We start from the raw sequence: 72,089 nt of genomic DNA on the forward strand, positions 1-72,089 counted from the left end.
TGGAGCAATGGAAAATATTTGTATAATATTTTGACAATGTACTTTTTGAAGATTTGCAAACAAAATGATTTTACCATTTACAACTAATTTTACAATATTTCATTGTAATGTGCCTACTCCCAAGTCAAAAATTATAGGGAATTATCCCTGACCTGTATCACCTGTATTTAAATATCCAACTTACTGATTTAGAAATATATAGGCAGGCCTACTTTAGAAATGTCTGTGTAAATATCTCAATAAATGCATATTTTAATCAATTGTTGTTAGATAACTTTTGTATATGTGGTGTCCAAGACATTACCAACATAGATTGGGGAAATGAAAATATGTGCTATTAAGTGTGAGGCAATATTATTTCACATTAAGAGATCAATGGAAACAGCTATGTAAGCCTGTGAAGAGGTAACATAAACAGATATCTGCAATATAGAATGAACCATCTGTACACCTGGGAAGACAAAGGGCCTTTTTGACAAATGTGTCAATCTGAACTATCTGTGTATATCAAGACTCTGCTTCCCTCCTCAGGTAAAATATGAAACCTCAGGCAAAAGATGAAACCATGCTTAGAACCATGACTCAGAAAGGAACATCACATATTACTGATTAGATAGAGCAACTATCCAAAACAATACATGCATGTAATCTTCATTCCATGCATGTAAGAGATCACTCGTTCACAGTGGAAATTCCTTTTCCTACCAGGAGAGAGAAACTGCATGTGAATCTAATTCTATCTGCACCTGTCCATTGTCCTCCCCAGCTCTAGCAACTCAGTGAAAGCATGTTGACAAGGGGTGGCTAGGCTGGTCCATACAAGGCTATCAGGGAGAACTACAGTATGGACACCAGACACCGTGTTCTGACACTGTTCCTACCTGTCCCTGGTGAGATGTTGTTAGGAGAAGCCAGGCAGGGAAGTATGGAGGTCTGTTAGCTATACCGTGGGAGAAGAAACGCTCCAGCGAGTCGGAAAATTGATCATGTCGAGAGCTGGGCTTGGGAAAGGAATGGGAGAGGGGTTGTAAGAATGGAGGTCTGAGAAAAAAGGAACACCAGAAAAACCAACAGCACAGACAAAGGGTACTTTGATTTTCTAGAATGTAAACTGCTGGAGCTATTGTTAGCCCTCTGCTTTAGTGAGTTAGGGTATTCATCCTTGTAAATAAGAATTTGTTCTTAACTGACTTGCCTAGTTAAATAAAGGTTAAATAAAAATAAAATAAAAATCCCATGAGCTAGATAGTAATATGGACCGGAGCACATAAAAGGACGTTGTACATTTGTTTTTTAAGTAATCTTATTGTCATGCAGGATCTTTTCATGCTCAATGTCATAAAGCAAAAGTAAATTTTATTTTGTTATGGCTCCAGAAAAACCAATGGATCAATGTGACTGAGTGGGTTCAAACCAAGGTCTCCTATGCACCACAAACATTGGGCTCGTTTGAGTGGTAAGGCTGAAGCAACCGACTGCAGACGAGAGTCGAAGAGTAATGTCGGGGGAGGTGCATTTGCAACAGGAAAAATGCATCATGGCAGTTTGCCGTTGTTTGTAAAAGTGTTTTCTTTTTCATGTGGAAACCCCCATATTACACACTCACAAACTGTTAATATATGTGTGTGCATTGTACTTTGAATTAAATTGGTGAGCGAGCTTCACATATCAAATTCATTTGTACATTGAAGTCTACACATGAATCGCGGCAAAGCTGGTTCCCGTTTCAGTCAAGTCTTTGGTCAAGCTCGCGTGAGTAAAACAAAAACACCCTATATAGAGCCTTCCACAATGCAGGGGCTGGCTCCAGGAGGAAGTTAATGAAGAGCAACAGCAGAAACTTGCAGTCAACTGCAGTCAAAACTTCATGACCTTTGATCACTTGGTTTTTGTTGTCATGTAGACACAAAATGGACAATTTTTTTGGAAGGTGGTGACCGACTTTGTGTTAGACAGCTGAGCAAAAGTCTAGGGCCAAGATTCAATCAGATCAAACGGTGTTGGCGGTGGAACTGCACTGGAGGTGGGAAATTGGTGAGCAGCTGCTCTTGTGATTATTGTCACGAAGCTCCACTCGAGTTAGAAGTTCAGAACGATAATGTGTAGGCTATATAGAAATAATTATGCTCAAATGTAAAAAATCATTCAAACTAAATAATGAGGATTTCTATCATCGTAATCGAGGTGTACATTGCATCTCTCATTCCAGTGTTGGAACTTGTGAACAAGGCTGCATGGGATTTCTGTTAATGTGACTCCGTGCAGCAAATGGCAATGTCTGCTTTAGGTGTAATGCAGGGAGCCACTTGTGGATTTGACAGCTCTAATGCAGTTCCACCTCTGACACCACCAAAACAACTGCTATTCGGATGTTGGCTAAAGCGGATCTGATAGAATCTAGCCCTAGCCCTAACTGTGGGTGTGTTCAAGTGGTAAGTCTAACAAAGCCGACTGTAGACAAAAGTCAGTGAGTGAAGTCGGGGGTGTTGCATCTGTGATCAACATAGCTGCTATTGTTTATATACATTTTTATTTTGTTCTAAATAAACTTTTCTATACTCACATATCACACACTCACAAACTGAAAACATAACGTGTAAACAATTAATTGGTCAAATCTCTCTCAAATGTCACTTTCATTTGTAGCTTTAGAATCGCAGCAAAGTTGGATCATGTTTCAGTCACGTCTTTGGCCAAGTTCGGGTGGGTCAAACAAAAACACCCTAATGATTGGTTGACAAACAATGCCCACAATTCAGGTGATGGCTGCATGGTGCAGGTGGTGAAAAGCAACTAAAGCGACTTTAAGGTGATTTCATCAAAAACAGCATGATTTTTGTAAAGTTCATGCAGTCGACATATAGTCGAAAGTCAGACAATACTTTTACCCATAATGCAACACACTTTGAAAGGCAGTGATCAACATCTTGACAAAAGTGATCCACTCCAACGTGCCCTGTCTGAAAACCATATAACATGTTTAGCTGCCAGTAGCTAGGTTTCCATCCAATTGGCAACAGATTTTACTGCGAATATTCTAAAACAATATGCGCTTTTTCCACCAGAGAGGTGTTTCACCCCAAAAAATTGCAGACCACACAACATATCATCGCTTGACTCCAAATTTACTTTGATATGATGGTTATTATCAACTAAATGTTTAGTTGTCACATGCGCCAAATACAACAGGTATAAATAGACCTTATTGTGAAATACTTACTCATGAGCCCTTAACCAACAATGCAGAAATGTTTCAGAAAAGTAAGAAAATTTGCTAAATAAACCAAAGGAAAAATAGTAACACAACTAAATAACAATAACGAGGCTATATACACTGCTCAAAAAAATAAAGGGAACACTAAAATAACACATCCTAGATCTGAACGAATGAAATATTCTTATTAAATACTTTTTTCTTTACATAGTTGAATGTGCTGACAACCAAATAACACAAAAATTATCAATGGAAATCAAATTTATCAACCCATGGAGGTCTGGATTTGGAGTCACACTCAAAATTAAAGTGGAAAACCACACTACAGGCTGATCCAACTTTGATGTAATGTCCTTAAAACAAGTCTAAATGAGGCTCAGTAGTGTGTGTGTCCTCCACTTGCCTTTATGACCTCCCTACAACGCCTGGGCATGCTCCTGATGAGGTGGCGGATGGTCTCCTGAGGGATCTCCTCCCAGACCTGGACTAAAGCATCCGCCAACTCCTGGACAGTCTGTGGTGCAACGTGGCGTTGGTGGATGGAGCGAGACATGATGTCTCAGATGTGCTCAATTGGATTCAGGTCTGGGAAATGGGCGGGCCAGTCCATAGCATCAATGCCTTCCTCTTGCAGGAACTGCTGACACACTCCAGCCACATGAGGTCTAGCATTGCCTTGCATTAGGAGGAACCCAGGGCCAACCGCACCAGCATATGGTCTCACAAGTGGTCTGAGGATCTCATCTCGTTACCTAATGGCAGTCAGGCTACCTCTGGCGAGCACATGGAGGGCTGTGCGGCCCCCCAAAGAAATGCCACCCCACACCATGACTGACCCACCGCCAAACCAGTCATGCTGGAGGATGTTGCAGGCAGCAGAACGTTCTCCACGGCGTCTCCAGACTCTGTCACATGTGCTCAGTGTGAACCTGCTTTCATCTGTGAAGAGCACAGGGCGCCAGTGGCGAATTTGCCAATCTTGGTGTTCTCTGGCAAATGCCAAACGTCCTGCACGGTGTTGGGCTGTAAGCACAACCCCCACCTGTGGACGTCGGGCCCTCATACCACCCTCATGGAGTCTGTTTCTGACCATTTGTGGCCTGCTGGAGGTCATTTTGCAGGGCTATGGCAGTGCTCCTCCTGCTCCTCCTTGCACAAAGGCGGAAGTAGCGGTCCTGCTGCTGGGTTGTTGCCCTCCTACGGCCTCCTCCACGCTCCATGCTCTGGACACTACATTGACAGACACAGCAAACCTTCTTGCCACAGCTCGCATTGATGTGCCATCCTGGATGAGCAGCACTACCTGAGCCACTTGTGTGGGTTGTAGACCCCGTCTCATGCTACCACTAGAGTGAAAGCACCGCCAGCATTCAAAAGTGACCAAAACATCAGCCAGGAAGCATAGGAACTGAGAAGTGGTCTGTGGTCCCCACCTGCAGAACCACTCCTTTATTGGGGGTGTCTTGCTAATTGCCTATCATTTCCACCTGTTGTCTATTCCATTTGCACAACAGCATGTGAAATGTATTGTCAATCAGTGTTGCTTCCTAAGTGGACAGTTTGATTTCACAGAAGTGTGATTGACTTGGAGTTACATTGTGTTGTTTAAGTGTTCCCTTTATTTTTTTGAGCAGTGTATATATATATATATATATATATATACATATATACAGTGCCTTGCGAAAGTATTCGGCCCCCTTGAACTTTGCGACCTTTTGCCACATTTCAGGCTTCAAACATAAAGATATAAAACTGTATTTTTTTGTGAAGAATCAACAACAAGTGGGACACAATCATGAAGTGGAACGACATTTATTGGATATTTCAAACTTTTTTAACAAATCAAAAACTGAAAAATTGGGCGTGCAAAAGTTCAGTGAGGATCTCTGAATGATCCAATGTTGACCTAAATGACTAATGATGATAAATACAATCCACCTGTGTACAATCAAGTCTCCGTATAAATGCACCTGCACTGTGATAGTCTCAGAGGTCCGTTAAAAGCGCAGAGAGCATCATGAAGAACAAGGAACACAACAGGCAGGTCCGATATACTGTTGTGAAGAAGTTTAAAGCCGGATTTGGATACAAAAAGATTTCCCAAGCTTTAAACATCCCAAGGAGCACTGTGCAAGCGATAATATTGAAATGGAAGGAGTATCAGACCACTGCAAATCTACCAAGACCTGGCCGTCCCTCTAAACTTTCAGCTCATACAAGGAGAAGACTGATCAGAGATGCAGCCAAGAGGCCCATGATCACTCTGGATGAACTGCAGAGATCTACAGCTGAGGTGGGAGACTCTGTCCATAGGACAACAATCAGTCGTATATTGCACAAATCTGGCCTTTATGGAAGAGTGGCAAGAAGAAAGCCATTTCTTAAAGATATCCATAAAAAGTGTTGTTTAAAGTTTGCCACAAGCCACCTGGGAGACACACCAAACATGTGGAAGAAGGTGCTCTGGTCAGATGAAACCAAAATTGAACTTTTTGGCAACAATGCAAAACGTTATGTTTGGCGTAAAAGCAACACAGCTGAACACACCATCCCCACTGTCAAACATGGTGGTGGCAGCATCATGGTTTGGGCCTGCTTTTCTTCAGCAGGGACAGGGAAGATGGTTAAAATTGATGGGAAGATGGATGGAGCCAAATACAGGACCATTCTGGAAGAAAACCTGATGGAGTCTGCAAAAGACCTGAGACTGGGACGGAGATTTGTCTTCCAACAAGACAATGATCCAAAACATAAAGCAAAATCTACAATGGAATGGTTCAAAAATAAACATATCCAGGTGTTAGAATGGCCAAGTCAAAGTCCAGACCTGAATCCAATCGAGAATCTGTGGAAAGAACTGAAAACTGCTGTTCACAAATGCTCTCCATCCAACCTCACTGAGCTCGAGCTGTTTTGCAAGGAGGAATGGGAAAAAAATGTCAGTCTCTCGATGTGCAAAACTGATAGAGACATACCCCAAGCGACTTACAGCTGTAATATCAGCAAAAGGTGGCGCTACAAAGTATTAACTTAAGGGGGCTGAATAATTTTGCACGCCCAATTTTTCAGTTTTTGATTTGTTAAAAAAGTTTGAAATATCCAATAAATGTCGTTCCACTTCATGATTGTGTCCCACTTGTTGTTGATTCTTCACAAAAAAATACAGTTTTATATCTTTGTTTGAAGCCTGAAATGTGGCAAAAGGTCGCAAAGTTCAAGGGGTCCGAATACTTTCGCAAGGCACTGTATGTGTGTGTGTTTTTTGTGTGTCCATGTATGTGTGTTGGAGTGTCAGTGTAGTATGTGTGAGTGAGTGGTCAGAGTCCAGTGAGTGTACATCAAGCCTGTGCAAGAGAGTCAGTGCAAATAATAACAATAAATAATAATAAAATAAGGGGGTCAATGTAAATAGTCCTTGTAGCCATTTTATTAACTGTTCAGCTCTCTTATGCCTTGGGGGTAGAAGCTGATACGGAATCTTTTGGTCCCAGACTTTGCACTTCGGTACCACTTGTCATGCGGTAGCAGAGAGAACAGTCTATGACTTGGGTGTCTTTGACAATTTTTAGGGCTTTCCTCTGGGTGACTACATCATGAATCTGGTTGAGAGACTACCAAGAGTGTGCAAAGCTGTCCTTAAGGCAAAGGGAAAGGGCAAAGGGGATACCTAGTCAGTTGTCCAACTGAATGTATTCAACTGAAATGTGCCTTCCACATTTAACCCAACCCCTCTGAATCAGAGAGGTGTGTGGGCTGCCTTAATCAACGGGTGGCTACTTTGAAGAATCTCAAATATAAAATAGATTTTGATTTGTTTAACACTTTTCTGGTTACTACATGAATCCATATGTGTTGTTTTATAGTTTTGATGTCTTCACTATTATTTTACAATGTTGAAAATATTAAAAATAAAGAAAATCCCTTGAAGGAGTAGGTATGTCCAAACTTTTGACTGGTACTGTATATAGGGCAGCAGCCCTATATAATTTTTTTTAAATATATATGCCAGCTGATTCATGATTTTGACTGGCTGAGAAAAGCTGCCTGCCTCTCTCTCGTCACGACTCCCGACCCCTACGCGTTCATTACTATGGGACAGTTGGAGATCGAATTTGAATAATGAAACAATGCTGCAAATGTTGGAAAGATAGCGAGCAAGGTTTATACAAATCTCCGCTGTTGAAAACTAAATGTTAGTCTAAAAGAAATGTGAGATAATGTCTACATGCTTTTTATAGTGGAGATCAAATTTGTAACTTCCCTGCCTGTGATGATGAGACAGTGGATTGCGCAGTCTGATGGAACAGGATAAATAGGCATTTTAACGTCAGCGATTTAGCCCGTGGTAAACTTGTGGAATAGACACTGGCTGGAATACACTTTTAACCAATCAGCATTCAGAATTAGACCCACCCGTTGTATAATTACACTCTAGAAAACAAGTAAACAGCCTAACCAGCTCTGCTAGGGTAAGTAAAATAGTCAGAGAGCATCCTGCCGGGCTGTATTACCGCCTGGTATGGCAACTGCACCACCCAAAAGCGCAGGGCTTCCCAGAGGGTTGTGGGGTCTGCACAACACATCACAGGGGGCAAACTACCTGCCCTCCAGGACACCTACAGCACCCAATGTCACAGGAAGGCCAAAAAGATCATCAAGGACAACAACCACCCGAGCCACTGCCTGTTCACCCTGTTGACATTCAGAAGGCGCAGTCAGTACAGGTGCATCAAAGCTGGGACCGAGAGACTGAAAAACAGCTTCTTTCTCAAGGCCATCAGACTGTTAAACAGCCATCACCAGCACAGAGAGGCTGCTGCCTCGGTACAGACTTTAAATCATTGGCCACTTTAATAAATGGAAAACTAGTAACTTTAATAATGCCACTTTAATAATGTTTACATATCTTGCATTATTCATCTCATATGTATATACTGTATTCTCATCTATCTTTTGCATCTTAGCACATGCCGCTCTGACATTGCTCATCTATATATTTATATATTCTTATACCATTCCTTTACTTAGATTTGTGTGTATTAGGTATTTATTGTGGAATTGTTAGATATTACTTGTTAGATATTGCTGTACTGTCGGAACGAGAAGCACAAGCATTTCATTACACTCGCAAAAACATTTGCTAACCATATGTGGTGACCAATAAAACTTGATTTGATTTGAGGTGTTCTCTCATTTGTGTCTAGAAGTAGTTAGCAAGCGAGACAACTTTAGCCAGTTAGCTTGGGTGCTTGACTACCTTTGTGAAAGACGCTCGGTGACACACTGGAGTCAATTTATGAACGCACCCTTGGTTATCAATTAAATGTATTTGGCATCTATCAAATGGGAGGGCAGGCAAGCTCCCATTAAGATTTTAAAACATAGGTAGGGACAAACATGCTTTGGCAGGCAAGCTGCAGAAGGACGAGCAGGCAGGCCATTATTCCACATCGTTTGTTGCAACCTTGTCTAAGAGCATTTTATAATATTCTCGACGTTTATCGGAGACATTCCATTTAGTATAATTCAGTGCATTCGGAAAGTCATCAGACCCCTTTATTTTTGTTCCACATTTTTTTCTGCTACAGCCTTCTTCTCAAATTGATTAAATGTTCAATCTACATACAATACTTCATAATTATGAAGCAAAAACAGATTTATAGACATTTTTGCAAATGTATGAACATTTTTAAATGGAAATATCACATTTACGTACTGTAAGTACTCATTCACTTTACTCAGTACTTTGTTGAAGCACCTTTGGCAGCGATTACAGCTTCAGGTCTAGTTGGGTAGGACACTACAAGCTTGGCACACCTGTATATGGGGAGTTTCTTCCAATCTCCTATGCAGATCCTCTCAAGCTCTGTCAGGTTGAATGGGGAGCGTTGCTGCACAGCTATTTTCAGGTCTCTCCAGAGATGTTCGATCGGATTCAAATCCAGGCTCTTGCTGGGTCACTCAAGGACATTCAGAGACTTGTCCAGAAGCCACTCTTGCATTGTCTTGGCTGTTTGCTTAGAGCCATTGTCATGTTGGAAGGTGAACCTTTGTACCAGTCTGAGGTTCTGAGCTCTCTGGAGCAGGTTTTCATGAAGGATCTCTCTGTACTTAGCTCCCTTCATCTTTCCCTCGATCCTGACTAGCCTTCCCGTTGAAAAACATACCCACAGCATGCTGCTGCCCCCACCATTTTTATTTTATTTAACTAGGAAAGTCAGTTGAGAACAAATTCTTATTTACAATGACAGCTTACCGGGGAACAGCGGGTTAACTGCCTTGTTCAGATGCAGAACGACCAATTTTTCCCCCGGCAGGATAGAGAAGTTACGTCTGGTAATACCAGGGCATGGGTGTGTGTCTATTTGTCAATAACAGCTGGTGTCTAATATTGAAGAAGTCTCGAGGTATTGCTCACCTGAGGTAGAGTAGCTTATAATAAACTGTACACAACACTATCTACCAAGAGAGTTCTCATCTATATTATTCGTAACCGTCTATTTACCACCACAAACCGATGCTGGCACTATAACCGCACTCAACCAGCCATAAGCAAACAAGAAAATGCTCATCCATAAGCGACGCTCCTAGTAGCTGGAGACTTTAATGCAGGCAAACATAAATCAGTTTTACCTCATTTCTTCCAGCATGTCACATGTGCAACTCTAGATCACCTTTACTCCAAACATAGAGATGCATACAAAGCAAGCACAGACTGGAATATGTTCCGGGATTCATTCAATGGCATTGAGGAGTATATCACCTCAGTCATCGGCTTCATCAATAAGTGCATCAATGATGTCGTCCCCACAGGGACAGTACGTACATATCCCAACCAGATGCCATGGATTGCAGGCAACATCCACATCAAGCTAAAGGCTAGAGCTGCCGCTTTCAAGGAGCAGGACACTAATCCGTCCGTTTATAAGAAATCCCGTTATGCTCTCATACAAACCATCAAACAAGCAAAGCGTCAATACAGGATTAAGATTGAATCCTACTACACAGGCTCTGACGCTCGTCGGATGTGGTCGGGCTTGAACATTGTTACAGACTACAAAGGGAAACCCAGACGCGAGATGCCCAGTGACGTGAGCCTACCAGACAATCTAAATGCCTTTCATGCTAGCTTCGAGGCAAGAAACACTGAAGCGGGGATGATAGAACCAGCTGTTCTGGACGACTGTGTGATAACGCTCTCGGTAGCCGATGTGAGCAAGACATTTAAACAGGTCAACATTCACAAAGCCGCTGGGCCAGATGGATTACCAGGACCTTTACTCAAAGCATGCGTGGACCAACTGGCAAGTGTCTTCACTGACGTTTTCAACCTCTCCCTGACCGAGTCTGTAATAAATACACCACCAAATTGTTTGTGCTTTTCACGTCGGTAGCCGCGAAGTGCTTTGAAAGGCTGGTCATGGCTCACATCAACAGCCTCCTCCTGGATACCTTAGACCCACTACAATTCTCATACCACACCAACAGATCCACAGATGACGCATCTCAATCGCACTCCACACTGCCCTTTCCCACCTGGACACAAGGAATACCTGTGTGAGAATGCTGTTCATTGACTACAGTTCACCCACGACTGCGTGGCCGAACACGACTCCAACACCATCATTAAGTTTGATAATGACACAACAGTGGCAGGCCTGATCACCGACAACAAGGAGACAACATATAGGGAGGAGATCTCTCTCTCAATGTGAGCAAGACAAAGGAGCTGACCATGGAGCTGACCGTGGACTACAGGAAAAAGCAAACCGAACAGGCCCCCATTAACATTGACGGGGCTGTAGTGAAGCGGGTCGAGAGTTTCAACTTCCTTGATGCTCACATCACCAACAAACTATTACAGTCCAAACACACAGAGACTGTCGTGAAGAGGGCACGACAAAACCTTTTTCCCCTCAGGAGACTGAAAAGATTTAGCATGGATCCCCAGATCCTCAAAAAGTTATACAGCTGCACCATCGACAGGATCCTGACCAGTTCCATCACCGCCTGGTACGGCAACTGCTCGGCATCTGACCGCAAGGCGCTACAGAGGGTACTGCGTGTGGCCCAGTATATCACTGGGGACGAGGTTCCTTTCATCCAGGACCTATATAAACTCAGCAAAAAAAGAAATGATCTCTCAAAGTCAACTGCGTTTATTTTCAGCAAACTTAACATGTGTAAACATTTGTATGAACAGAACAAAATTCAACAACTGAGACATAAACTGGACAAGTTCCACAGACATGTGACTAACATAAATTGAATAATGTGTCCATGAACAAAGGGGGGGTCAAAATCAAAAGTTAGTCAGTATCTGGTGTGGCCACAAGCTGCATTAAGAACTGCAGTGCATCTCCTCCTCATGGGCTGCACCAGATCTGACAGTTCTTGCTGTGAGATGTGAATCCACTCTTCCAACAAGGCACCTGCAAGTTCCCGGACATTTCTGAGAGGAATGGCCCTAGCCCTCACCCTCCGATCCAACAGGTCCCAGACGTGCTCAATGGGATTGGGATCCGGGCTCTTCGCTGGCCATGGCAGAACACTGATATTCCTGCCTTGCAGAAAATCATGCACAGAACGAGCAGTATGGCTGGTGGCATTGTCATGCTGGATGGTCATGTCAGGATGAGCCTACAGCAAGGGTGCCACATGAGGGAGGAGAATGTCTTCCCTGTAATGCACAGCGTTGAGATTGCCTGCAATGACAACAAGCTCAGTCCGATGATGCTGTGACACACAGCCCCAAACCATGACGGACCCTCCACCTCCAAATCGATCCCTCTCCAGAGTACAGGCCTCGGTGTAACGCTCATTCCTTCGACGATAAATGCGAATCAGACCATCATCCCTGGTGAGACAAAACCGCAACACAAATGGCTCCTTAACAACTTCTACCCTTAAGCCATAAGACTGCTGAACAATTAATCAAATGGCCACCAAACTATTTACATTGGCACCGTCCCCCGCATGTATTTTTTTACACTGCTGCTAAATTACCTCGACTAACCTGTACCCCCACACATTGACTCGGTACCGGTACCCCCTGTATATAGACTCGTTATTGTTATTTTATTGCGTTACTATTTATTATTTTTAACTTAAGTTTATTTGGTAAATATTTTCTTAACTCTTTGTTGAATTGCACTGTTTAAGGGCTTGTAAGTAAACATTTCACAGTACACATGTTGTATTCGGAGCATTTGATTAATAAGTTCGATTTGATTTGATTTTGATTTGATTGGTAGAGTTCTGTAGAGATGGTTGTCATTCTAGGAGGTTCTCCCATCTCCACAGAGGAACTCTGGATGTTAATTAGTGACTATCGGGTCTTGATCACCTCCCTGACCAAAGCCCTTCTCCCCTGATTGCTCAGTTTGGCCGGGCGGCTTGATCTAGGAAGAGTCTTGGTGGTTCCAAACTTCTTCCATTTAAGAATGATGGAGGTCACTGTGTTCTTGGGGACATTCAATGCTGCAGAAATGTTTTGGTAGCCTTCTCCAGATCTGTGTCTTGACACATCCTGTCTAGGAGCTCTACAGACAATTCCTTCAACCTCATGGCTTGGTTTTTGCTCTGACATGCACTGTCAACTGTGGGACCTTATTTAAACAGATGTGTGCCTTTTTTATTTTTAATAACTGTGCAAATACTTCTATAACCTGTTTTCACTTTGTCATTATGGGCGATTGTGTGTAGAGTTATGAGGAAAATAATAGAAAAAGTCAAGGGATCTGAATATTTTCCAAATGCACTGTATGTTATGTATGTATGGTATGTATTAATTTGTGGAAGTCCATCACCCATTTTGCATGATATGTTACAAATTAAAATGCATTTTAAATGTTACGAATTCTAGCTAGTTGACTATCGGTAGACTAGGGATTACAGGTTAAGGTTAGGATTAAGTTAAGGAGTTAGGTTAGGGTTAGGGGCAGGGTTAGCTAAAAGGGTTAGCTAACATGAAGGGAAGGGTTAGCTAACATGCTAAGAAGTTGCAAAGTAGCAAAATGCTAAAGTCCGTGATTAGATTCAAACTCGCAACCTTTGGGTTGCTAGACATTCACATTATACACCCACTCTCTTTGCCTTAAGTAACCATCTGTTTTATGTAACCAAATGTAACATATCATACCAAATGGAGTGATTCGGATTTACTTACAGAATAATACGAAATGCTCTAAGACCAGGTTGTTTATCCATTTTTGATGGCCAACTAGCTGAAACAGTTTTAGATGGTTTATCTAATGTTTTTGTTATTTAGATTTCAGTTAATCTCGCTCTGGCTAGCATTAGTCGTTAAACTTGTTATGTTTATGTGAACAACTGAGAGAGCGAGATCTCTTAATACCTTCTTGCCTACTATTTTTTTAGCATGCATCCCTCACCGCTAAACCAGAACTAGAGTATTTTATCATTGGTCAGCTGCTCAATTAAGTGCTGGGTCCATACATGTTAAGAGGTGATGTGGGTCACATTTCTCTACTCTGACATTGCATGCATCAACCAATATTTGCCTGCCACATTATCAAGCAGATTTTTTAGCCTATGCAGGTCAGTTATGAACAAATTCTTATTTTCAATGATGGTCAAGGAACAGTGGTTTAACTGCCTTGTTCAGAATGACAGATTTTTACCTTGTCAGCTCAGGGATTCGATCTTGCAACCTTTGGGTTACTAGTCCAACACTCTAACCACTAGGCTACCTGCCACCCCGATTCCTGTAACATATGATGTGGTTAGCTGATTTGTAAAAACCACATCATATGTTACAGGAATCGGGGTGGCAGGTAGCCTAGTGGTTAGAGATCGTAAGATCTGGTATGCGTCAGCAATTCCTGGGGTGCAGAGGAACATGCCCATGAAGAGTTACTAGAACAAGGACCGGAACGAAGAGCTCCACCCTCTCTCTTTGCAAGTCTATGGGCCAAATGTCCCTTTCCCTTCCGAAATTCGAATGACCAGTGATGGAAAAACCTATGCCCAGGAACTATTTCTGCTCCTTAGCTATCGGTGGTCATAGTATAAAGGCAAATCTATGGTACCATTTATGTTTACGTAGTCTGTCCATGAGAGATTACTAAAGAACCAGGCAAACCTGCCCACATTGGCCCCATGTAGGCTGCCCACATAAGGATAATGTGCCTTTGCTTATCGGCTCCACATTTTCTCTGTGTGAGCAGCCTATCTCTGGTGAGAGCGGCCCTCACTTTGCTTAAATAAGACCATCTTTTCCCAGCAAACATGCCCACATTGGCACGATGTGGGCCAAATACAGACTAAAATAATGCCCATCCGGTATGTACTGTAGGCCGCCCACATTGGGCCAATGCTCCTTTTCTATTTTGTTTATGTATTTTTTGTACATTTTACACCCCTTTCTCTCCCCAATTTCGTGATTACAATCTTGTCTCATCGCTGCAACTCCACAACAGGCTCAGGAGAGGGGAAGGTCGAGTCATGACCCACCAAAAACATGACCCACCAACCCGCTTCTTAACACCCATTCGCTTAACCCGGAAGCCAGTCGCACTAATGTGTCGGAGGAAACAATGTTCAACTGATGACCAAAGTCAGTCTGCAGGCGCCTGGCCCACCGCAAGGAATCGCTAAAGCGCGATGAGCCAAGTAAAGCCCCCTCGGCCAAACACTTCCCTAACCCGGACGATGCTGGACCAATTGTGCGCCGCCCTATGGGACTCCCAGTCACGGCCGGTAATGACACGGCGAGGGATCAAACCACAGGCTGTAGTGACGCCGCAACACTGCTTTTTAATAGGAATTTGTTTATTTATAATTGAATTATTACAATTGAATTAAATGCATAAATTGCATCATTTTCAAGCCTAAAAGGTAATTAGGGAATATGTTACATTGTAGCAGAATGCCAACCAAGCAGATACTATCATACGTATATTTTTACAAGAGAAACTGTTATGTTTCTCATATTTCATATGCACTTATTAGAGTCTTTTTAGCAGTGTACAATACTTTTTTTAACTTCTGCATCACACAACATAACATTTAAATTGGAATGACAATCTCAGTAATGGCTGTGCAAACCACGCCTCTAGCTTGGCATGACATGGTGTGGGCTATAGCCTGTGTTGGGCTGGTGTAGGCTAGCCTGTGTTGGACTTGGTGCGGGCTAGCCCGTGCTGGGCTCGGTGTGGGCTGGCCCATTTTGGGCTTGGAGTGGACTTGGCGTGGGCTGGCCTGTGTTGGGCTGGTGTGGGCTAGCTATTGTTAGGCTGGTGTAGACTTGATGTGAGCTCGCACGTGTTGGGCTTGGTGTCGGCTAACCTGTATTGGACTGATGTGGACTAGCCTGTGTAGGGCTGGTGTAGGCTAGCCCGTGTTGGGCAGGTGTGGGCTAGCTCAGTGGTTCCCAACCTTATTGGGGTACTGTACTCCTAAAGCACTTTGACTTACCTGAAGTACTCCCCTCGTGTGTGACCGGCGTGATTCATAGATCACGTGTACATTTGACAAAAATGAGGTTAATCACTTTCACTGTGTCATTCAAAACACAATGTAACTCAGGACATTCTCTTGCTAGCCAATGCCTCTCTGTGAATGATACAGTGGGATTTATCTTCTTTATGTGGGCAATTAATCATTTCACTCTTCCAGCGCAGTGGCGGTTCTAGCTTGTATGGCTCCCTGGGCGAATCCCCCCTTCATCCCCCCCGACAACAAAAAAAGCACCATTCTGCACTACCTGTAATTTTTATTCAGACATTTGGAACAACACAAATACATAACCATAACATTTAAAACTATATAAATATAAAAATTCAAAAATAAGACTCAGAAATTTCAAAAAGAAGTAACAAAGACAAATAGAAACAAATTGTAGTATATAACTACAAATAAAAAAGAGAATCAAATTATTACACTGCTGCTAACAAAAAAATATAATAAAACTAAATGGCACAAATCCTATATCACGCAAATAGAATAACACACTTATAAAGAAGATAACCTGATTATTACACCATTGCACTTCAAACAAGAAACACGCATTACTAATTGCATTAGTACTGTACAAAGTTAGAAGTGCGGTATTTGATAGATTCCCCCCCTACCTCGGGCTTCCAGTGGGGAGTCCAGTGGTCAACCTACCCCACCCCCTCTCCATCTAGTACTTCTGAGTGGGAGACCTTCCTAGACAGTAGCCTGCCTAGCTCACAAACTAGAATCAGGGCGCCCACTCAGACAAGGTTAATTGACACACAGTCCCACACGGTGACATGACATCATTGACTTGCTGTGTAAATGAGCGATAGAAAACCGATTGCGCAAATGTCACCATTCGGAATATGTATATATATTTATTTATTTATTTTTGTGCGGGCGCCACATGTCGCCAACGCAAGATGCCGCCCTAGGCGCCTGCCCATGTCGCCTATAACTAAATCCGCCACTGCGAGTCCCTGGCATTGATGCAGCGCGAACCGTGCGCACATGAACACAGGATTTCCCAATCCAGATTGTGCTGTGAGAAAAAGGTGTCAATAACGTGAAACACATCCTCACCCGTAGTTCTCCCTGGTAGCTTCTTGCAGAACAGAATGTGCTCATTAATTTCCTAAATGTTTATGTATGGCACAAACGCAATCAAATTTCCTTCACCAATGACATCAGTCAATCCCAGTGTGGGATTGTCCAATTGCAGAGAAGATGGACCCGAATTAATATTTTTTCAGCACTTGATCAACAATATCAACGCCCATGTCCTCGATCATACAGCACACTATGTTATTTTACAATGGTACCGTCTTCAGTGCATCAACTGCTGTCTTATCAATCATAGTTTCTGCGAGGATAACAGCAGCAGGCACACTAGCGCACAGAGCAAATGATCACGTGCACTCTGCGCAAGCAGAGGATCAACCATTGACCCAAAGCTCGGGCGGGCAGTAGCAGAAACTCTACTTACAAAATAGGCCTATAAATATAAAATAACTAGAGATCTCACACCAGTGACCTCAGTAAATGTTTTCCTGCCTATTAAGATTTAAATAACTTGAACATATATTTTGTTGGTAATGTTTTTCCCCTCACATTTTTTTTAAATCTTCCCACTTACTCACTGGGGACTGCCCGTTGGGAAACACAGGGCTAGCCTATATGTTGGGTTATGTCTGGCTGATGTGGGATTGTCTGGCTGATGTCTGGCTGATGTGGGATTGATATGGGCTAGCCTGTGTTGAGCTTGTTGTGGGCTAGGCTGTGTGGGGCTGGTGTGGGCTTAGTGTGGGATACCCGTGCCCACCGAATAACAACATATGGGTCATGTTTGCTGGGTAATCTCGTTCCTGGATGAGGTTACTAAAGAGAAGACAACTGGGGGCTCTTCTGCTGGGAAGGACATTCCCATGACAGAGGTGCAATGCAGGGACACAGACATGATGTTACATGTCAATGTATGAGCCTACTGTTCTGCCTGGGGCTTTTGAGCCGAAGACACTTGGGAAATATACAGTATTCTTGACTTCTGACACTTAGCAGCAAATCATACATTTTTCAGTTACCAGACTGATTAGAAAGTTATCTTTTGGTCTAATTTGCTTTTAGGTGTAGCCTAATTTGTGACTGCACCCTCAACTTGTTATCACACGTGGAGTGGGTGGGCCCCAGTTCATCATATCTCAGAAGCCATGACCCCATAAGACATAGTTTGTGTCTGTGATAAGGTTGCTGTTGTGAGGGGCTGAAAACGAATTTATTTTAGTACATTTTACAAGGCGTATTGTGATCGAAGAAATACAGAAGTACGGAAATAAACCCAATATTATGTGATGTTGGAAATGTATGGAAGTAGACCATGGTCTGCAATTTTGGAGGATTACAAAAAAAAAAAAACATTCGATAGGCTCTCAATTTTAAGCAATGGCACTGTTGATAACCCCGATCAACCAATCACATGTAGCAGTAGATGTCAAAAAAGGCCGATACAGAAACCCAAACAGCAAGCAATGCAGCTGTAGAAGCACGATTACCCCATGCATGTATAATTGAGAGAGGTTATGCATTATAAAGTGTTAGGTAATAGACAAGGTGTTCTCTTGGCTAGTCAGAATAGCCTACTTTAGTGCGTGTCAGATGTCAAGCGCACAGAGAGCCTCTACTCACAGGATCCAGGGAAGCTGCGCGTAATTTTAGATCAGCACTCACAGTGTAGCCTGGCGTGCAGGAGGGGATGAGGGAGGGTTTAGCATAAGTAACTGCTGTTGTATTTGAATGCAACAACTTACTTTATCACTTTCCTGCTGTTATTTATAAAGAGAGCCTACTTGTATGATACCTGTCACATATTGGTGCTGCATGCACTGACAAGCCTATGGAATACAGTCGTGCCTGACAGTTTGATGAGAAGTCAGTGGTCCTGGTCCTGTAACTCTCACCAGCCCGCACACCCTTCACTGCCCGGAATTTGTGTTTCGTAGTGGCTGCAATCGAAACCCTCAGTTGACAGATATGGGTGCTATTTTTGCGTTGATTCTGGCGACCTGTCTGAGCGGGGTTTGGGGATGTCAGTTGGCCCACGACTGGAGACCCCAGACTGAGGCGTGCCGTGCGGAGCTCGCGGAGATCATCGTGTTCGCCAAGGTGCTTGCGCTGCACAAGGACTCGTACAGTGTGTATAACTACCTACCTTGGCAGTATGACACGGACCTCTTCTTCTCCGCAGAGATCGAGCTGCAATGCGACCAGGCGTGGGGCAGCATGCTGGAGGTCCCCACTGGCTCCCGGTTCAATGTCACCGGGTTGGGTTACTTCCCCTGTTACTCCTACAGCGTCGTGGAGAACAGCTCTTACTATTTCTTTCTGAGGTAAGAGACGGTGAAGTGCTGGTGTTGATGGAGGAGCGTTTATCACTTTCAAGCAAGTTTAAATACTGAAATAACACAAGTACAATACACCAGAATATAGACATGTGATGTATTGTTTGTGTCTAGATATAATATAACCCTTACATTTCCAGCGGTGTTAACCTTTTTACAGTTTAATGAGAAACTTTTGTCTGATGAATAGACACTAGGTGGAATAGAGTTGAGTGCTGGGTCTGCCCTTGGGATTGTCTTGGGGTATGTTTTAGACTTTGGACGACCCAAGTGGCAAGCAAACACAACAGGAAGAATAAACCAAACCGTGGGTGTATGTGTGCGCGCAATATTATAGTGTGTCATATTGTGTAGCTAGATTTCACACACCGTTTTCTCATGTGAGATAAATATCAACAGATTGAAAAGATGATCAGATTCAAGTCGTTTAGAAGTAACCCCTGTATTTTATTTGTTAGATAATTTATAAACATCAGGTGTAGATTAACAGTGAAACGCTTACTTACAGGCCATTCCCAACAATGCAGAGAGAAAAATCTAGAGAAAATTATAACAAAGGGAATAAATACACAATGAGTAACAATAACTTGGCCATATACACGGGGTACCAGTACTAAATCAATCAATGTGCCGGAGTATGAGATAATTGAGTTTGATACAGTGCCTTCAGAAAGTATTCACACCCCTTGACTTTCTCCACATTTTGATGTTACAACCTGAATTTCTAATTGATTACATTTTGATTTATGTGTCACTGGCTTACACACGATACCTCATAATGTTAAAGTTAAATTAATAGAAAATTAAAAGCTTAAATGTTTTGAGACGGTGAGTTCGCCTCTCCCGAGTCCGTATGGGAGTTGAAGCGATGGGACAAGACTGCAATTACAAATTGGATATCACGAAATGTGGGGGAAAAACGCCCCCACCGCCCTTTGTTATGGCAAGCCAAAATAATTTCAGGAGTAAATAATTGCTTAATAAGATGCATAGTATCACTCTGTGTGCAATGATAGTGTTTAACATTATTTTTAAATTGATTACCGCATCTCTGTACTCCACACATGCAATTATCTTTAAGGTCCCTCAGTCGAGCAGTATATTTCAAACACAGATTCAACCACTAAGACCAAGGAGGTTTTCCAATGCCTCACAAATAAGTGCACTTATTGGTAGATTGGTACAAAAAAAAATCAAAAGCAGGCATTGAATATGCCCTCCATAATTATTTGGACAGTGAAGCACTTATTCTTCTTTCGGCTCTGTACTCCAGCACTTTGGATTTTACATTATACAGTGACTATGAGGTTAAAGTGCAGACTGTCAGCTTATGTATATTCACTTATGTATATTAAAGTAGTCAAAAGTTTAGTATTTGATCCCACATTCCTAGCACACAATGATTACATCAAGTTTGTGACTCTATAAACTTGTTGGATGCATTTGCTGTTTGTTTTGGTTGTGTTACAGATTATTTCTACATTAATGTGGATGCTACCATGATTACGGATAGTCCTGAATGATTCCTAAAAAGTGATAAGTTATAAAGTTACAGATGCACAAATCATGCCCCCTCAAATTCTAACCTCTCCTGTTATTGTAATGGTGAGAGGTTAGCATGTCTTGGGGGTATGATATTTTTTTTGCGTCTGTAACTTTCTCACTCATCATTATTCACGATTCATTCAGGACTATACACAATCATGGTAGCATCCACATTGATGGAGAAGTGTTTAGAAACATATTCTATTATTTTTTATGATAAAAGTGACTCCAAAATTACACATGTGGAGTACATTATTTATTTCACTGTCCCAATAATTAGGATGGGCACTGTATCATTAAGCATGGTGAAGTTATTAATTACACTTTGGATGTTGTATCAATACACCCAGTCACTACAAAGATACAGGCATCCTATCAGAGAGACTTGAAAAGCAGAGATATTATATATCTTACTGAAACCTGTCTGGATGTTGACACTATGCACGTAGTACTTGGTGGAGTCTCCATACAGCGGCAAGATCATATGGCTGCTTCGGGGAAGTCGAAAGGAGGTGGAGTGTGTTTTTTATAACAACTGGTGTTCTGCTTCAAGTGTGAAGGAAATCTCAAGCTTTTTCCCACCTGATATAGAATACCTCTGTCATGCCTGCTCCCTCTCTCCGGCGCTGGAGGGGCCAGGCTGTACTTCATTTCGCACATCTGTCACCATCATTACGCGCAGCAGTGCTCATTGGACTCACCTTGACTCCTTCCCTTTGTTCATTTCCCCGGCTATAACTGTTTGTTCCCTGTGTCCGCATTAATGTCATTATGTGTTCTTGTCCAGACGCTGTCCTGTCCTGTTCCGTTCCATGTCCGTTGATCATTAAATGTTCACTCCCTGTACCTGCTTCTCGTTTCTACCAACGTCAATCCTCACAACCGCATGGTCATCTGCAGACCCTTTAATCTATCAAGAGAGTTCTCATTTGAAATGATCATGGCTGTCTACGTAACTTCACAAGCCAACACCACTCTGGCAGTCAACAAACTGTATGAGGCCATAAACAAACAAGAAACAGCTTGCCCAGAGGCAGCGTTTTTGGTGGGAGGAGACTTTAATGCGGGGAGACATGAAACCGTCCTTTGTCACTTCTACCTACAAGTCTCCATCTCCACTAGGGGCACTAAATGTCTAGACCACTTTTATTCTACCCACAGAAATGCATACAAGGCCCTCCCTTGTCCTCCCTTTGGCAAATCTGACCCGGACTCCATTCTCCTGCTTCCTGTTTACAAACTAAACTCAAGCAGTAAGTATCAGTGATGCGCTCAATACAGATGAAGCAGACGCGAGGCGACAAGACCGTTTTGCTAGTACAGACGGGATATGTTCCAGGATTCATCCGATAGCATTGAGGCCTTTACCACATCAGTCACGGGCTTCATCAATAAATGTATAGATGATGTCATCCCTACAGTGACTATAAAAATGTTTCCAAACCAAAAACCCTGGATTACAGGCAATATCCGCACTGGGCTAAAAGCTAGAGCTACCGCTTACAAGGAATGGGACACGGACATGGACTCGTACAAGAAAGCTCGCTCTGACTTCCGACAAGACATCAAACATGCAAATGGACAATATAGGATGAAGGTGGAATCCTGTTACACCAGCTCCAATGCTTGTCATCTGTGGCAGGGCTTGCAGACGATAACGAATTACAAAGGGAAACCTAGCCATGCAGAACTCCCAAATGAGCTAAATGCCTTTTTATGCTCACTTCAAGGAATATAACTTGAAAGCCCCTGTTTTTTCAGATCTCACTCTCAATGGGTGATGTGAGCAAAATGTTTTAACAGGTTAACACTTACTAGGCCGTCAGACCAGACGGAAAACCAGGGCGCATTCTCAAAGCATGCCCAAACAAACTGGCAAGTGTCTTCACAAACATTTTCAATCTCTCCTTGTCCCATTCTCTAATCCCAACATGTTTCAAGCTGACCACCATTGTCCCTGTTCCTAAGAGCTCCAAGGTAACCTGCCTAAATGACTATCGCCGTGTAGTACACATCGGAAATAATGAAGTGCTTTGAAAGGCTGCTCACGACACACATCAACACCATTATCCCAGACACCCTAGACCCACTCCCATTCGCATACCGCCCCAAAAGATCCAATGTTGACAAAATCTCAATTGCACTTCACACTGCCCTCTCCCACCTGGATAGCAGGGTGAGAATGCTGTTCATAGATTACATACAGCTCAGCCTTCAACACCATAGTCCCCTCCAAGCTCATCACCAAGCTAAGGACCCTGGGACTAAACCCATTCCTCTGCAACTGTATCCTGGACTTCCTGATGGGCCGCCTTCAGGTGGTAAGGGTAGACAACAACATCTCCACCATGCTGACCCTCAACACAGATGCCCCTCAGGGGTGTGCTTAGTCTCCTCCTGTACTTCCTATTTACCCAAAACTGCGTGGCCACGCACGACTCAAACACCATCATCAAGTTTGCTGACGACACTACGATGGTAGGCCTGATCACCAACGGCGATGAGTCAGCTTACAGGGAGGAAGTACAAGACTTAGCAGTGTGACACAAGGACAACAACCTCTCCCTCAATGAGCTGATCGTGGACTATAGGAGAAAGAGGGGAGAGCACGCCCACATTCACATTGAGGGAGCTGTTGTGGAGTGGGTCGAGAGCTTCAAGTTCCTTGGCATCCACATCACTAAGGACAAAATTAACATGGTCAACACACACCTTCACAGTCTTAAAGAGGGTTTGGCATGGGCCCTCGCAAAGCTCTACAGAGAATGGTGCGGACAGACCAGTACATGACTGGGGCCGAGCTCCCTGCCATCCAGGTCCTCTTTATCAGGCGGTATCAGAGGAAGGCAAGAAAAATTGCCAAAGACTCCAGTCACCCAAGCTATAGACTTTATAGACTTTTCACTCTGCTACCATCCAGCAAACGGTAACGGAGCATTGGCTCTCAGACCAACAGGCTCCGAGACAGCTTCTACCCCCATGCCATAAGACTAAATAGTAAATTAATGGTACCCGACTATCTACACTGACTCTGTCTTGCACTGACCCTACGCACACTCACTAGATTACATATACAAACCATATACTCGCTCACTCACACACACTACATTGCCACTCCCAGACAAAACCCACACACATTTACATACAGTGCCTTGCGAAAGTATTCGGCCCCCTTGAACTTTGCGACCTTTTGCCACATTTCAGGCTTCAAACATAAAGATATAAAACTGTATTTTTTTGTGAAGAATCAAAAACAAGTGGGACACAATCATGAAGTGGAACGACATTTATTGGATATTTCAAACTTTTTTAACAAATCAAAAACTGAAAAATTGGGCGTGCAAAATTATTCAGCCCCCTTAAGTTAATACTTTGTAGCGCCACCTTTTGCTGCGATTACAGCTGTAAGTCGCTTGGGGTATGTCTCTATCAGTTTTGCACATCGAGAGACTGACATTTTTTCCCATTCCTCCTTGCAAAACAGCTCGAGCTCAGTGAGGTTGGATGGAGAGCATTTGTGAACAGCAGTTTTCAGTTCTTTCCACAGATTCTCGATTGGATTCAGGTCTGGACTTTGACTTGGCCATTCTAACACCTGGATATGTTTATTTTTGAACCATTCCATTGTAGATTTTGCTTTATGTTTTGGATCATTGTCTTGTTGGAAGACAAATCTCCGTCCCAGTCTCAGGTCTTTTGCAGACTCCATCAGGTTTTCTTCCAGAATGGTCCTGTATTTGGCTCCATCCATCTTCCCATCAATTTTAACCATCTTCCCTGTCCCTGCTGAAGAAAAGCAGGCCCAAACCATGATGCTGCCACCACCATGTTTGACAGTGGGTATGGTGTGTTCAGCTGTGTTGCTTTTACGCCAAACATAACGTTTTGCATTGTTGCCAAAAAGTTCAATTTTGGTTTCATCTGACCAGAGCACCTTCTTCCACATGTTTGGTGTGTCTCCCAGGTGGCTTGTGGCAAACTTTAAACAACACTTTTTATGGATATCTTTAAGAAATGGCTTTCTTCTTGCCACTCTTCCATAAAGGCCAGATTTGTGCAATATACGACTGATTGTTGTCCTATGGACAGAGTCTCCCACCTCAGCTGTAGATCTCTGCAGTTCATCCAGAGTGATCATGGGCCTCTTGGCTGCATCTCTGATCAGTCTTCTCCTTGTATGAGCTGAAAGTTTAGAGGGACGGCCAGGTCTTGGTAGATTTGCAGTGGTCTGATACTCCTTCCATTTCAATATTATCGCTTGCACAGTGCTCCTTGGGATGTTTAAAGCTTGGGAAATCTTTTTGTATCCAAATCCGGTTTTAAACTTCTTCACAGCAGTATCTTGGACCTGCCTGGTGTGTTCCTTGTTCTTCATAATGCTCTCTGCGCTTTTAACAGACCTCTGAGACTATCACAGTGCAGGTGCATTTATACAGAGACTTGATTACACACAGGTGGATTGTATTTATCATCATTAGTCATTTAGGTCAACATTGGATCATTCAGAGATCCTCACTGAACTTCTGGAGAGAGTTTGCTGCACTGAAAGTAAAGGGGCTGAATAATTTTGCACGCCCAATTTTTCAGTTTTTGATTTGTTAAAAAAGTTTGAAATATTCAATAAATGTCGTTCCACTTCATGATTGTGTCCCACTTGTTGTTGATTCTTCACAAAAAAATACAGTTTTATGTCTTTATGTTTGAAGCCTGAAATGTGGCAAAAGGTCGCAAAGTTCAAGGGGGCCGAATACTTTCGCAAGGCACTGTATATTACGTATGCACTCACTCACACACACACGCATACTGACACAACACAAACATACACAGCACACACACACACACTTTTACACACATCATTTGCTGCTGCTACTCTGTTCTTTAATTTACTCTTATTATTATTATCTATCCTGATGCCTAGTCAATATACCCTGCCTTCATGTACATATCTACCTCAAATACCTCGTACCTCTGCACATTGATCTGATTCTGGTACTCCCTGAATATAGCTCCATTCTTGTATATTTTATTTATTTTATTCCTTGTGTGTTACTATTTTTCAACTCTACAATGTAGAGATGGGTTCACAAGCAAGCATTTCCAGGTAAGGTCTAGTTGTATTCGGCGCATGTGACAAATAACATTTTATTTGATTCGATTTTTGTAATGCGTATGCTCGTCATCGGACTAGGGAGTTTTCTTTAGGATAAAAAGCAACGGAATAGAGCAAAGCACAGGCAAAATCCTAGTTGAAAACCTGGTTCAGTCTGTTTTCCAACAGACGATGGGAGACAAATTCACCTTTCAGTAGGACAATAACCTAGAACACAAGTCCAAATATACACTGGAGTTGCCTACCAAGACAACATTGAATGTTACTGAGAGGCCTAGTTAGAGTTCTGACTTAAATCGTTTCGAAAATCGATGGCAAGACTTGAAAATGTCTGTCTAGCAATGATCAATAACCAACTTGACTGAGCTTGATGCATTTTTTAAAGAATAATGTGTAAATATTGTACAATCCAGATGTGAAAACCTCTTGGAGACTTACCCAGAAAGACTCACAGCTGTAATCGCTGCCAAAAGTGAATGTAACATGTATTGACTCAGGAGTGTGAATAGTTACGTAAATTATTGATTTCTGTATTAAAAATTTTATAAATGTGAAAAATGTTTTCAATTTGTCATTATGTTGTATTGTGTGTAGAGAGAAAAAATTATTTCATCCATTTTGAATTCAGGCTGTAAAACAACAGAATGTGGAATAAGTCAAGGGGTCTGAATACTTTCTGAAGGCACTGCATCTCCCTTGGTGTTAGAGGGGAACAACACAGCAGTCATAGAAAAAAGTGGCCATGGCTTTCCAGCTTGTGTAATTAGAGGCTGACAGTTCCCAACCGCTTAGGGGAGACCCTCAAAGCTAGGAGTTTAAGCTGATGGTGTTATCTCCACACCAACTACAGGCTGGCTGGGAAGTCTTTTGTTTCCCAAACATGGAACAACCCTGCTGAATAACACCAGCCTTCTGTTCTGGGAGATTAACTTGTGCCGACACGTTTAACTGATGTCTCAAGTCTTCCTGTGTTCCTTTCATTCTCAGCACCTAGAACAGATAAGTGCACAGTCATTCAAAGAGTCTTTCAAAGGCATTCCAGTGTGGCGTGTTCAGCTATCCCGCATGGAGGTTCACCGCCAAGTACAATAGTGACCGTGTGTTTAGATAGTCAGAGGGAAAGAGTGTGTGTGTGTGTGTGTAGATGAGTTGGATGGCCAGCTGCATTTTCAATCGTTTTTTGAAGATCCCAGGTTCATAGGCCCCCTGCTGCCAGTCCATATACTCAAACACACGAACACACTCCCACATGAACACACAGACATTAACACAGACTAAATGCACGCACGTTTTAAACACACACGGGAAATTATGTGTTCCGTTTGAGAGGACAGGTTGATGGTGTCGTGATGTAGCCCTTCTCCATTATTGGGAAATCCTAAAGGCATTATTGGGGGTTTTGCTGATCTGAAAGGGTCCTCAACTACAAGCCGTGGGGATTAACCCTGCAATCAGCCAGCTACTATGGGAGGAAACAACCTAATAAGGGTTACAGTAAGACACAGACATATTTAGGGTGCAATGAAAACTAGAATAAAACAGCCCGAGACATTGACATTTAGTGTGCTGCGTTAAACTGTCACTAAAAGTTCCTTAAAAAGCCTATATAAGAACACTGTATACCTCCTCTGATGCATCTCTGAACTACAGTTGTAGGATCATAATTTGATCACTCTTTTGTTTCTGAGAATTTTCCTGCACGGCAGGAAATGCAAATTTGTAGTGTATTCAAGGTTTAAAAAGGCTTCTAAATTTTGTAATTTCCACTTTAAAAGGTCAGACTATATTTGCCCTAATGAAAAATGTATCAACAAAAATCTATTATATACAGTATAATCCACATAATAATTCACATTTCCTGTTGCTTCAGGATAATTTCCCTGCTGTAGCAAACGGGCTCAAATAAGATCCTAGATCTGTGCCTTCCTTCATTAGGATGCTGGGATGGAGAGGGATGTGTCTGCCTGAGCCTCTAGTGCTGCTCTGCAGCTTCTCAGCTAATCTCAGACCTCCGTCTTAAACTTTTAACAGAGGAGTCTCCAGTTCCAGTAAGCATTGTTCTCGTCATTCTGCAAACATGGTTCTCTCAGGCTTTGAATCAGCAAGCCAGTGCTGAAAAGTTTCCATCAGAGTCTCCAGTGAGCTCCCATTTCCTGTTAAAGCCCCCCAAATGACACAGACTGAAACAGCCTCCCCTAATCAATTGTGACTATGAGTGCCAAGGACAGGACTAAAGGATAGTTTAGCATAGGAAGAAATGAAATAAGGAATCTCCCACTGGACCCAAACTGTAGACTGGTTGGTCTGCCTGTCTGTGCCAAATGTAGTAGTCTCACTCCCATAACATTGTTGCTGGTCTGCTGTTTAACAAAGTGAAGGGACAGATTATTATTCTTGGAGTAGAATGTGTGTGTTAAGGCTTTACAGTTAATATCATGGTTAGGACTTAATAGTTCATCTCTTGCTTTCATCTAACCAGATTAAGTGAAGGGGTCATGACAGCCATTCTTTCTGAACTCACAAGTGTGTCTTCACAAGTTACTGTAGGTCAAAAGATCTCAATGCAGTGGTGGTACTCTGACTAGCTTTAAGCCTCAAGACACTCAGCTGCCTGCCCCTAGGGAGGGCTACTACACTGCTCAAAAAAATAAAGGGAACACTTAAACAACACAATGTAACTCCAAGTCAATCACACTTCTGTGAAATCAAACTGTCCACTTAGGAAGCAACACTGATTGACAATAAATTTCACATGCTATTGTGCAAATGGAATAGACAACAGGTGGAAATGATAGGCAATTAGCAAGACACCCCCAATAAAGGAGTGGTTCTGCAGGTGGGGACCACAGACCACTTCTCAGTTCCTATGCTTCCTGGCTGATGTTTTGGTCACTTTTGAATGCTGGCGGTGCTTTCACTCTAGTGGTAGCATGAGACGGAGTCTACAATCCACACAAGTGGCTCAGGTAGTGCAGTGCAACTCAGTAGAGTTGGTTCCTAGCAGTGCAGCCACAGAGCCAGTCTTTCCATTGATACCACTCAAATTGAAAATATATTTTTATTTTCTGTCCTTTCCTTTGATGTAGGTCCCTAAACTCAGCCTAGGGAAAGGTAGCCTCTAGTAATTTATATGCTAATAGATGGATGGTAACTACATAATATTTTCATGCCGGTGATGCTGACACCGTTACGGTGCAACCAGCTGTCTGCGTTGCTGAATGCTTGCTGATACGTTTTGCTATTTGCTGCCAGAGCCATAGCTATATTTGTAGTAGACGAGTACCATCCTTCATTTATTTTTGCCCTTGAAAATACACAATAAACTTTTATGAGAACAGGCATGTTGTTTTGGGTTAGCAGACGAAGCCCCCAAATGCTAGCTACCCAACTTGCAAATCCGTGTCAGTTATCATTGTCTTTGTCTGACTTGAAATTAGTTGGCAAGCTAGCTAACACATTAGCTAGCCAGTTCAAGTTTAAATATTATTGAAAGCAAGCTGGCTATATCCTATGATTCGTTACCAAGCTTGTGCCCAAGTGCTTGCCCGGTATTAACCCTAAATGCCAATGGGCTGCAGTTAGCTGCTGTTAGAAAGGTAGCTGGCTAATGTGAGCTATGCACATCTCCCTCTTATATGCTACATCACATGTTAGCTTGATTTATTTAGCTATTTACAGTATCTTTCCCCTTTCATCTGTGATATCATAGCTTGCCTGGCTCGATAGCATTAACAAATATTATACAACGGGTGGGTCTAATCCTGGATGCTGATTGGTTAAAACCCCATTCCAGCCAGTGTCTATTCCAAAAGATACCACCGGCTAAGGCTATGACGTTGAAATGCCTATTCACTATTCTGCAGTATTAGCCAAACCAGGCAATTTATAAAATTGATCTCCACTGTAAAATCATCTAGACATTATCTCCCATTTCTTTCAATGTAGCATTTCATTTTCAACTGCGGAGATTTGTATTAAGCTTTCTTGACAGGCAGCAGAAGTAACCATGTCTGATGTAATCCATTCCTGGCCATCTGGCAATATTGTTGAAATGCATTGGAAGTTTACACCAACTTTATGAATGTCCATTTTATTACATTTTTTCCTTTTTATTCCAAGTACAAATTACAAATATCCGGCACAAATATTTGTTACTGTAACGACGTTCGTCTGTAGGAGGAGAAGCGGACCAAAAAGCAGCATGGTGGTTACTCATGTTTCTTTAATGGAAAATGAACGATACATGAAATAACTTATCTACAAAACAACAACCGGAACGTGAAAAAACCTATACAGCCTATCCTGTGACAACAAACACAGTGACAGGAACAATCACCCACAAACACACAGTGAAACCCAGGCTACCTAAGTATGATTCTCAATCAGAGACAACTAATGACACCTGCCTCTGATTGAGAACCATACTAGGCCGAAAACATAGAAATGCCCCAAAACATAGAAAAACAAACATAGACTGCCCACCCAACTCACGCCCTGACCATACTAAATAAATACAAAACAACGGAAATAGAGGTCAGAACGTGACAGTTACACAGATTATCAGCAATCAACAATTTACATCACTACATCAAACATGTCTACCACAAAACAAAATGCATAGTTAAAACAAGAAGAGACCTTAATAAATAAAAACAACAATTGTGCAATTGTCCTTACACAAAAAATCTCATTATAAAAATTCAAGGACCATTTTTGTTATTAACTAGGGATTCAAATAAATCAGAAATATTTACATTTTGGTATAGCTTTCTGGAATTTTTGTTTATGTTTAATGTATTTGGGAACAGTATTACAATTGTAACATGCAATATCGTTCATGTCAACAACATTGGTAGTGTTCAAAAATCTAAATATGTACTCTGCAATGTTTTCTCCAAAAATCTATCATAGATTTACATTCTTAGAAAAAATGCATAAGATTTCCACCTTTTTTGCAGAAAACACATATATATCATCAACTCATCAATCATCGACACCGTGGAATTATATGGATGTATAGTATCTTATGCATTAACCCTGCTTTTTTCCAGACAATGTCAGGAATTAACATGTTCCAAACAAAGTGTACCTCTAGGCATAAATTTGTTCCTTGAATGGAAAGTGTCTTTATGTATTTGTTACAACAAGATTTCTCAAGTAAGCCCACACCTTACAGGCTAAGTGCTGGATAAGCTCTGTGATTATCACCAAAGCTAAGATTAGTTTTTCTTAGCGTAGTCAGACCACTAGGAATGACTTTGATCACATAAATAAACTCTCTGAAAGGTATTGGAAACTCATTCAATGTAATAAATTGTTCATATGAAAGAATATTACCCCTGTTGTCGAATACATCAAGAACTAAGTTAATATTTATTTCATGCCAGCTAGGGTAGAACAATGACTTACTCCTTACAGTTATTTCTGAATTATTCCACAAAAGAGCATTATGCAAGGAAAAGTTGTGTAGGGAAAAAAAAATCCAGGACATTAAAGCTTGTTTGGGAAACATACCTAATTTAGTAGGTGATATTTCAGGAAAATAATTACATTTCAGTAAAAATGTAAGACCAAATGGATTCTGTATTGACGGAATATCTTTTCAACCAATTGACCTTGAACGTGTTATTTTTGTCAACAAAATCCAACACTACCAGACCTCCTTCAAATCTCTTATCTCAGAGGATAGACGTTTTAGTTTGTAAGACTTTTACAAATAAGAAATGCCTTGTCAATCTCATTACAGGTAGAGGGATTTACAAATAGAGACAATGAGATGGTACACAAAGTGAGACAGTCCCTCTGCTTTGGACAGAAGCACTCTTCCAAGTGTAGATAGATCCCTTTGTAGCCAATTATTAAATATGTAGTTTGTTTTCTTAATTTTAGGAGAGAAATTCATTTGTGTTCCTAAATATTTAGCGCAGTCCTTTACAGGAATATTGTATATTTATTTATCATTAGAGTCATATACTGTAAACATAAGATTTCACATTTAGAAACATTCAGTTTTAATCCAGACGCGAGAATGCAGTGATGGCATTAAGGGAATGGGCGACCTGGTCTTTGTCTCTAAAAATATTAGTATTTTTAGCCAGCTGGTAAATTTTTATATCTCAGTCAAAAATGTATAAGCCATGCAAATTTGCATACCAAAATGAATAAGAAAGGTGAAGACAGACATCCCTGTCATACATTTATGTTGATATTGACTCTTTTGGATATATTAAGGTTTAGTATCACAGAACTCTTTAGATCTTTGTAACACATGTGAATGACTTTGATCAAATTTTTACAGAAACTGAAAGAGAAATTAATGTTCAACTGTGTCAAAGGCTTTACAGAAGTCTAAACATAAAATAACAGCATCTGAGTCAATTGCATCTGAATAATATATAAGGTCCAAGACTAAACTAATGTTGAAACTTAACCTCTAGTGACTCCCCATCCCGCATGAGGGAGCGTAATCATCAACTGACACTAATTAGCATAACGCAACAGACATAAATATTCCTAGAAAATATTCCTATTCATGAAAATCACAAATGAAATATATTGAGACACAGCTTAGCGTTTTGTTAATCACCCTGTCATCTCAGATGCAGCCAAAGCAGCCAAAGCTAGACAAGCATTTGTGTAAGTTTATCGATAGCCTAGCATAGCATTTTGTCCAGCTAGCAGCAGGTAACTTGGTCACGGAAATCAGAAAAGCAATAAAATTTAATCGTTTACCTTTGATGAGCTTCGGATGTTTTCACTCACAAGACTCCCAGTTAGATAGCAAATGTTCCTTTTTTTTCCAAAAATATTGTTTTTGTAGGCAAAATAGCTCCGCTTGTTCTTCACGTTTGGCTGAGAAATTACAGTCACGAAAACGGCTAAAAATATTCCAAATTAGCTCCATAATATCGACAGAAATATGGCAAACGCTGTTTATAATCAAACCTCAAGGTGTTTTTCTAATATCTATTCGATAATATATCCATCGGGACAATTTGTTTTTCAGTAGGACCGATTGGAGTAATGGCTACCTCTGTATTTTACGCGAGAATCTCTCTGGGAGCATCAGGTGACCACTTGCGCAATGTAGCTGCTTACGGATATTCTTCAACATAAATCCGTAAAACTACGTCACAATGCTGTAGACACCTTCGGGAATACGGAGAAAGAGTAATCTGGTTGATAGCCCATTCACTGCTCAATAGGGACGCATTGGAACGCAGCGCTTTCAAAACATGAGGCATTTCCGGATTGGATTTTTCTCAGGCTTTCGCCTGTAACATCGTTCTGTTATACTCACAGACAATATTTTTACAGTTTTGGAAACTTTAAAGTGGTTTCTATCCTAAGCTGTCAGTTATAAGCATATTCTAGCATCTTGTCCTGACAAAATATCCTGTTTTACTACGGGAACGTTTTTTTTTCCAAAAATGAAAATACTGCCCCCTAGTCACAACAGGTTTGACACTATTGATTCGAAAACTGTGGAATTCATCCTCAAACACAGGGACATAGTTCTGAATGTAGCCTTCTTAACCTCAACTTCTACCTGAAGTTGTGAGTTGTAAAGGTTTCATAAAAGGAATTGGCAAACGTTGATATTTCAGTGGGATCTTTTTATAATACATCATTCGTTTTGAGTGCAGTTACAGATTTTATTTAGTAGTTTCTATTTTCGAGAGCAAATAAATAACTGGTGTTTCTTTCCCCCTCTTCAAATCATTTTGCTATTGATCTGACGTAGCACACTTTGCCAGATCTGTGTAAAACTGTTCTAACTCTAGTTTTAAAGATTTAAGTTCAAATCAAATCAAATCAAATGTATTTGTCACATACACATGGTTAGCAGATGTTAATGCGAGTGTAGCAAAGTGCTTGTGCTTCTAGTTCAATTCCAAAACTACTACCTTATACACACAAGTGTAAAGGGATAAAGAATATGTACATAAAGATATATGAATGAGTGACGGTACAGAACGGCATAGGCAAGATGCCGTAGATGGTATCAAGTACAGTATATACATATGAGATGAGTAATGTAGGGTATGTAAACAAAGTGGCATAGTTTAAAGTGGCTAGTGATACATGTATTACATTAAGATGCAGTATGTGATATAGAGTACAGTATATACATATACATATGAGATGAGTAATGTAGGGTATGTAAACATTATATTAAGTAGCATTGTTTAAAGTGGCTAGTGATATATTTTACATCAATTTCCATTATTAAAGTGGATGGAGTTGAGTCAGTGTGTTGGCAGCAGCCACTCAATATTAGTGGTGGCTGTTTAACAGTCTGATGGCCTTAAGATAGAAGCTGTTTTTCAGTCTCTCTGTCCCTGCTTTGATGCACCTGTACTGACCTCGCCTACTGGATGATAGCGGGCAGTGGCTCGGGTGGTTGTTGTCCTTGATGATCTTTATGGCCTTCCTGTGACATCGGGTGGTGTAGGTGTCCTGGAGGGCAGGTAGTTTGCCACCAGAGATGCGTTATGCAGACCTCACTACCCTCTGGAGAGCCTTACGGTTGTGGGCGGAGCAATTGCCGTACCAGGCGGTGATACAGCCCGACAGGATGCTCTCGATTGTGCATCTGTAGAAGTTTGTGAGTGCTTTTGGTGACAATCCGAATTTGAAGGTTCGGCTCCTGAGGTTGAAGAGGCGCTGCTGCGCCTTCTTCACGACGCTGTCTGTGTGAGTGGACCAATTCAGTTTGTCCGTGATGTGTACACCGAGGAACTTAAAACTTACTACCTTCAGACTCTAATTATTGAGATAATTATCTTTCTTTAGAAGACTGTCAAGATTGCTCATTTAAAACCATTATCTAAGGGCGGTGCACAATTGGCCAAGCGTCGTCTGGGTTAGAGGAGGGTTTTGCCGGCCTGGATGTCCTTCTCCCATCGCTCTCTAGTGACTCCTGTGGCGGGGCGGGTGCAATGCACGCTAACAGGGTCGTCAGGTGTACAGTGTTTCCCCTCACACATTGGTGCGGCTGGCTTCTGGGTTAAGAAAGTATTGTGTCAAGAAGCAGTGCGGCTTGGCGGGGTCATGTTTCGGGGGACGCACGGATCTCAACCTCTTCCGAGTCCGTACAGGAGTTGCAACAATGAGATAAGACTGTAACTACCGATTGGATATCACGAAATTGGGGAAAGTGTTCATATAAAGTTAAAGTTGGAGCGGTAAATTTACTCTTGACAGTACTCACAGTTCAAGTGTGGTGTCATGTCATGTCAGTTCAAGTGTGGTGTCAGGGCTTTTTTGCCCTCTTGTCGAGCATTCTGTATTAGCGGCCACAGCTTCTCCCTGGGAGTCTGATCCTGCGGTATACAGAGCCTCTTTGATGCGAAGCGTCTTCTAGTCCAGCAACTTGTTCCCCTTGGCCGCTTTCCAGATGATCTCCCTGTAGTGGCGCATGGTGAAGCACAGAATGACGTTGCGAGAAGGTCCGTCAGTTCTTCGATTCCCAAGTCGATGAACAACGTTGATCACATGTCTTAGTTTGTCTTTGATGCACGGAGCCACCTGCCCCAGGATATGATGACGGCTTCCCTGATGTCCTCTCGCTCTACCTCTCTTACACCTTGGATTTTCAGATTCAACCTAGGAGAGTAACATTGAAGTTCAGCTCCACTCTCACTCAGCTCCATGTTTTCTGACTGCAGTTTCTTCCCCTCATTCTTTAGAAACCCGCTCACATCTGTGTGAAGCTGACGCACATTTTCTGACAAACCATCCATCTTCATTGATGTTTCTTTGGTAGCCCGCTCTATGGTGGACACCTTGGAGAATGTGGCGTCTCGTTTAGTAGTCAGGGTCTAGATTTCAGTGAGATGTTCAGACATGGAAATGTCCTTTTTCACTTTTGCTTGGGGTCTGAGGTAAAGAGGTTGCAATTATCTCATCCTGGTCCATTTCCTTTTTTGCTTGCTTGAGCTTGCACCATTTTGTGTGTACATGCTGCTCTAGCTGTCATCGTTGCTATCTAGCATGCCTGCTATCTTCTGTGAGACTTAGGTATGTCGTCTTCTGTTGTCTTTCTGTCGTGTTCTGCCCATGCAACTTGAGGAAAACAAACTCTAAACTAAACTTGCCATATATAGCTAAAACCAGTAATAGTTAGTTTAATGCTACATTGATAGCAAATATTGGACGAGCGAAATATGCGTGCATTGCACTCATATGCAGACTTGGCGATAAATGTACACATGGCAGCTGGGGGCAGACAAAACATGTTGTCTCTGGGCAATTGGGTGTCATTGGCAAAAGTGGGTATGTAAGTAATCCATACTAGAGGTCTTCACGGATCCACCTTTACCCAAATACCCAAGACCCGAACTGGGACCCAAGAGGGTCCGGATCTGATATGATTGTCATGGGTCTCGGGTATTTGTAATTTTAACTGACTTGTCCGGGAGTGTCCATACAGGTCCAAACGCGTCTGCTGCAGTGGAGAGAAAGAAATTGTATAATTTATGCCGCTGCTCTTGCTTTTCACAAGAGTGGAGCATGGCACTTGTAGCTTGTTGGCCAATCATAAGTCATCAAAGCGGCAATAGGCAGTCATAGATGATGAAACAGAGAGATGAAAGATAGATAAATTATTATTAGAAATGTTTTGGTACATTTTGGGGAGAAGGCTGGCTTCCCTTGGCATCCAAGAATACACACCACTGAGGCTACAACAACCAAGAGCCAACAGGTAGGCAGGTTGCTACTTAATATTCTGAATTAAGTGATTGGTAACTGTAGGATGATAAAGCTTGTGCACTGCAGTCTCAGTTGACAAGCTTAACTAGATTTTCCCAGTTTGATGCAGTCCAAGATAGGTACTACGTAATCATATTGATGCTAAATAACCTAGCGGTGGCAGCTATTAGTCTACTGTAGCACAAGTCGGCTTGGTTGGTTGCGGTCTCTCGTATCTCCCTCCCTCCCTCCTACCCGTGTCACTCGCTCACAGTACGGCCCCTCCCCCGCCTGCTAGAGCGGCACCTCTCTCCTTCTCTGGCTTTATCCACTCTGGTTAATAAAGTAGCTTAAAAAATGACTTTTCTGCTGCTTTCCTAGCTCAGACCTGGTCTGGATCTGGCCAGGCTGTACCAGTAGTGGCTGAGTACCTCCCTCTTGAGACCATCGTAGTTAGCCACCTGTTCGCTTGTTGGGCCCTTAACGAACTGAGCTATCAACTCGTCCATGCCGATACCGCGTAAACGTCAACCTTGATCCGACCACGTTGTCAAATTCCTCGTTCTCCACCACTTGTGGCAGATCAGTGGGTTTGACTTACTCACCAGCCTCAATCCGCCCCAATTAGTCCTGGCCAGACCCGTCGAGACCTGGCACATCCAGCAGAGGGAGCCACCGCCGCTTGATCTAGTCTCCGTCTGTCACCTTGCTTCAACGAGTCTCCCCCTGGTGGCTGACCCGCTGTACGGTATCGTAACTTTTATTCAAGTATGGCAATTTAGTACTTTTTCCACCACTGTGTGACCGCATCATGAACCAACCAGCTTGTTCCATTTTGGTAGGGCAAAGCTCACCAGTCAATCCATCAAAGAAAAGCTAAGAAATAGGAGAAAGGCTGCATTAATTAAACCAACATGCTTTTGACTAAACAAGGTTATGAGGAGAGGACAAGCTTTCCTATGAAGGAACAGGGTTTTATGTGGAGGGGTGAGAGAGAGAGGGAGGTGAGCTGTTTAAAGTTGGGGAATTTGAGAGGGGATGTGAAAAGGGGTCTGAGGGTTTGAAACAAAGGATAATCCCTATAACTGCTGTCCCATTGACTCTACTGTATGTAGTTGATACCTTATGCTGAGGGTGTAATGTAGATGATAAATTGGTTTGGCAGAACTGCAACAATATAGCTAGCTAATACAGAAAGCGCATCTAGGATATTACTTAGCTAAGCCAGCATTTTTTCATACAACCATTGCCTGGGGAACTGTTTGGGAATGTACACAAGTGGTTGGGGCTTAATTATGTTTCTGCTAAGTGCCATGGAATTTGTAGAAGCTGAGTAGAAATTTAAACCAGTGGAAACATTGGCCTGTATTTACTAGTGCTGGTTGACATTACTGCGCCCTCTGTGAGTATTTGATTGGTTTATACATCAGCTTGTAATCCAATAGGAACCAAATGTCCGGAGACTTAGGCTACATGCTAGACTTGAGAAGTAGGGGAAACACTGGCCATTTGCAATAGAGCAAAGAGTGAGAGAGTAATGGATGGAGGAAGGGTGAGAGAGATCAGGCAAGGGATGGAGGAAGGGAGAAAAAAGAGGGACAAAACGTACTGTTCATGAATGATGTGGTATAAAACAATCCACAAAGCCATGCTTGTCAGGATGGGAAGTATCCATGTCTCAGGAGCATGGAATTAATTAAAACCAGTGCATCAGTTATTGTTTTGAGGGAGATATTGGTTCCAGCGTTCTTCAAAATATATAGTTAAATGAATTTCAAAGCTATTGAAATGAGTACACACAGACATTCTCGGTGGTCTTGTGTATTGTGAGTGTGTTATTTTGTCTGTGCAAAATAGTTAGTTAGAACCATATGCATTTTTGGGGGGGCCAACACAGTCAAGCACAGTGTTATTCCCGCCGGATCCTCTCTCACCAGCCACATACATTGCCTTCGGAAAATATTCAGACACCTTGAATTTTTCCACATTTTGTTACATTGCAGCATTTTCTAAAATGTATTAGATAGTTTTTTCTCCTCATCAATCTACACACTATACCCCACAATGACAAAGCAAAAACAAGTTTAGACATTTTTTGCTAATTTATTAAAAATAATAAACAGAAAAATTACATTTACATAGGTATTCAGACCATTTACTCTGTACTTTGTTGAAGCACCTTTGGCAGCGATTACAGCCTCTATTCTTCTTGGGTATGACGCTACAAGCTTGGCACACCTGTATTTGGGGAGTTTCTACCATTCTTCTCTGCAGATCCTCTCAAGCTCTGTCAGGTTGGATGGGAAGCATTGCTGCATAGCTATTTTCAGGTCTCTCCAGATATGTTTGATCGGGTTCAAGTCCGGGCTCTGGCTGGACCACTCAAGGACATTCAGAAACTTATCCCGAAGCCTCTCCTGCTTTGTCTTGGCTGTGGGCTTAGGGTTTTTGTCCTGTTGGAAGGTGAACCTTTGCCCCATTCTGAGGACCTGAGCACTCTGGAGCAGGTTTTCATCAAGGATCTCTCTGTACTTTGCTGTGTTCATCTTGGCCTCAATCCTGACTAGTCTCCCAGTTCCTGCCGCTGAAAAACATCCCCACAGCATGATGCTGCCACCACCACGCTTCACAGTAGGTATGGTGCCAGGTTTCCTCCAGGCAAGATGCTTGGTATTCAGGCCAAAGAGTTAAATCTTGGTTTCATCCGACCAGAGAATCTTGTTTCTCATGGTCTGAGAGTCTTTCGGTGCCTTCTGGCAAACTCCAAGTAGGCTGTCATATGCCCTTTACTGAGGAGCGGCTTCCATCTGGCCACTCTACCATAAAGGCCTGATTGGTAGCGTGCTGCAGAGATGGTTGTCGTTCTGGAAGGTTCTCCCATAGAAGCTGTTGATTGGAGAAGATACTGTAACATTTACTTTTTACGTAATATACTTTTCTGTGCTGACCGTCATTATTTGTACCTAACAGAATGCATGAGAAAAGAACACTAGTTCAAGCATCTGTCAGATGTTGATTGCTTGAATCATTTGAATAACACAGCTGTTTAACTCCTGATAATCACATTAAAAAACGATCTGTTTGGACAAACACACAATTTCCTTCCAGCTTTATAATTCAAAATTATGTCATGCCAGCCCATTGAACATTTTCCTGCATTAGGAAACAATCCATGGAACAACTCACTTGTCCTTCCTTCACCGCAATGTAGGCTTGATTATTACTTATAATAAACTCTGCAGGCCATTACGTGATCTATTCTCTGTAAATGAGATCTATTCTCTGTAAATGAGTAGCACAAACATAAATCTGAACTTTTCCTCAGGCTTGCCCTTGGAAAGCAGCCAAAGCTCACACTAAAGAAAGGAGCAGTCCACTTAACGAGAGGCAGACCAAATAAGTGTGTTATTTCTCCTCCTTCTATGCCAGGGTAACCATGGTGTTGTATTAATATGTATTTTGCCATCTTGAGAGATGTGATAACAGACTTCCTTCATTTGATGGGAGGTGTGTGTGTGTGTGTGTGTGTGTGTGTGTGTGTGTGTGTGTGTGTGTGTGTGTGTGTGTGTACAGATGTCTGCTTGGAGAGGTTATGAGTGACATGGTTTAAACACCACAATTAATAAAAACAACAGAACGAAAGAAGAGAGCATGTGAGACAGAGAGAGAGAGTATACCACTTAGTTTAGATGAGTTTGGATGTGAACTTTCAATGTTTCACCTGGAGGTAAATGTAATTGTGCTGCCAAATGCATTTGTAATGCTTAAGTGTTTTTGTGTAGCTGCTGAAGAATTGTCATAATATTTTACTGCAGGTGCTCTAACTGTTATGCTACAGGTATTCCCCTCCGTGTCACACGATTGGAGGTTTTATTAGACAGCTGTGGCCCAAAGCATAGTTGAGATAAACAGATACCAAAGCCGCATACTGAGAGGATAAAATACACGTTATTTTAACCCTGTCTGACACCCCAACAGCAGCAGCATCACCAAATCTGTCACACTTCAGTCTCAAAGCCTTACAGTGTGTGTGTGTGTGTGTGTGTGTGTGTGTGTGTGTGTGTGTGTGTGTGTGTGTGTGTGTAATTCAAATGCAATGCATCTTGATCCCCTGTCTCTCTGTGTTCCTCAGGATGGATGAGAACTACAACATCATCCCCCATGGGGTTAACTTCCAAGACCCAATCTTCCCAGACACACCAGAGAACCACCGCATGTTCGCCAGCCTCTTCCAGTTCTCCAACTGCACGGCCGGAATCACAGTCCACACCTACACCCCAGAGTGGGAGGCTTTGGAAGACAGCCGGGTACGAATTAAGCTTATCTATCGCTCTTGTTTTTGTGTGCCTTTGTTACAAAAGTCTTAACAGCATCGCTTAAACAGCAGCTTCTAAACCACCAAAGAGCAAGACCGGCAAAGAAAAACAACCTAGGTTGGAAGAATCTCATCAAAACACATGCAGGAAACCTTTGACAGACACACTATAGACAGCTGATCAAATTCCCTTGCCATTCCCCATGGCTGAGGTAGCATGTAGCGTTGCATATTGTAGAAAGTCTTCCATAATTACCTGCACTTGATAGACAGGAAGTTTTTAGTAAAAGGTAGCGCTGCATAGTATTATGTTTAACTTAACCTCCCTTAGGGCTGAGATCTTAACTTCTTAGGGCTGAGATCCCGCTAACGGGATCAATATGACAACAGCAAGTGAAAATGCAGGGCGCCAAATTCAAAACAACAGAAATCTCATAATTAAAATTCTTCAGACATACAAGTTATTCACACCATTTTAAAGATACACTTCTTGTTAATCCCACCACAGTGTCCGATTTCAAATAGGCTTTACGGCGAAAGCACCACAAACGATTATGTTAGGTCAGAGCCAAGTCACAGAAAAACACAGCCATTTTTTCCAGCCAAAGAGAGGAGTCACAAAAATCAGAAATAGAGATAGAATTAATCATTAACCTTTGATGATCTTCATCGGATGACACTCATAGGACTTCATGTTACACAATACATGTTTGTTCGATAAAGTTCATATTTATATAAAAAAAATCTCAGTATACATTGCCGCGTTATGTTCACTAGTTCCAAAAACATCCATTGATTTTGCAGAGAGCCACATCAATTTACATAAATACTCATCATAAATGTTGATGAAAATACAAGTGTTATACATGGAACTTTAGATACACTCTTCCTTAATGCAAACGCTGTGTCAGATTTCAAAAAAGCTTTACGGAAAAAGCAAACCATGCTATAATCTGAGCACTGCGCTCAGAGCCTAAACAAGCCAAAAATATATCCTATCCTTGTGCAGTCAACAGAAGTCAGAAATAACATTATAAATATTCACTTACCTTTGATGATCTTCATCAGAATGCACTCCCAGGAATCCCAGTTCCACAATAAATGTTTGTTTTGTTCGATAATGTCCATCATTTATGTCCAAATAGCTCCTTTTGTTAGCGTGTTTGGTAAACAAATCCAAACTCACGAAGCGTGTTCACTAGGAGCAGACAAAATGTCAAAAAGTTCAGTTTACAGTCCGTAGAAACATGTCAAACGATGTATACATAATCTTTAGGATATTTTTAACATAAATCTTCAATACTGTTCCAACCGGAGAATTCCTTTGTCTGTAGAAAAGCAATGGAACAGAGCTCGCTCTCACGTGAACGAGCGTCACGAGCTCAAGGCATTCTGGCAGACCTCTGACTCATTCCCCTCTCATTTGCCCCCACTTCACAGTAGAAGCATCAAACAAGGTTCTAAATACTTTTGACATCTAGTGGAAGCCTTAGGAAGTGCAATGTGACCAATATCCCACTGTATCTTCAATAGGGAATGAGTTCAAAAACAACAAACCTCAAATTTCCCACTACCTGGTTTGATTGTTTCTCAGGCGTTTGCCTGCCATATGAGCTCTGTTATACTCACAGACATCATTCAAACAGTTTAAGAAACTTCAGAGTGTGTTCTATCTATGCATATATTAGCAACTGGGACCGAGTAGCAGGCAGTTTACTCTGGGCACCTCTGGGCATCTTATTCATCCAAGCTACTCAATACTGCCCCCAGCCATAAGAAGTTTTAACCCCCAATTAGGGAACAGTGCCTATAATGAAACAGAATGCAACAGGAGCAGTGGTGTTTTGAACCCCACATTTTTAGCCACATTTATTTGAGTTAATAAAGCCTCCATACAAACATACAAACATGGTATTTATTTTGCTTTCTTGAGTAAAGCAGCTCCAAAATGCAGGTGTTTCAGCCTAACTCAGTGCTTTCTGTGGTGGTGGAGCAGCCAGCAGAAAATGCGGAGTGTAAGGGTTGGTAATATTCTCTAGTTGCGCCGTGATTGGCTTAGTGTTCTGTCACACATGGGGACACTACATCACTGACAATTCTAAGGGTAGAGCTCCAAAATTCAAGCCCCTTGGGAGCTGCCATAGAGTTACATTATAAGTGCCCATCCAAGAAGGCTCAAGGTCATTGGCCACAGATAAAATGTCAAATCACGTTATATCTACAGTAGCTTTGATTGAACATACTTTCAAAATCTTAGCCAGAAGTCAAAGGGTAGGTAACACATTCGACACGCTGATCCTCAAGCACGGCCAGGCACGACTCCAACACCATCAAGTGTGTTTGCCGATGACACAACAGTTTGATTTGATTTGAGCATCATGAATCAAGTTAACAATCTACAGGCAAATCCTTTTTAATCCTTGTCATATGAAGCAAAATAATGAAGAGAAATTATAGATAAAAAGTATCGGTGCTCATCGGGCATTGGACATAAACATTATACAGCAAGTTGGAAATCACACTTTCAACAATGAGTGGTTTGGAAGGAATCAGTGGCTAACTGTAAGCATTGCAAAGCAATCACTAGCCTGTTATTCATTGGAGTGGGTACGTGGTCCCAATTCTCAGTTTAAGGTTCTCTTTTCCAAGCTTAAAATTATAAACATTCAACATTGGCCATGCTGTCAATCCAGCATGATTTCTGTCGCACTCGTAACAAGTGTTAACTCAGAACTGGGAAATCTGACTTCAGTGAGTTCAAGACAACTTGGAACTCAGGAAAAAACTAGCTCCGACTGGGAAAATGCATTTTGAACGGTCAACTTCCAAATTGGAATTGTAAATTAGGAACTCGGGCCTCATTCTAGAGCTACTCCCGGAAGATCACTGACATCATCATGATTCAACCTTGTTTTTTTCCGAGTTCCAAGATGTTTTGAAAGCACCATAAATCCAGAGAATGTCACACTTTGATGATAAAGTTTGACAAAATTTGCCAACAGAGGACCGCCGCACCTCCTTCCTGTTCAAGTGAGTACAGCACAACAAGGTGAGTCCATAAATGTCTTGAATGCTGCTGCATATATGCCAATGAGATATGTATACTGTAGCTAAGAAGGTAATACTAAGTGTATGTTGTGTAGTAAGCTGTTAGTAGCCCATGTGCCTCACCCTAATAATTTGGTCTATTTTCCCCTCTGAATTTAGCCTATAACCTGTTTTAGAGAAACGTAATCATCAAATATTGTAAGTGCTTTCATTGTTGGCTTATATGCCCCTTTTATTTATCATACGGTTCTGACTTGATGTACAGGGAGAACACTGTAAGAATGTTCTGAACAAACAGTTATATTGACTAAATCCGTCTTAGCTCGCTCATTAATGTCTTAATCGAAATTACAGATTGCCTCTTATCCGCTTGTCGTCCCCTTATGCCATAGTTTGTACATCTCAATTGTCAGTAGAAACCATATTTGTTTAAGCATGTCAGCCATATCAGATATGTTGTTTTAAAAGGCAGTACATTTTTTTATTTGATTTCCCACTAGCTGATCATTGTCTGCAGCCAGCTCTGTGCGTAGTGTAATGAGACAAACAGGGAGAAGTGGTCAAGTCGATTATCCACGCTTATAAACACAGGGTTGCTACAGTTAAGGTTATTTGTGGTGGTAATCATTCTTTTTGAGTACATTTTATGAGGTCGGTGTGTAAATTGTTTTTACAGTACAAGGGGATGGCCATGTGAAAATATTTTTTACATCCCAAATAGTGGCTTTGTAGTCAGGGCTAACCACAATCTTCAAATGTCCACTGAGGAGAGGCTTGTAAGTGTAATTTGTTCTTTGTGGCTGGGAGACCAGAATTCTTTAGGTGGTGGATAGAGGCCTTACTCTGATGGTCCAGACAGTCAGACTCCCCTTGGTTAGAGCTCGCTGTGCTTCTCTCTCTAAGTGTCAATGCAGAATAGAGTATGTTGACTGGAGAGTAGGATGTGGGATGCGGCTGAGAGACAAGGAGAGGCATACAGGTTTTTTATCCATCTATGGAGTTTTCTACAATGAGCAAAGAACAGAAATGTATTAGACTGTACTTCTTGTAATGGCTATTTGACCAAGAATGAGAGGGATGGAGTGCTGCATCAGATGACCTGGCCTCCACAATCACCCAACCTCAACCCAATTGAGATGGTTTGGGATGAGTTGGACCGCAGAGTGAAGCAAAAGCAATCAACAAGTGCTCATCATATGTGGGAACTCCTTCAAGACTATTGGAAAGGCATTCCTCAAGAAGCTGGTTGAGAGAATCCCAAGAGTGTGCAAAGCTGTCGTCAAAGCAAAGGGTGGCTAATTTGAAGAATCTCAAACATAAAATATATTTATTTGTTTAACACTTATTTGGTTACTACATGATTCTATATGTGTTATTTAATCGTTTTGATGTCTTCAGTATTATTCTACAATGTAGAAAATTGTCCAAATTAAGAAACACTCTTGAATGAGTAGGTGTGTCCAAACTTTTGACTGCTACCGTAGGTAAAACATTTTGGTAAAACTATATTTGGGTAGTCCATCTGTAGATGCTCTACAGGCTAACCCTAACCCTTATTCTAAACCTAATCCTAACCGTAACCTTAGCAAGCAGTTGCTTAGCGACAGATAGTTTGCTGATAGTAGGACCATCTTTAGAGCATTTACAGATGGACTATCTGAACTGTTCAAATTAAGTGTGACCAAAATATTAGATCAGTTTCAAAGCCCTGTCCCGTGGTCCTGATTTGAAGTAGGTTGAGGGAAAAGTGTGCCTCATACGCATTGTAAGATACTGAATGCTAGTAAACATGCTGATGACTATGAAGGCTACACATTTCTCCATAACCTATCCATGGTTCACCTCAGATTTTCAGTGTCAAGATCAACGCCAGTGATTGCATCATAGAGTCCTGTACGGTCCCTTAATAGAAGCGAAAAATCTGCCATTTCAACATCTTTAGACGGCATTCATTGAATTCAAGATTTACATCAGTCTTCTCTGTTTCCAATCATGTGCTGACTGCACATAAAAGCCTTCTTTCACGGTGAAGGAATAATAATTGGCTTATGTTTCCATTAATGACCACATCTCAGCTCAAATCTGTAATCAGAGGCAAAGCCAAGGAAATGCACAATGTTTTTCTTATGATTACACTCGTATTACAAAATAACTGAAAGGAATGGCTAGGCCCACAGGCTGGACTGTGTGACAGCACAACGCAATCATATACTGTCATCATGCCACACAGACATGACTGTTACTGCTGTGTAAGAATGACATTCTAGGGACTTCACATGTAAAACGAATGATAATTACCCAACACACATGCTGTTATGATTATAGTCGTCAATTACCTGCGCTAGACTGAAAATATCATGCCCATGGAGGTATCTTCAACTGGGACCCACAGCTGTTTTCCCTCAAAAACCTTTAAGATGTCCCTCTGATAACATGGGAAAATGTTCCACTAAGGCTGGAAATAAATGTATTAATGAATAGATGAGTGTCAAAATTGCATGTTATGTCAATGATTCAATGGAACCTGGGTCCCTACCATTATGACCACAGTGATACATCATTCATCTGCCACTTGTGATTAGTATTTTTTGGTTTGGTTGCGTAAACAGTTGAATGTATCAAAATTTTTCTAACTGGGTTGGCTGCCATGTGAAAGATATGATAAGGATAGCGTTCAAAGATGTCTACGACTATTATGTAGCTGTGGTGCAGGTGTGGATCATACGTTGGAGAAAGATGCACAGATCACAGTCCAGATTTTTCAACTCCAGACATTTTCAAGGGCAATTAAATAGGTATGTGTTCACAATGGAGCTTGTTCTGGAAAACCATAGCATTTACAATTACAATGACAGAAAGATGTGGAAATGGGGACTTTACTGTGGGTACCTCTGGTCTGAATGAAACACATACTCAGGCAAACAAGCTCCATCTCTCCTTCCAAATGTTTTGGATACCTGGAATTTGCTGTTAAGAGTTACCTGCTGAGTGGCCTGGCTGGTCTAGCAGTAATGACGCAGCCTCCAGCACATACTGTATATACTATATACTGTATACAGTGTCGGCATAGGTTCTAATCTGGCCTACTGCTATTTGACAAAACCTCATTGTTTTTTCCCTATTTACTCAGTGATCGATAGAGCTATTGATACCATATCTTATGACTAACAACTTACAGTGCCTTCAGAAAGTATTCATACCCCTTGATTTTTTTCCACATTTTGTTACATTACAGCCTCATGCTAAAATTGATTAAATAAAAAATGGTCCTCATCAATCTATACACAATACCCCATAATGACAAAACAAAAACAGTTTTTTAGACATTTTTGCAAAAATAATAAAAATAAAAACTTAAATATCATATTTAAATAAGTATTCAGACCATTTACTCAGTACTTTGTTGACGCACCTTAGGCATCGATTACAGCTTCGAGTCTTCTTGGGTATGACGCTACAAGCTTGACACACCTGTATTTGGGGAGTTTATCCTGTTATGGCGAAATATTTAACTTTCACACATTAGCAAGTCCTATACAGCAAATGAAAGATAAACATCTTGTTAATCTACCCATCATGTCCGATTTTTTTAATGTTTTACAGCAAAAACACCACCAAATCAAAAAAAAAACACAGCCTTTTTTCCCAGCCAAAGATAGAGTCACAAAAGCAGAATTAGAGATAAAATAAATCACTAACCTTTTGATAATCTTCATCAGATGACACTCATATGACATGTTACACAATACATTTATGTTTTGTTCGATAATATGCATATTTATATCCACAAATCTCAGTTTACATTGACGCCATGTTCAGAAATGCCTCCAAAATATCCAGAGGAATTATAGAAAGCTACGCCAGATAACAGAAATACTCATCATAAACTTTGACTAAAGATACATGTTCTACATATAATTAAAGATACACTGGTTCTTAATGCAACCGCTGTGTCAGATTTTTTTTAAACGTTACGAAAAAAGTCTACCATGCAATAATCTGAGACGGCGCTCAGACGTAAACATATTTCTCCGCCATGTTGGAGTAAACAGAAATACGAAATTACATCATAAATATTCCCTTACCTTTGATGATCTTTCATCAGAATGCAGTGCAAGGAGTCCTAGTTCCACAATAAATTGTTGTTTTGTTCCATAATGTCCAATACTAGTGTCCAATTAGAAGCATTTGCTAGCACTTTCAGCTCACGTGCCCAAAAGCTGACACTGGTCCAGGAGAACTTGGACGAAAACTTCAAAAATATATATTCCAGGTCGAATAAACTGGTCAAACTAAGTAGAGAATCAATCTTCAGGATGTTATTTTCATATATATCCAAAAACGTTCCAACCGGAGCATACGTTTTCATCTGCAGCCAAATGGAACAATGGTGACATCCACAGACAAATGCGCCACAGGGAAATTGCATTCTGCCAGGACAGTGACTATTTCCCCTCAAAGTTCACACCAGAGGCTCCATTCCACGTTCTACTGAATGAGGACATCTAGTGGAAGGCGTAGGAAGTGCTAACAGATCCATATCTTATTTGGAAGGGAAGAGGCGATGACTTAAAATTAGACACGCATTCAGAATTTCACTTCCTGTTTGGAAGATTGCCCGCCCTATGAGTTCTGTTATACTCACAGACATAATTCAAACAGTTTTAGAAACTTCAGAGTGTTTTCTATCCAATAGTAATAATAATATGCATATATTAGCAATCTAGGACAGAGTAGGATGCAGTTCACCATGGGCACGCAATTCATTCAAAGTGAAAATACTGCCCCCTATCCCCAACAAGATCTCATGCTTCTCTGCAGATCCTCTCAAGCTCTGTCAGGTTGGATGGGGAGCTTCGCTGCACAGCTATTTTCAGGTCTTCAGGTCCAGAAATGTTCGATCAGGTTCAAGTCCGAGCTCTGGCTGGGCCACTCAAGGACATTCAGAGACTTTTCCCAAAGCCACTCCTGCATTGTCTTGGCTGTGTGCTTAGGGTCGTTGTCCTGTTCGAAGGTGAGCCTTTGCCCCAGTCTAAGGTCCTGAGAGCTCTGGAGCAGGTTTTCATCAAGGATCTCTCTGTACTTTGCTCCATTGATCTTTCCCTCGATCCTGACTAGTCCCTCAGTCCCTGTTGCTGAAAACATCCCCACAGCATGATGCTGCCCCCATCATGCTTCACCGTAGGGATGTTGCCAAGTTTCCTCCTGAATCGTGTTTCAAATGGTCTTTCAGGTGTCTTTTGGCAAACTCCAAGCGGGCTGTTGTTTGCCTTTTACTGAGGAGTGGCTTTTGTCTGGCCACTGTCCATCAAGCCTGGATTGGTGGAGTGCTGCAGAGATGGATGACATTCTGGAAGGTTCTCCCCTCTCCACAGAGGAAATTTGGAGCTCTGTCAGAGTGACCGTCTGGTTCTTGGTCACTTCCCTGACCAAGGCCCTTCTTCCCCGATTGCTCAGTTTGGCCGGGTGGCCAGCTCTAGGAAGGGTCTTAGTGGTTCCAAACTTCTTCCAATGAAGAATGATGGAGGCCACTGTGTTCTTGAGGACCTTCAATGCTGCAGATATTTTTTGGTACCCTACCTCTGTCTCGTCACAATCCTCTCTCGGAGCTCTACGGACAATTCCTTCGACATCATGGCTTGGTTTTTGCTCTGACATGCACTGTCAACTGTGGGACCTTATAGAGACAGGTGTGTGCCTTTCCAATTGAATGTCCAATTGAATTTACCACAGGTGGACTCCAATCAAGTTGTAGAAACATCTCAAAGATGATCAATGGAAGCAGGATGCACCTGAGGTCAATTTCAAGTCTCATAGCAAAGGGTCTGAATTCTTATGTAAATAAGATATATATTATTATTTTTTATACTTTTGCAAACATTTCGCTTTGTTATTTTGGGGTATTATGGGTAGATTGATGAGGGGAAAAAAGTATTTAATTCATTTTAGAATAACAAATTGTGGAAAAAATCAAAGGGTCTGAATACTTTCTGAATTGACTGTATATAGGTGAGGTCGCAATTTACGTGATCAACAGGCCATGCCAACAGCCAGCCACAAAATCAAATGAGCCAGGCTCTTTTACGCCCTCTTCCAAATAAATGGAGAGGTTGCGCACAGTGCAGCAATATGATGAAGTGTGAAAGTTTCTGCCACCCACATAGAGGAAAACAGTTCCAAATAAATGACATTGTTATGTGCTCCACCACCCATGTTATCTACTTACATGATTATATGTCCATGTGGGCTGTGTTATGTAGGTAAAACCTCTTGTTCTCTGAAACAGAGAATTAGTGAACATCAGGAGAAACGACAGGGATTTTCCAGTCGCAGTACATTTTAATGATCAAAAACAGGTCAGTCTCGCAAAAAGACGCATTCTTGCGTTCTAACTACCCGCTATTCAAAGTGCCCTGAACAAAAAATTCCCTTGGTCGTATTCTCGCGGGGCAGAAATCTCAGAGACCAATTGGTAAACTCTGATTTACCACCCCAAGATATTCCTGAACAACGTCTATTTGCGCCCCTACTGGATGGAAATTACAAATGTAATGGCTGTGCTCAATGCAATGGCACTTATAAATGTAGATCTTTCAAACACCCACAAACAGGGAAATCGATCCCAATAAAAGGTATTATTACGTGCTCCACTAAGGCAGTTATTTATCTTATAACTTGTACTTGTGGTAAAAATTATGTAGGTAAAACAAAGCGCGAATTAAAAGTACGTATGTCAGAGCATCGTAGCACCATTAGGTGTAAAAACTTTACTTATCCAGTTGCGGCCCACTTCTTGGAGGCAGGCCACTCGATTTCGTCTCTGCGTTATATTGGCATCGAACATGTCACCCTCCCTAGGAGAGGGGGTGACCTTGATAATTTATTGTTAAAACGAGAGGCTGCCTGGATCTTTAATTTAAAGACCCTTGTGCCCTTCGGTCTCAACGTAGACTTTGATCTGAAGCCATTCTTGTGATTATTGTGACTTTGCCATTGTAATTGTGTGTAAACTTGTATAGTCAAATTAATCTATGATCGTATGCTATCCATTTGTTTGTATGCTGTTCTTTGTATGACATTTTAATATTTGATTATTAACCAATGACAGTAGGCCACTCCTGGCCATGATTACAGACACCTGTGTCTTTTGACACTATATAAACGAGTCATCCCGCAGTGTTTGTGATTATACCCTGATGAAGACAGCTTGGCTGTCGAAACGTTGGTATTCAATTTTTGCATCTGAGCTCCAAGAGTGTGCGGCTCTCTTTTATTTTATTTTCAAGTTTCCACTCCGCTAGCCAGCACCTCGTCTTAAGTGTGCGTTTCTTTTTCTTCTAGAATGATCAAAAACATGACATTTCTACCTTTTAGATTTTGTGGCACAGAGAAAGTTAAGATATCAGACAGGGGAGGGGATATAAATAATACTCTGAGCGATGGAGAATGTTTTGGGATTTTCACTCTCCAGACATTATTTCCTGGTCTTAAGGTCTTAAGGATGAAATGCCCATGCATGTTATTTTGTAAATGTGAACATGAATTAATGCCACCACTTCAGATGACTCGATGTCCTCATTGTGGTTTTACAGATGTGTTTAATACGTTTTATGTTCACACTTTATTCAAATATTTATGAAATGAAATGAAACTCACAAAAGCTTTGACGAAGGCCGTTACATAAAGCTTAATTCATAAAGAGCAGTGATACTATCATGAGCAGTGTGTGGGTTTCTTATTTTTTTCTCATCTTATTCAACTGTTACCATGTACCTGCAAAAAAGTGTCTTTTGAATTTTACAACTCCTGGCTAAAAAGTATCCAAAAGAACCAGGGAATCTCTTTAAATACAAGTAGACTTCATTGTTGGTCTTAGAAGATTTAACACTATCAACAAACATGATAGGTTACTCTCCTCAGTACTACCACTGTTAACTGATGACACCTGTCATCATTCTGAAGAAATGGCCTTGTGTTTATCGTTAATCATTAAAGTTGTGCGTCATGTGTCTTGAATTAAGGGAATATTCTTCAGTTGGATAGTATGTTCACCTACAACTTAGCTGTAGTATGTTCTACTTAGCTGTAGAAGTTTCTCACTCGTTCTCTTGGAGATGTACTTTATCTCATACCAACCTGATATTTTTTAAACTAAAGTAAAAACACAGTAAATTAGCAGATATCGTTCATCCTGAATCTCAGTTTATTCACTTTCAAAGGATTAGGTCTTATTCGTGACATATGAGGTGAAAATTATTAGAATCTGTCTCAGACTTTCCATCACTGAACTGGAACAGTTTCTAGATTTTGGTTTTTCAATCTCTATCGTTTGGCACAGAATAAATTGTGGCTTGACATGGCCATTTTAGCATATCCCCCCTACAAGGCAAGCATTTGTTTTCTGAAATATGTTTCAAAAGAAAGGAGATGGATATCTTTGCCTTTTGAAGTAAATTATATATTTCCAAACATTAAGACTGTATCAGGCACTTGAGTAACCATAGGATCTAAAGATTCAGGACTGAATTAGTGTAACAACTTGGTTGGGGTTTGTGCAATGGATCATCAAAGGTCTAAAACAATGATGGGAGCAGCATGCTAAACAACAGCCTGAGACTTTATTCTCTGAACTCACACATCATCTGAATCAATTATGATCAACTTCAATCTGGTAAACTACAGGACTGACTTCCTGTTTCCTGTTTCTTCCAGCTGCTGTGCTCGACGGTGCAGAAGGCCCTCTTTGAGGAGGAGGAGCGTGTGAAGACTCTCTCCCAAAAGGTGCGTTCTCTGGAGAAGGCCAACAGCCATCTGCGGGACAAGGTGAAGAACATGAAGCGCCTGATACGCCAGGCCAAACGAGACACCAAGGACCAGAAGACCCTTCCAATGAAACAGCTGCACAACCTCGAGACCCCCCACCCACACCAGGACACCACACAGGACCAGAAAAGACCCGCCCTCAAAAAGATCCTCACCAAGACGCTAAAAATCTGAGCCCAAACCCGCCCCTACCACCACCACCTGTTGCACTGCAGACATGGACAGGCTTAAAAGGATATAAGAACTGTATAGAATGTGACATCAGGAGAAGGAGAAGTAGGCTATAGACAGGTATTGTATGTAATAGTGTATCATGTCAAAAGCTATGGAGATAGAGGAATTGCATACCCTTAATGTGATGCAGACTAGGCACACCTCTGTTACAAGAAAGTGCATTCAGCAAATCCGAAATGTTTTGTATGCTGAAAAAAACAACGATGCAGTAAAACAACGATGGAGGTTTCTTATTATTTTTACCTTCAATAATATAATACTATAGAATAGCCTTCATAATTTCTAAATATAAATCAAGTTATTTCATACACATATACTCTGTATGGATCTTTAAGGAATGCCTACACTACAATGCGATAAGCATTTATTGTCATTGCAATCACATTGTGTCACTCTGTTCTTACCACAGGAAGAGTAGCAGGACAATTTGAGGAAACCCAGCTAGCAATGAGGAATCGGCCCAGAAGCGGCCCTCTTCCGGGGGGCTGAACTGATCGAATCGGCTGCCCAGAATCGGCCCAAGTACATCGGGCCGTTTCTGTCTACCGGAATTCAGCTGACTTTGACGGCATCTTACCAGAATCCCCCCAGAAGAGGCCTGATGCAAATGTAAATAAATGTATTAAAAATTACCCAATTTCGTAATTTTAAATATTACTATTATACATTTTATACATACAAATTATACCTATCCACAAAAAAACACCATACACCTGGTGACCGTGTCAGCGGTCGCTACAGCGCGATGGGACAAAGACATCCCAGCCGGCCAAACCCTCCCCTAGCTCGGACAACGCGGGGCCAATTGTGCATTGCCTCATGGGTCTCCCGGGCACGGCCGTCACCGGTCTCAAACCAACATCTGTAGCAATGCAGTTTGCACTGCAATGTAGTGTCTTAGACCGCTGCATCACTCGGGAGGCTCCATCCACAAAGTTTTTAATGCTTATCAATTGCCTTGCACAAAGTATCAAAATACTAAAATACTACACAGGACTCTTTTTTTATCACAGAAACAATGAGAAAATATGGGGAAAAAATTATAATGAAATGTTAATTATATAAAGCAGCCCGTGTAATCATCTGCCAGAGAGTAGTCCCAATCGGCCTGAGCCCCAAGTAATACATTTGGGCCAGATAACTCTCACCGGAATCGATCCGAGCCCCAAATTAAACATTTGGGCCAGATAACACACACCGGAATAGGCCCGAGCTCAATCCCCGCATCCTAGCCATAAGTAATACTGTCAAAGGCTGCCCAGACTCAGGCTACATGACGTCGGCCACATGACTCTCAGCCGAGTGCCTCGACTCTCAGCCGGAATCGGCCCAGATCCACTGTGCTAGCTGGGAAACGTCTTGGATCAAATGTGATTTCCGCACACAGGCTGAGACGGCACTCTTGCTTCATTACGACTCACTGGTTATAGAACAGTGAGAACAAAACAGACGGGGGTTCGCTTCGGTTGTTGACAACATGTAAGCTGTATTTAGTCTCCAAATGTTTAATGAAAACATAAATACATTTGTACAATGAGGACTTCTCTCAAACACCTCGTTACACTTTTTGGTTAGCAAGCTAGTGAATTTTTGCCATTTTGGCATTGACATGAAATCAATGAAAACACATCAAGAACAAGATAAAACTAGCTGAAACGAGCCAGCTACGAATCGCAAAATTACATCTTCTTGTCATTTTTTCTAGCTATCTGATCATTCAGAATCATAACAAAGCAAGGCCACATTGATGCACACTCTTCATTTCTGTGACGTTGTCAGCCAACCCGTTTATACAACTGCTTTGTTACAAACATGTATGCTGGGGGATATGGTAATCACAAAGTCTCATCCCACCGGGCCTTCCTGACCCCCTATCTCATCTAAACCTTGCTCCCATATCCCCCTTACCTAGTTCCCCTCATCTCAGTACCATAGAGTAGAGATCAGTGCTTCCTCTGTGAAGCCTTATCCTCCTGTGAGGGTATAATATTGAAACAATTAATAACATTCTGATAAATAAGATGAGGTGTTTGAGCTATGTTGGCGGGTCAAAGTCTCGCCCTGTCATTTTACACACCTCTCACACCCCAAACATGCCCAGGCAAAATACTGTGCCTTCCCCAGAGTGGAGTTCGATGCCAGTCTCCATGCCAGGTGAGATGCTGCCATGGTAGCTGACACCTTTTGGAGAACTAGTGGGAAAGTCAAGGAAAGGCCTATAGGTGTGCTGGCAAAACCATGCCAAAGACCTTACACTGCTGCCCTGAGGATGCGAAACCCAAAACAGTCATACTGGTTAAGAACATCTTCTAAATTACTTGAGTGTTACATGTAAAAGGTTACATTCTGTCCTTAACAACTGATGCTGGATCATCTCCACAGGGTACAGGAAGATTGATTTAGTGACAACACAGACGATAGACAACACAGATGCTAAACTCTTAATACTGTATCTATGGCTCTGATAAGCTCTCCCGACCCTTCCCTTCTCTCCCCAGTCCCAACTATAACCATTACACACTAAACAACAAATTCTGTTGAAATCTAGATGTTTCTCATTTTGCCAGTTATATGGTTATTATTAATCAATAATAACTTTATCCCAAGTGCTTCCAGGTTAATTTGTTATTTTTTTAAGATCCCATCTTTTTGTGGGTGGTTTTATACATTTCTATTGAGTGAAAAATGTATTTTTATATTTGAAACAGGGTGCTGAGCACTCAATAAATACAACCACTAGCCAATGAGGTGTGATGTGGTACAGTAAAATATTTTTCTGTGTCAGAACTGAGAGGAGTCCCTAGTCTCCTATTATGTGTTGTACTTGGCTTTTATGTTTGTCCTCTTCAAACAATACTCATTTGGTTGCCTTTAACCTTAGTATATTCATGTATGACAGCAAATAATGAAAAAAATAAACTTTTTTTTTTTACATTTGTATCGCCATCTTGCAGTTTGTCAATAGTATGAGCTTGTAGTTTTATTATTAGCAAAAATGTTATGATTGACTTCCAGGCATCCATATCTACTGTAGCATCGCTAAGATCAACCTTGATCATTCCCTAAAACTGATCCTTGCCACATACAGTATCTCATTAAAGCCCAGTACTGATTAGTAACAAACAGGTCACTGCATCCCGATGGAACAAGATTGTCATAATCGAGCAAAGAAATTAAATTCAATGCCTGTAGGACGTTATTATTTGGCACACTTCAGACACATTGAGGCTCTTACGATATGATAGGTGTTTGTTAGGTCAAGCCCACACTTCTCGCAAACACAATATATACAAAACTATGTGGGCACCACTTAAAATTAGTGGATTCATCTATTTCAGCCACAACCTATGCTGACCGATGTATAAACCCGAGCACACCGCCATGCAATCTCCATAGACAAACATTGGCAGTAGAATGGCCTTACTGAAGAACTGTCATAGGATGCCACCTTTCCAAAAAAGTATGTTTGTCAAATTTCTGCCCTGCTAGAGCTGCCTCAGTCAACTGTAAGTGCTTTAAGTGCTGTTATTGTGAAGTGGAAACATCTAGGAGCAACAACAGCTCAACCACAAAGTGGTAGGCCACACAAGCTCACAGAATGGGACCACCGAATACTGAAGCGCCTGTTCTCGGTTGCGACACTCACTACCGAGTGCCAAACTGCCTCTGGAAGCCACTTCAGCACAATAACTGTTCGTCGGGAGCTTCATGAAATGGGTTTCCATGGCCGAGCAGCCACACAAAACCCTAAGATCACCATGCGCAATGCCAAGTGTCGGGCTGGAGTGGTGTAATGCTCGCCGCCATTGGACTCTGGAGCAGTGGAAACCCATTCACTGGAGTGAGGAATCAGGCTGGACCACTTGGCAGTCCGACAGACAAATCTGGGTTTGGTGGATGCTAGAAGTACGCTACCTGCCCCAATGCATATTGCCAACTGTAAAGTTAGCCGTCTTTCATGGTTTGGGTTAGCATTTCGCTACACCCGAAATAACGTCTGCTAAAGATGTGTATGTGACCAATAGAATTTGATTTGATTTGATGAGGGATGAAGCTTTTTTTTCTTCAAAGTAGCTACCCTTTGCATTAATGACAGCTTTGTACACTCTTGGCATTCTCTCAACCAGCTTCATGAGGAATGCTTTTCCAACAGTCTTGAAGGAGTTCCCACATATGCTGAGCACTTGTTGGCTGCTTTCCTTCACTCTGCTGTCCATAGAGAGCCTTTTTATTCTCTATTTTGGTTAGGGTGGGGTGTGACTAGAGGGGGTGTTCCTATCTAGGTTGTTTGGGTTCTATGTTGTCCTGGTATGGTTCCCAATCAGAGACAGCTGTTTATCATTGTCTCTGATTGGGGATCATATTTAGGCAGCCATTTCCCCACTGTGTTTTGTGGGATCTTGTTTATGTGTAGTTGCCTGTGAGCACTCCATAGCTTCGCGTATCGTTTGCTTTATTGTTTTTTTTGTGCGGTTCACTTCTAATAAAATATGTCAAACCGATTTCACGCTGCACTTTGGTCCGAATGTTCTTTCGACGATCGTGACAGAAGATCCCACCACAACAGGACCAAGCAGTGTACCCAGAAGGAGAAGGTATCCTGGGCTTGGGAGGAGATCAAGGAGGAGAAGACATCATGGACTTCGGAGGAAATAATGGCAGGAGCCGAAAGCCTTCCTTGGAAGCAGACGCAAGGAGAGAAGAAAGGACAGCGACGACACCGGGGTTCGTGGCCACATAGAAAGTCCAAAAGTCAGTCCCCCCAAAAAATAGGGGGGGACACATGGGGTGGTCGGCGGAGCCGAGGAGTGAACCAGAGCCAATCTGGGAGAAGATTAAGAAATTGGAGGAGAGTGAATGGAGAGAATCAGAGACCGTCAGTGAGTTGATGAAGAAATTGGAGGAGAGAGAAATGAGATATTTGTTATGTTGGTGTATGATGCACGACATTCGCACTAAGGAGAGTATTATCTATTTGATGCCACCCGAGTCAGCTCTCCGTACTCGTCCTGAGGAGCGTGCTAGCAGTCTGGTAAAAAACTGTGCCGGCTCCACGCACCATGTCTCCAGTATGCCTCCACAGCCCTGTACGTCCTGTGCCAGCTCTCCGCACTCACCTTGAGGAGCGTGTCATTTGTCCGGTACCATGTGTGCCGGCTCTCCGCACCAAGTCTCCAGTACGCCTTCACAGCCCACTACGTCCTGTGCCAGCTCTCCACACTCGTCATGCGAAGTGTGTCATCGTTCCGGTACAATTTGTGCTGGCTCTACGCACCAGGTCTCCAGTGCGCCTCTACAGCCCAGTACGTCCTGTGCCGGCTCTCCACACTCGCCGTGCGAAGTGTGTCATCGTTCCGGTACAATTTGTGCCGGCCATACGCACCAGGTCTCTAGTGAGCCTCCACAGCCCAGTACATCCTGTGCCAGCTCCTCGCACTTGCCCTGAAGTGCGTGTCACCAGTCCTTTGCCACCTGCACCGGCTCCACACACTAGGCCTCCAGTGTGCCTTTCCAGTCCGGTACGTCCTGTGCCTGCTCCTCGCACTCGCCCTGAAGTGCTTGTCCCCAGCCCGGTGCCACCTGTGCCGGCTCCACGCACCAGGCTTCCAGCAACGGTCCCCAGTCCAGAGCTTCCGGCGATGGTTCACAGTCCAGAGCTTACGGTGATGGATCACGGTCCAGAGCTTCCGGCAATGGTTCACAGTTCAGAGCTTCTGGCGACAGTTCACAGTCCGGAACCTCCTACGAGGGTCCACAGTCTGGAACCTCCTGCGATGGTCCATGGTCCGGAACTTCCTGCGACGGTCCACGGTCTAGAACCTCCAGCTCCAGGGCAGTAGCCTTCCTCTATGCCAATGCCCAGTCCAGGCATGGTGTCCAGTCCCGCTCCAGGGCAGGAGCCTCCCTCTGCGCCGATGTTCAGTCCAGGCACGGCGTCCAGTCCCGCTCCATGGCAGTAGCCTCCCTCTGTGCCGGTGCCCAGTCCAGGTAAGGCACGGCATCTAGTCCTGCTCCATGGCCAGAGCTTTCTTCTGCGCCGGTGCCCTGTCCGGGTGCGGCATTCAACCCAGCTCCATGGCCGGGGCCCTCCTCTGCGCCGAGGGCCAGTCCGGGAATGGCGTTCTATCCAGCTCCATGGCCAGACCAGTGGTCTGAGTGGGGGCAAAGACCCGTACCGGAGCCGCCACTGACACTAGTCACCCTGGCCATAGAGAGCCTTTTTATTCTCTATTTTGGTTAGGTCTGGGTGTGACTAGAGGGGGTGTTCCTATCTAGGTTGTTTTGTTTCTATGTTGGCCTGGTATGGTTCCCAATCAGATGCAGCTGTTTATCGTTGTCTCTGATTGGGGATCATATTTAAGCAGACATTTTTGTGGGATCTTGTTTATGTGTAGTTGCCTGCGAGCACTCCATAGCTTCACATATAATTTTCTTTATTGTTTTTTTGTGCAGTTCACTTCTAATAAAATATGTCGAACCGATTTCACGCTGCACTTTGGTACAAATGGTCTTACGACAAAACCATCTCAATTGGGTTGAGGTCGGGTGATTATGGAGGCCAGGTAATCTGACGCAGCACTCCATCACTCTCCTTATTGGTCAAGTAGCCCTTACACAGCCTGGAGGTGTGTTTGGGGTCATTGTCCCGTTCATTTTTTTAATGATAGTCCCACAAAGTGCAAACCAGATGGCTGCAGAATGCTGTGGTAGCCATGTTGCTTAATTGTGCCTTGAATTGTAAATAAATCACTGACAGTGTCACCAGCAAAACACCACCACACCATCACACTTCCTCCTCCATGCTTCACAGTGAGAATCGCAGGTGCGGAGATCATCCATTCACCTACTCTGCGTCTCACAAAGACACGGCGGTTGGAACCAAAAATCTCAAATTTGGACTCATCAGACTGAAGGACAGATTTCCACTGGTCTAAAGTCCATTGCTTGTGTTTCTTAGCCTAAACAAGTATTTCCTTCTTATTGCTGTCCTTTAGTAGTGGTTTCTTTGCAGCAATTTGACCATGAGGGCCTGATTTACGCAGTCTCTTCTGAACAGTTGACGTTGAGAAGTGTCTGCAACTTAAACTCTGTGAAGCATTTATTTGGGCTGCAATTCCTGAGGCTGGTAACTCTAATGAACTTATCCTCTGCAGCAGAGGTAACTCTAGGTCTTCCTTTCCTGTGGTGGTCCTCATGAGAGACAGTTTCATCGTAGTGCTTGATGGTTTTTGCGACTGCACTTGAAGAAACTTTCAAAGTTCTCTACATGTTCTAGATTGACTGACCTTCATGTCTTGAAGTAATGATGGACTGTCATTTCTCGTTGGTTATTTGAGATGTTTTTGCCATAATATGAACTTTGTCTTTTACCAAATAGGGCAATCTTCTGTATGAACCTCCATGGGATCGGTGTCCCTAACCTGGGACGCTTGTTGCTAAAGTGCGCTAATGTGACTAGAATGATGTTATAAGTAACAGCCAACTTTCCAGGACATATAAATGTCTTATATGGGCAAAAAGCTTAAATCTAACAGCACTGTCCAATTTACAGTAGCTAGTACAGTAAAAAAATGCCATGCTATTGTTTGAGGAGAGTGCACAGCAACAAACGCTTTTATCACACCAACTGGTTTGATACATTCACCTCTGAAGGTGTCACGCCCTGGCCATAGAGAGGCTTTTATTCTCTATTTTGGTTAGGTCAGAGTGTGACTAGGGTGGGCATTCTAGTTTCTTTATTTCCACCGGGTATGGTTCTCAATCAGGGACAGCTGTCTATCGTTGTCTCTGATTGGGATTCATACTTAGGAAACCTGTTTTGCCACCTTAGTTGTGGGTAGTTGTCTTTGTTCGTGGCCTGTATAGCCGAAGTAAGCTTCACGGTCGTTTCCTTATTCTTTGTTTTGTGTGCGACATTTATAAATAAAAGGGAATGTACGCTCATCATGCTGCACCTTGGTTCGGTCACTTCCACCCTGATGACGATCGTGACAGAAGGTAAATAATGTACTTACAGTACATTCAGTAATCTTGCTCTGATTTGTCATCCTGAGTGTCCCAGAAATAAAAGGTAGCATAGTTTTGGGTTCTACAATTTGAACCCCTGCTGTCTCTGGTTGTCTATTTTTGTGACCTAGATGAAGATCAGATCAAACTTTATGACCAATTTATGCAGAAATCCAGCTATTTCCAAAGGGTTTATATACTTTTTCTTGCCACTGTATACAGGTCAGAGAGTCTAGCTAGCTACATTTTCAGATAGCATACATTTCTAATTTTGTCAAAGTAATTTTCATTGCAAATTAAAGCGTACTGTTAGCTAGCTAACATTAGCTGGCTGGCTCATTAGCTAACTTTACATGTATGATCTGTGTAGTAATATTATTTGTCTCTTAGAAATCCATTTGCATTGCTAGTTATAGCATAATATTAGCTAGCTAACATTAAACCTAGTTGGTTAGCTTTAGCTACAGTGCCTTGCAAAAGTATTCATCCCACTTGGGGTTTTTCCTATTTTGTTGCATTACAAACTGTAATTTAAATAGATTTTTATTTGGATTTCAAGTAATGGACATACACAAAATAGTCCAAATTGGTGAAGTGAAATGAAAAAAATAACTTGTTTAAAAAAATAAAAATAAAATGGAAAAATGGTGAGTGCATATGCATTAACCCCCTTTGCTATGAATCCCCTAAAAAAGATCTGGTGCAACCAATTACCTTCAGAAGTAATTAGTTAAATAAAGTCCACCTGTGTGCAAAACTAAGTGTCACATTATCTGTCACATAATCTCAGTATATATACACCTGTTCTGAAAGGCCCCAGAGTCCTCAACACCACTAAGTAAGGGGCACCACCAAGCAAGAGGCACCATGAAGACCAAGGAGCTCTCCAAACAGGTCAGGGACAAAGTTGTGGAGAAGTACAGATCAGGGTTGGGTTTTTTAAAAATATCAGAAACATCGAACATCCCATGGAGCTCCATTAAATCCATTATTAAAAAATGTAAAGAATATGGCACCACAACAAACCTGCCAAGAGAGGGCCGCCCACCAAAACTCATGGACCAGGCAGGGAGGGCATTAATCAGAGAGGCAACAAAGAGACCAAAGATAACCCTGAAGGAGCTGCAAAGATAAGCAAACATGTTTGGTGGTTGCCAAAAGGCATGCAGGAAACTCCCCAAACATATGGAAGTATGTACTCTGGTCAGATGTGACTAAAAGTGAGCTTTTTGGCCATCAAGGAAAACGCTATGTCTGGCGTAAACCCAACACCTCTCATCACCCCGAGAACACCATCCCTGCTGTGGGGATGATTTTCATCGGCAGGGACTGGGAAACTTATCAGAATTGAAGGAATGATGGATGGTGCAAATTCTTGAGGGAAACATGTTTCAGTCTTCCAGAATTTTGAGACTGAGACGGAGGTTCACCTTCCAGCAGGACAATGACCCTAAGCATACTGCTAAAGCAACACTCGAATGGTTTAAGGGGAAACATTTAAATGTCTTGGAAGGGCCTAGTCAAAGCTCAGACCTCAATCCAATTGAGAATCTGTTGTATGACTTAAAGATTGTTGTACACCAGATGAACCCATCCAACTTGAAGGAGCTGGAGCAGTTTTGCCTTGAAGAATGGGCAAAAATCCCAGTGGCTAGATATGCCAAGCTTATAGAGACATACCCCCAAGAGACTTGCAGCTGTAATTGCTGCAAAAGGTGGCTCTACAAAGTGTTGACTTTGGGGGGTTGAATAGTTACACACACTCAAGTTTTATTTTTTTTGTCTTATTTCTTGTTTGTTTCACAATAAAAATATTTTGCATCTTCAAAGTGGTAGGCATGTTGTGTAAATAAAATGACACAAACCCCCCCAAAATCCAAATTAATTCCAGGTTGTAAGGCATTAAAATAGGAAAAATGCCATGTGGGGTGAATACTTTTGCAAGCCACTGTACCTGCATATTCATGCATGGTAGTAACGATATGAGTTGGGATTATAGTTCCTTGTTTAATTAGCTAGCTACATGTCTAAACAAAAGACTCCACTATGCAAGTAAATGTTCCATTTACACCTTCTGTGTCCTGTTCATGTGACAAATAAACGTTGTTTAACAGACACGGTAATGTGAAGAACAACATGACCTTCACCAAAGTTAAATTAGGATAGAACGTTGGGCCAACAAGACAGCGTCCAAATTCTAAAATTCTCTGGTAGAATGCCCTGCTTTTATTTTGTCAAACTCACAACCGTAAAACATTTCTGTAATTAGCTTGCCATTAACTTGTAAATAATGATTGTGTTGTGAGTTTATTTTCCTGTAATAATGAACCACGTAACAAAGTTTTCTGACGTTAAGATGTTGTCAGCTATGATATGGTCATTATTTAACTTAACCTTAGCTAGCTAGCTAACAAGCTAGAAACTAACCAAAACATTGTTTAGAAAGTTGATTTTAGTTGCCTGGTTTGCTAGATTGACATATACTGAATACATTTTTAAAACAATGGGTTTATTGGTCTTAAAATATAAAAATTTTGCTATTTTGGACCACCAGGATGCTGATGTCATGCAGCCTGTTGTTTTGTGTTTATACTTTTTCATAAAGACAATGACAAGTTTGATGTTGGATGACAATAGAATGTTCATGATGTCACTGCGACAACTGTCTACAGACATGTCGATAAACGTAGTATAAACCAGGCTTTAGTCTTGAAATATTTGGTTGTTTAGTACACTGTTTAGCACATAGCCTCACATGTGAATCCTTAAATAGATGAGGGGGGATAAAGCTTAAGAGGGTATGAATTATGCTGAATGGGTGTAGACAAAGAAGAGCTCTCCAGTAGGTGTATCAAAACATTCAAGAGCCATCTTCTCATAAGTGGGGTTACAAGTTTATCAACTTTCAAAGTCCAGTCTCAATTCCTCAACTGTAGTGTATGATATATCATTTTCTAGCTCTGAGTCTATACTTTTATTCAATGTAAAATATAAAAAATAAACACATTTACTACAGAAGATCGAGCCAGTAAGATCGAGCCGGTCGGTCACAAATGGTTTGTTGTGATCGGTGAGGAAGAACTTGACTGGCCTGCGCAGAGCCATGAACTCAACCCCATTGGAATGAATTGGAACACAGACAGCGAGCCAGGCTTAATTATTTTTTTAAAAATGTAACTAGGCAAGTCAGTTAACTTTTTAGGGATATGACTGCGTGCTCCTCGTTGTTTTTCTCCGGTATTGGAAACAGTTTATTCCGTCTTAAATTTGATCTATTATTTACATATTAGGGTACCTGGGGTTGGATTAGAAACGTTGTTTGGACAAAGTTTACAGGTTACTTTTGTCAGAGTCGTGTGTATATGTGGCAGGGAAATCAGGCGCAGGAGAGTCAAATGGAGTGTAAAATGGAGTCTTTTAATGAATGTCCACGTAACATGCTCCATAACACTAATAAGAACAGAATATAAACAAACATGGGTACGAGGACCCGTCGCGCACCTATACAATAAACACAACACTGACAATAAACAATCTCTGACAAAGACATAAGGGGAAACAGAGGGTTAAATACACAACAGGTAATGAATGGGATTGAAAACAGGTGTGTGGGAAGACAAAACCAATGGAAAATTAAAAATGGATCAATGATGGCTAGAAGACCGGTGACGTTGACCGCCGAGCACCGCCAGAACAAGGAGAGGCAATGACTTTGGAAGAAGTCGTGACAACTTTTTACATTCCTTTGTAGGCATGTTGGGCGAGTTGGAGATTTCTGAATCAAACGCACCAAATAAATATAAAGAAGGATTTTATCGAACAAAACGACCAATGCTTACTTACAGGCTCTAACCAATGATGCGGGAAAAAAAGAAGGAAAAAAAAGGTGTGTGTAAGTAAAGAAATAAAACAACAGTAAAAAATACATTTAAAAAAAGAGTAGCAAGGCTACATACAGACACCTGTTGGTCAGGCTTATTGAGGTAGTATGTACATGTAGGTATCGTTAAAGTGACTATGCATATATGATGAACAGAGAGTAGCAGAAGTGTAAAAAGAGGGTTTGGCGGGTGGTGGGACGCAATGCAGATAGCCCGGTTAGCCAATGTGCGGGAGCGCTGGTTGGTCGGGCCAATTTAGGTAGTATGTACATGAATGTATAGTTAAAGTGACTATGCATATAAGATATACAGCAGCGTAAAAGAGGGGTTGGGTGGGGCACACGATGCAAATAGTCCGGGTAACCATTTGATTACCTGTTCATGAGTCTTATGGCTTGGGGGTAACAACTGTTGAGAAGCTTTTTTGTCCAAAACTTGGCACTCCGGTACCGCTTGCCATGCGGTAGTAGAGAGAACAGTCTATGACTGGGGTGGCTGGGGTCGTTGACAATTTTTAGGGCCTTCCTCTGACACCGCCTGGTGTAGAGGTTCTGGATGGCAGGCAGCTTTGCCCCAGTGATGTACTGGGCTGTACGCACTACCCTCTATAGTGCCTTGCGGTCGGAGGCCGAGCAATTGCCGTACCAGGCAGTGATGCAACCGGTCAGGATGCTCTCGATGTTGCAGCTGTAGAACCTTTTTAGGATCTCAGGACCCATGACAAATCTTTTTAGTTTCCTGAGGGGGAATAGGCTTTGTCGTGCCCTCTTCACGACTGTCTTGGTGTGTTTGGACCAATCTAGTTTGTTGTTGATGTGGACACCAAGGAATTTGAAGCTCTCAACCTGCTCCACTACAGCCCCGTCGACGAGAATGGGGATGTGCTCCTTTTCCTGTAGTCCACAATCATCTCCTTAGTCTTGGTTACGTTGAGGGATAGGTTGTTATTCTGGCACCACCCGGCCAGGTCTCTGACCTCCTCCCTATAGGCTGTCTCGGCGTTGCATCTGCTTGGTTGGAAAATGTTTTTAATGATTTTGTATGCGGGGCGCTGCTCTCAGATAATCGCATGGTGTGCTTTCACCCTAAAGCCTTTTTGAAATCTGACAACGCGGCTGGATTAACAAGAAGTTAATATTTTAAATGTATTTTCATGAAAGTTTAATGTTACGATTTCTGTCATTTGAATTTGGCGCTCTGCAATTTCACCAGATGTTGTCAAGGTGGGTCGTTTGAGGCACACCTAGCCCAAATTAAGATCAAATTCTTATTTTCAATGGCAGCCTGGGAACAGTGTGTTAACTGCCTTGTTCAGGGGCAGAACAACAGATTTTTACCTTGTCAGCTCAGGGATTCAATCTTGCAACCTTTCCGGTCCTAGTCCAACGCTCTAACCACTAGGCTACCTGCCGCCCCATAATTGCCCAACACCTGTGCCTGACCTCGCTAATGCTCTTGTGGCTGAATGGAAACATGTCCTCTCAGCAAAGTTTCAGCATGTAGTGGAAAGCTTTCCCAGAAGATTGTAGGCTGTTCTGGCAGCAAAGGGGGGGAACCAACTCAATATTATTTCCCATGATTTTGGAATGAGATGTTCGATAAGCAGGTGTCCACATACTTTTGGTCGTGTAGTGTATGTGGTTGGAAGGTGAGACAAAACAAATATTTCTGAAAAATATAAACGGAACATGTCAAGTTTTGGTCTCATGTTTCATGGACTGAAATAAAAGATCCCAGAAATGTTCCATACACACAAAAAGCTTTTTCTCTCAAATTGTTTGCACAAAGTTGTTTACATCCATGTTAGTTAGCATTTCTCTTTTGACAATATATTCCATCCACCTGACAGGTGTGGCATATCAAGAAGTTGATTAAAAAGCATTATCATTACACAGGTACACCTTGTGCTGGGGACAATAAAAGATCACTCTAAATGTGCAGTTTTGTCACATAACACAATGCCACGGATGTGTCAAGTTTTTAGGGAGCATGCTCTTGGCATGCTGACTGCATAAAGGTCCACCAGAGCTGTTGCTAGAGACTTGAATGTTAATTTCTCTACCATAAGCCAATGTAGTTTCAGAGAATTTGGCAGTATGTCCAACTGGCCTCATAACCGCAGACCTTGTGTAACTATGCCAGCCCAGGACCACCACACTCAGCTTCTTTACCTGTGGGATCATCTGAGACCAGACACCTGGACAGCTGATGAAACTGAGGACTATTTATGTCTGTAATAAAGCCCTTTTGTGTGGAAAAACTCATTCTGATTGGCTGTGCCTGGCTCTGCAGTGGGTGGGCCTATACCCTCCCAGGCCCACCCAGGCCCAGTCATGTGAAATCCATAGATTAGGGCCTAACTAATTTATTTCAATTGACTGATTACCTGATATGAACTTTAACTCAGCAAAATCGTTGAAATTGTTGCATGTTGAGTTTATATTTTTGTTCACTATATATAGTGAAATAACTACTGTAGATATATTATCTACAGATTATCACCTCCTATTCCCAGAAAGCTATATAGAACATTGCTGATATACAGATATGATAACGCAGTCAGCCAAAGAGCTTTCAGCAAAGAGATGAAGTGAAAGAAGTTCCTGAGACTGAGGCATGAAAGCAGTCTCGTCCCTCTACTCCCCCGCCACTTGGAGCAGATTTGTGGTGTACACTATACCATAGAACTAGACTGGAGGATCAGTGAATCCATGGGATTTCCTGGAGCCATTGGTAAACAGTTGAGGAGAATTTGTTTGGGATTTAGAATTCCAAGGGGTACCATATTGACACCAAAGGTTACTAAACAATTACATACATATTGTCATGGAATGTTTGGTGCCAACAAGGATAGTTTGCCAAACTCTTTTTATCTTGATCTGGTATTTCAACATAGATGTGTACAGCCAAATGTTAGAGCTACCACCGGGAGAACTTAGTTGCAAAGAGAGCATACAGAACAGACAAGACTCAAATCAAAAACAGATTTTTCCTCTGTTCTGCTGTGTGACAGCTTGTGATAGGTTCCTTCTGGCATTTATGAGGTCTTCAATGTGATACAAAGTGAATAAATCATGATCTCTTTTGCATGAATACAAAGCAGGATTCTAAATAGTCAGCCCAGATTTGGACCTTTTCCTCGAAAGATCCTTTTGTACGGAGTTAGGTATAGCCACGGAGGAAGGATCATTTCCGATCTGGAATAATCTTGGCAGACCGTTTTCTATAAAAACTTTCAACACAATTTCCAGGAGAGAACTGAACCCAATCTCTTCCATATGGGGCCGTTTCATAAAAGAGAGGGAACAGGGAAGTAAAACTCAGAAATGACAACATTGAAAACACATTTTGCAGTGTGTTAACCTCTTCCAGTGGTGAAAAGGGAGACATATCACAGATAATAAGATTGTGGGCGACTTTTACGAGCCCTTTCTCTCTGTTTGGGGCCTCTGGCGGGCCTCGGTTGACCTCTGAAGGGGAGACAGTTACAGAATATAACTCTCTCCATTTCTCCCCTCCACTCTCTCAAAGCACTACATCAGACAGTTTTGCCTGCAGGAATATGTCATAGCCCTGTGGAAGTGGGCCAAAGATGATACATGTACATACGCTGCCTTTTCAACATAAAACCCTTGCGCCCCAGCAAGCTGCTGCAAAACAGATGTCAGAGAATATGGCCACATTTGTGGAGGTCCTCCCTGGCGCATTCAGCCTAATTATAGACCTGGTTTATTTTTCTTTTATTTATGTGGTTTGGGATTTTGTTGTTTTTACAGTGGGGCAAAAAAGTATTTAGTCAGCCACCAATTGTGCAGAGGCCTGTAATCATAGGAGGCCTGTTCATCATAGGTACAATTAAACTATGACAGACAAAATGAGAAGAAAAAAAATCCAGAAAATCACATTGTAGGATTTTTTATGAATTTATTTGCAAATTATGGTGGACAATAAGTATTTGGTCACCTACAAACAAGCAAGATTTCTGGCTCTCACAGACCTGTAACTTCTTCTTTAAGAGGCTCCTCTGTCCTCCACTCGTGACCTGTATTAATGGCACCTGTTTGAACTTGTTATCAGTATAAACGACACCTGTCCACAACCTCAAACAGTCACAGTCCAAACTACACTATGGCCAAGACCAAATAACTGTCAGAGAACACCAGAAACAAAATTGTAGACCTGCACCATGCTGGGAAGACTGAATCTGCAATAGGTAAGCAGCTTGGTTTGAAGAAATCAACTGTGGGAGCAATTATTAGGAAATGGAAGACATACAAGACCACTGATAATCTCCCTCAATCTGGGGCTCCACGCAAGAACTCACCCCGTGGGGTCAAAATGATCACAAGAACGGTGAGAAAAAATCCCAGAACCACACGGGGGGACCTAGGGAATGACCTGCAGAGAGCTGGGACCAAAGTAACAAAGCCTACCATCAGTAACACACTACGCCGCCAGGGACTCAAATCCTGCAGTTCCAGACGTGTCCCCCTGCTTAAGCCAGTACATGTCCAGGCCCGTCTGAATTTTGCTAGAGAGCATTTGGATGATCCAGAAGAAGATTGGGAGAATGTCATATTGTCACGACTTCTGCCGAAGTCGTTGCCTCTCCTTGTTCGGGCGGTGCTCGGCGTTCGACGTCACCGGTCTTCTAGCCATCATTGATCCATTTTTCATTTTCCATTGGTTTTGTCTTGTCTTCCCACACACCTGTTTTCAATCCCATTCATTACCTGTTGTGTATTTAATATTCTGTTTCTCCTCATGTCTTTTGTCAGAGATTGTTTAATTGTCAGTGTTGTTATTTTGTTGTGTTGGTGCGCGACGGGTCCTCGTATCCATGTTTTTTTCATGTCTGTACGTTTTAGTGTTATGGAGCATGTTCTGTTGATATTTATTAAAAGACTCCATTTACACTTCATTTTGACTCTCCTGCGCCTGACTTCCCTGCCACCTATACACACGACGCTGACAGAATCTCTGACCATAAAAATAAGAAGTCAGCAGGAGAGGACACTACGCCCAGGGAGGTGGAGGAATGTGTCCGGGAACAAGCGGAGGAGATTGACTGTTTGAGCACGGTAATGGATCGCATTGTCCAGAATATGGATCGCTGGGAGAGACAGGGAGTTTCTCCAGCGCCACCACCACCACAACCGGAATCTCCCTTAAACGCTTTTTCCCCTCCGGAACCGAAGATCCATTTATCGCTACCCACGGGATACAACGGAGATACTGCCGGCTGCCAGGGTTTCCTCCTTAAGCTGAACTTGTATCTGGCCACGGTCTCCCCAGTACCATCTGACCGTGAGAAGAGTTACGCCCTCGTCTCATGCCTCACCGGGAAAGCCCTGGAATGGGCCATCGCTGTGTGTAGAAAGGAGGATGCGGCGTTGGACCATTTTGAGGAGTTCACCCGCCAATTCCGGATAGTATTCGACCATTCACCCGAAGGCAAAGCAGCGGATGAGCTCCTCTATCATCTGAGGCAGGAGACGAGGAGTGCACAGGAGTTTGCTTTGGAGTTTAGGACCTTGGCTGCCGGCGCTGGATGGAGCGACAGGGCTCCGATCGACCATTGCCGTTGTAGTCTACGCGAGGAAATCCATCGGGAGCTGGCCTGTAGAGACACCACCTCAGGTCATTATGAGTACCTTGTCATGCCATATGGGTTGATGAATGCTCCATCAGTTTTCCAATCATTTGTAGATGAGATCTTCAGGGACCTGCACGGGCAGGGTGTAGTGGTGTATATCGATGATATTCTGATATACTCCGCTACACGCGCCGAGCATGTGTCCCTGGTGCGCAGGGTGCTTGGTCGCCTGTTGGAGCATGATCTATATGTCAAGGCTGAGAAATGCTTGTTCTTCCAACAATCCATCTCCTTCCTAGGGCATCGGATTTCCACTTCAGGAGTGGAGATGGAGAGCGACCGCATTACAGCCGTGCGTAATTGGCCGACTCCAACCACGGTAAAGGAGGTGCAGCGTTTTTTAGGGTTTGCCAATTACTACCGGAGGTTTATCCGGGGTTTTGGTCAGGTGGCTGCTCCCATTACCTCACTGCTAAAGGGGGGCCCGGTGCGCTTGCAGTGGTCGGCTGAGGCGAACAGGGCTTTTGGGCACCTGAAGACTCTGTTTACCTCGGTGCCTGTGTTGGCTCATCCGGATCCCTCTTTCCCATTCATAGTGGAGGTGGACGCATCCGAAGCTGGGATAGGAGCATTGCTCTCTCAGCGCTCGGGTACGCCACTGAAGCTTCGCCCCTGTGCTTTCTTTTCGAAGAAGCTCAGCTCAGCGGAGCGAAACTATGATGTGGGGAACCGAGAGCGAAGCCTTGAAGGTGTGGAGGCATTGGCTTGAGGGGGCTAAACACCCTTTTCTCATCTGGACTGACTACCACAATCTGGAGTACATCCGGCAGGCGAAGAGACTGAATCCTTGCCAGGCAAGGTGGGCCATGTTTTTCACTCGTTTTGTGTTTACTCTTTCTTACAGACCAGGCTCCCAGAACGTTAAGGCAGACGCATTGTCTCGGCTGTATGACACAAAGGAGCGATCAATGGATCCCACTCCCATACTCCCAGCTTTGTGTCTGGTGGCGCCTGTAGTGTTGGAGCTGGACGCGGACATTGAGCGGGCGTCACGTGCAGAGCCCTCTCCCACGGAGTGTCCAGCTGGTCGTCTGTACGTTCCGTCTGCTGTCCGCGACCGATTGATCTATTGGGCTCACACGTCACCCTCCTCTGGTCATCCTGGGATAGGTCGTACGATGCGCTGTCTTGATGGGAGGTACTGGTGGCCTACTTTAGCTAAGGACGTGAGGATTTATGTTTCCTCCTGCTCAGTGTGCGCCCAGTGCAAGGCTCCTAGACACCTGCCCAGAGGTAAGCTACAACCTCTACCCGTTCCTCAACGGCCGTGGTCGCACCTGTCGGTGGATTTTTTGACTGATCTCCCTCCTTCACAGGGTTACACCACGATCCTGGTCGTTGTGGATCGGTTTTCTAAGTCCTGTCGTCTCCTCCCTTTGCCCGGTCTCCCTACGGCCTTACAAACTGCAGAGGCCCTGTTTACACACGTTTTCCGGCACTATGGGGTGCCTGAGGATATAGTGTCTGATCGGGGTCCCCAGTTCACATCAAGGGTCTGGAAGGCGTTCATGGAGCGTCTGGGGATCTCGGTTAGTCTTACCTCAGGTTTTCACCCCGAGAGTAATGGGCAGGTGGAGAGAGTTAACCAGGATGTGGGTAGGTTTCTGCGGTCTTATTGCCAGGATCGGCCGGGGGAGTGGGCGAAGTTCGTGCCCAGGGCAGAGATGGCTCAGAACTCGCTACGTCACTCCTCCACTAACCTTA

At 42.5% G+C, this 72,089-nt stretch overlaps 1 protein-coding gene across 2 annotated transcripts; it reads left to right on the forward strand.

Moving 5' to 3' along the window:
- The first annotated feature begins 18,233 nt into the window (after window positions 1-18,233).
- On the forward strand, window positions 18,234-55,779 carry LOC110527978 (coiled-coil domain-containing protein 3). Of its 2 annotated transcripts, XR_005052600.1 has the most exons (4): window positions 18,234-19,059; window positions 40,554-40,728; window positions 52,497-52,898; window positions 53,251-55,779. XR_005052600.1 is itself a non-coding variant. In XM_021609638.2 (3 exons), the coding sequence occupies exons 1-3, from the start codon at window positions 18,704-18,706 to the stop codon at window positions 52,779-52,781; spliced, it is 816 nt and encodes a 271-aa protein (XP_021465313.2). In that variant the 5' UTR covers window positions 18,234-18,703; the 3' UTR covers window positions 52,782-55,779. The 2 variants fall into 2 exon arrangements, 1 of the variants encoding a protein (XP_021465313.2); XM_021609638.2 differs by having other exon boundaries at window positions 52,497-55,779.
- The last annotated feature ends 16,310 nt before the right edge of the window (window positions 55,780-72,089 follow it).

The sequence above is a fragment of the Oncorhynchus mykiss genome, chromosome 7 (assembly GCF_013265735.2).
Source record: "Oncorhynchus mykiss isolate Arlee chromosome 7, USDA_OmykA_1.1, whole genome shotgun sequence".
Lineage (NCBI taxonomy): Eukaryota > Metazoa > Chordata > Actinopteri > Salmoniformes > Salmonidae > Oncorhynchus > Oncorhynchus mykiss.

What these genes read in the sequence shown, in the direction of transcription:
- LOC110527978 (XM_021609638.2), top strand. Translation starts at nt 18,704, where the DNA reads ATGGGTGCTATTTTTGCGTTGATTCTGGCGACCTGTCTGAGCGGGGTT. An exon ending in TCTTACTATTTCTTTCTGAG is followed by an intron (nt 19,060 to 40,553) that starts GTAAGAGACGGT and finishes TGTGTTCCTCAG; the next exon opens with GATGGATGAGAACTACAACA. An exon ending in AGGCTTTGGAAGACAGCCGG is followed by an intron (nt 40,729 to 52,496) that starts GTACGAATTAAG and finishes TGTTTCTTCCAG; the next exon opens with CTGCTGTGCTCGACGGTGCA.